Raw genomic sequence first — 71,399 nt, 5'->3', positions numbered from 1 at the left:
CTATTCCATCTTTACTGATAACATGACCAAGAAATTCCACTTGATCTAGCCAAAATTCACACTTACTAAATTTGGCATAGAGTTGATGTTCTCTTAGTGTTTGCAACACTAACCTCAAATGTTCAGCATGTTCGGCTTTGTTCTTGGAATATATCAAGATATCATCGATGAATACGATGACAAACTTGTCTAGATATGGCATGAAGATCTTATTCATGAGATTCATGAATATTGCTGGGGCATTGGTTAATCCAAAAGGTACTACAAGGTATTCATGGTGTCCATACCTTGAGACAAAGGCAGTTTTCGGAACGTCCTCCTTCTTGATCTTTATCTGGTGATAACCCGATCTTAGATCAATCTTGGAAAAGACTCCCGCGCCTCTCACTTGATCAAATAGATCTTGTATTCTAGGAAGTGGATACTTGTTCTTGATTGTGACGTTGTTCAAATTCCTGTAGTCTCCGCACATCCTTCTTCCTCCATCTCTTTTATCCACGAAGATCACAGGTGATCCCCATGGTGAAACACTCTCCTGAATGAATCCCTTTTGTTCCAAGTCATCCAGTTGCTCCTTAAGTTCTTTCAATTCCTTAGGCCCCATCTTATATGGTGCTTTGGCAATCGGAGCTGTTCCTGGGATTAGGTCGATAGTGAATTCTATCTCCCTATCTGGTGGCATACCAGGTAATTCCGCAGGAAACACATCCTGGAATTCATTTACTACAGGTATATCTTCTAACTTCACTTCCTTCATGCTATTCAGCTGTAGCTCCACTTCAATCTGTGTATGTTTGTCGCCTTGGTAGATCATTCTACTTCCATCGGGACTTTTCAATGACACCGTCTTGTTTACACAGTCGATCAATGCTCCATTAGCTTCTAACCAGTTCATACCAAGAATGACATCAATGTCCTTCATCGGTAAAATGAACAGGTCCGCGTCAAACGCGCACTTATTGATCATAATGACTTGTTTTTGTTTGGCATGGGTTACTACTATCGTTCCCCCGCGAAAGTATGGTTATGGGTGTATCTAACTTAGTGCAACTAATCCCATGTTTGGTGATGAATTGTTGAGAAATGAATGATGTAGTTGCACCAGTATCAAAAAGTACTTTGCCAGGATGAGTGAGTATCTGGAGCGTACCTATCACCGCCTGGTCAGAGTTGACCACCTCCTCCAGACTGGTACAGTTCAACTTGCCGAAGGGCTTCTTATTCTTCCAGTTGCCTCCGGTGTTTCCTCCTCGACTTCCTCCTCCTCCTGACTAACCTCCTCCACTATTCTTCTTGGGGCAGTCTTTCAGCATGTGCCCCTCCTGGCGACAACCAAAGCATATGACCCTTGGCTTTCTACAATCCTTGGCAAAATGCCCTGGAAGTCCACAGATTCGACAGACCATTGGATTGGCGGTCTGGAAAGCTTGATTCCTCCTACTACCGTAGTAGTTGCTGTTGTTGTTGTTGTTGTTGTATCCGGGCTTGAAACTCAAGCTGGTATTGGGCTTGTTATTGGAAAATCTTTTAGGCTCAAACTTGGCCTTCTTCCTCTTCTCCTCCTGTAATTGCTTGAAATCATCTTCTAGAGTGATGGCTGCATCCACCAACTCTTGAAATTCTGTCGCTCTCATCATACGGAGCTGAACCTTGAACTGGGGACTTAACCCCCTCAGAAATCTCTTTTTCTTCTTGTCCTCGGTGTTGACTTCTTCAACAGCGTACCGGGACAGTTTAGAGAACTCCCTGACATAGGTCAGGATTGCCTTGTCCTTCTGCTCGAGACTCTCAAATTCTCGACGCTTCAACTCCACAATACTTTCAGGGACATTGGATTCCCTGAACTTCCTTGCGAATTCCTCCCAGGTAAATACCTTTCCAGCCGGGTAAACCGCTACAATATTATCCCACCATGATGCGGCAGGTCCACATAGCAGATGGGTAGCATAACGAACCTTCTCTTGGTCGTTACATCCAACGGTGTGGAGCTTACGCTCTGTATCCATTAGCCAATCTTCCGCGTCCATTGGCTCGGGCGCGTATGCGAAAGATATCGGCTTGGTGTTTTGGAAGTCTGCTAATGTGACTCCCGGGTTCTCAGGTCTCTCCACCCTGTTCTGCTGCAGCAACTCTTGAAAGAATTTATTCTGCTGCTCCAGCGTTACACGCTGTCGCTCCTCCACCAGCTGCATGTACTGGATAAAGTTTTGTTGCGTCATGGGTGGTGGTGGTGGAAACTGATCTCTCGGCTGCACCCTCGGCCTCTTCCTTTTCTTTTGCTTCGCGCTCCATGCGCTGCGCTTCGATCTCGTTTCCTAACGTTCCCGACATAATCCCCCTAGTTCTGCAACACAAGATGATACTCATAATTACTCCATGCGCAAGTTTTCCGAGCTCAACTTTGTGCACAGAACTAGTCACGCAATGGAAATCAAGAAGCAAATCCAAATCATACAAAACATATACCCTGTATATACATACTTAAGTGGTCTTATTACAATACTCATGTCGATGTGAGTATGCAAACTCACTTATTAAAGTATATGTATAAATTTATACAAATATTACAAACTATAATACACGTGGTACTTGTGTATTATAGCCTCGCCTCCCTTGGTGGACTCTAGTCGATCTTCACTCCCGGTACATCCCAGGCTTCCATCCGGTCGAACGTGTCGTCCTCCTGATAGACCCTGGAACATAAGGTATCCCCGTTGGCTGGTAATCCGAATCCGATGATGATCCTAGGGAGAAATCAGTGTTCACAAACTGATCGTTGAGTGCATCATAGTCCACCCATCGGGTGTACTCTCCTGTAGCCCCACCATAAGGGTTACCAAAACTCATACCCGACTCAACTTGTGTCGGATATCCACCATCCACTCCTTCATTACTAGGATAGCTCTGGTTCTGGGTTGTTGCGTCATCATTCATCTCACCATCATAATACACAGAAGTACTATGAGTTCCAGTATCCGATCCCCAACGCCAACCCCTGGAATTCTCGATAGGAGTCTCGGAACGCTGGTTGTTTCCTGATTCCTCTCCGCCTTCGTATCCCCCATAGGAACTACCCAGGTAGTTCCCAGGTGTAGCAGGTGTAGGTTCACGCGCAAGTGGATCAATGCTGATGTAGTCACCAGCTGAATAAACTGGTGTGTGCACTACATTCTCCATAGGTTCTTTCCCCCTACTCTCCTCCTTGGGTGCAGTAAATTCCTCAAGCATCGTATCAATTGCTCCTATCAGATGATGGTTCAACTGAAAGAGTAATGATATGAAGTTACGGCTATTATCCATATATTTTGCCGCTGCTATGGGTTTGCGTTTGGCGTATTTGTAGTGGTTGAGCATGGGATCTTCTTCCTCCTGATTATGAGGAATATGGGAGAACTCGGAATCCATAAGCTCTTTTGTCTTATGTTCCCGTATGTCGGTTATGGCTCTCATAACAGCTATATGGTAAGCTGTGTTGGTTGTCCTAGCTTCTCCAGCTGGCATGACTACGCTCATTCCCAAAGATTCGGGAAGTCGCAGTCCTACCCTGCACTTGGCCAATACCGGTCCATCATAGAACATGTACTTCTTTACTGGAATCTGGGGATCACACCCAAATTCCAATAACATGGCTCGTAAGATATCAGCAAGTCCTCCTTGGTATTCGTTCAGTGTGGAATCCATAACTTTCACATTTCTTCCCGGTCGTGAACTTGCCATGTTGGCTGTAGAAATAGAAAGATTATAAGATTAGTAATAATGCATCATAATAGAGATAATAAAGAATTATCGCACTAAAAGATATGATTGTTGTATTCTCAATTGAATATACACCATATTTTTAGAGAATTCTTTACTAATCCTATTTGACTCCTAACGTTTGGTCCCATTTACTAGGTTCCAACCTAAGGTCAAAGCTTTTGCTCGATACCAACCTGTGGTGACCCCGCATACCACTGCATGTTGTAGTATGCCAGTCGTTGATATAACATTCACGAAGTACCATTCCGCAAATGTTACATCCCTCAGAGTAGTACAACAGAACATAGCAGGGTCCATAACTCATTCACATAATATTACAATTAACATGCACATGTCATCTCGGAGCTCCTCTTGGGTCCTAAGAGAAGTACTCCTGGGTTCGGGGCGAACCCAACTTAACTTACAATATAAGTGTCTCATTAAGCTAAACATTTATTTCCTCGAGCAGCTAAATACTAAGAGTTCGGGCTGCTCGGTTACTCCTATTATCGGATATCTCTAGGCTTGTTCTCCTCCGGAAGCCTCCCGGATCCGTAGACGATGATGTAGTCTACGCCTTCAACACCTCCCGAGAGGTCCGGTTCCTCGTAGCCGATGATCTCGGCTCCTTCATTGTTGTCGTAGTCCTCCTCCGGACGATTCGGACAATCTAAGCATGGGATTTAAGAGTGGTATGAGTACGAGCGTACTCAACAAGTTCATTATAGATAAGAGGTGTTTAATGCACTAGCTACGATATTAGACCGTAAAGTCGAATACCAATGCAAGTTTTGATAAACATTTCTTCAAGAGATTGCTTTTATTTCAAAGAGCTATGTCCGTCGGCCTTCACCGGTTTACTAGAACTTCATGGAGCTCCTTTCCGGCCGCGTTCGCAGTTCCTCAATCCGGAACGGGGAGTGACGAGTCACGCTTCTTTACACTCGCGAGGTGTGTTGCTTTACCCATAAGAGATCTTAACCTTGATGCCAACCGGGCAGCTTTCCCGTCCACACTTCCTTTTGTGTGAGGCCCGGTATAAGGTCTAGCCAATCATGTTCCTCCGCTACCTCGAACACCCACCCTTTGTTGCATGCCCCGACCCTGGGTCCTCGCCGGTCCCATTATTCCCACTCACGGGTGGACCCCGACCACGACGACGGTTTGGGATCGAACCAAACTCCTTCGCCGGTAGCTGCAACCCATCATAGACCGCAATACCGTGGGGACTTAAGGCTTCCCCAGCCAACCGCTTGCACTTCGAGCGACAAGTGTCTACGGACTATGCCGTGGGGACTTAAGGCTTCCCCAGCCAACCGCTTGCCCCGACGGATACAAGTGTCTACGGTAAAGCGCATCCGTTGATGAACGAGAGGTGGAAACACTTTTGACTACTCCGTCCCACTCCGGATCTTATGGTTAACACGGGTATTACGGCACAAGAATCACTGGCGACATTTGTTGTTTAATCCTAGATGGATATGAACCCTTGCAATGGAACCTCCACCATATCAACACAATCCATGGTTCCATTGCCCACCACATAGTCATATTCATAGTTATGAAAGTAGTGGTTTTGATTTTTGTGCAATAGTGATAACCATAATACTTTGCAAGTAATTTGATAAAAATACTCAAATGACATGAGCAAGTGATGAACTTGCTCGAACACCGCAAAGTTTTGCAGGTTGGAAGATGTGACTGACCCTTGTCCTCTTGTTCTGAAAAATAGCATCATTGTCCGATAAGGGCAATGGTTAAAGAAGCAATTATGCATGATTCCATTTTTAGGGTTTGTTCCCCCCTTCCGATGTCGTTATTATTTTATGTAAGAGGTTAATACTAAGAATAATTTGAGGATACATGATTTAAAGCAAAATACAACCTTGAAATGTTGTCAAGGTGTTTTTAAAGTCCAAATATATTAATGGACTTATTTTCATTATATAAAATTAGGTGTGTGATTTAAATGATTATTTAAATTATCAAAATAGGACTTATTCTTAATTGTTTTTCAAAATTCTCTTTGATATTTTATTTAAATAGAGAATTTTATGCTGATTATTTTTCATATTTTTAAGTTATTTTTAAGAGCTGTTAATAATTTTCTATTGAATTTCAAAGTTTCATATTTTTATGAAATTGTAAAAGGTCATTTTTGCCCCTGGGCCCACCTGTCAGGGTGGCCCAATGGTTAACCCTAACCCGAGCCGCTCGTCTGGCTCGGTCGGACGCATCCGTCCCCTTCCTCTCGCGCACGCGCTAACCCTAACCCTCTGAGCTCTGGCGACGCACGCGTCGCCGCCCCTTCGCCGAATTGTTCCGGCCGACTCCGGCCATCGCCGCCGGCGAGATGTGGCGCATCTGAACCGCCACTCGACGGCGATTCAGATCCACCGCGTCGATCTGTGTTTCGCCGCTTCCTCGACGCGTCCCCTTCGCCTCTGCTCGTCTACCGTGGTGTGCTGCGGCGAGTTCGTCGCCGCCGACGCTCCTGGTGTCGAGGCCATGTGCCTCGCCGTGGTGATGCTGGCGTTGCGGCGAGTAGTGCCTGGCTAGGCTTGGCCTGGCGCCGCCGTTCGCCCGGCGTGTGCCGCCGTGCCGCCATGGTCGATCTTCTCTCCGCTCACCAGTAAGTGCTCATCTCCTCCGTCCTTCTCTGCTACTTGTTCTACTGCTTCTCCTTCCCTTCGTCTAGCTTGGCCACTGGCCTGCTTCTCCCTGTGGGGATGCACGCCGTGCCGATGTGCTCGTGCTAGGCTGCTGCGCCTTGCTAGCTTACGCGTATGCTCGCTGTGCTATGTTGTTGTGCCGCTGCTGCTGTCGCCTGTGCATCCGTCATGGTTCCAGCTTGTTGTCTTTGTCTTGTTCTTGCTCAATTGCTTGCTGTTGCAACTCATGAACTATTGCTCATGAGCATGCTGTGGTGCTCTGTGTAATTTAGTAGCTCCTGCTGATTCTCTGTATAATATTCCTCTCCTATGTATGCCATGAATTGCTCTTGGCTTGATCATCCTGTGATGATCCTTGCCATTGGCAAGTGCCAATGCTTCTGATGTGCTATTATTTGTGCTCTAGTTCATGGATATGCTCAGTTGAGCCTAACTGTTGCATTATCAACTCCATCCCTTGATGGAGTGCTTCTGGATATAATTAATATGCTCTATTCACTTATCTGTGATGCAATTGTTCAATTATATGGTTAGCTTAACTGTCTGGGCCTTGTGATGATACTATGCTTGGCTATAGTGATCTGTAGCAAGAGCAAGTGATGCTTTGATGATCAATTGAGCATTACTTGCTTGGGAGCAAGTGTGTGCTTCTCTCTGTGATTCACTGGTGCTCACCAGTGCTGTTTGTGCTTCATACAGGCTTAGCCTGGTGTGTACTATTGCTGACTTAAGCAACTGCTGTTGCTTGCAGTGATCCATTGGATCACTGCAAAGCTCTGGTGTTTTGATTTATTTGCTTAGTTCACTTATCTATATTTGCCTGAATCTTATCGAAGTGGATAAGTGATGTGAGCTGCTTTGCGGTTGTGATCATCCAATTAAATGTGACGGGGCTAGATGGATGCCAACACTCAGTTGTGTACCCTAGCCCTCTACTGAATCCAAATGGATTATGATGTGTAGGCTCTTGTGCTGGCTGTGGGTTGAGGTAGCCCTGGCAGCACTGTGATGCTGTCAAGGGTAGCTCCCTCCTTCTGTGGCTTGCTCTAGTTGAGAATTGCTTACTGGATTTGAACCACTGCTCACTGGCTTGATCCAATACTGGACTTCCAGTGGCTTTTGCTGTTGAGAAATTATATAGACAAGGATTTGTCTATAGTCTGATGGCCTAGCTAGCTGTAGGTGCTTAGTGTGTGGGTTAGGCTAGCTATGAATTCATTCTTGGCTGGATTCCTTTAGTTATGCATGGATTTGCATAACTGATGTTCCCATAGGATGATTACCTAGTGGTCTTACCCATATTTGCTTGCACCAAATGGCCTGGTAGCCAGATGATGACACACACAGGGTATTCTACCCTTCTGTGCTCCAGTGATGCATTGTATGCTTATTTATGAGCAAAACTTGGTTTTGCTCAGGTTGATTTGGTTTATACCTCACTCCAGCTCCTAGATTGTTTGTTGGTGTAGAGGATTTCTTCGATGTTGAGCTTGTGCTTGCCCTGCTCCTCCTTGCAACCTTGTGTGGCTTGATTCAGTACTGTGGTGAATTATCAGATTGAACAGCGAGTGGCTGTTCATATGTTCTTGTGTTCTTGGTGACTTACCTCGTGAAGCCTCGTCGATGGATATGACCTAGGGTTTATCGTGGAGGCTTTTATGTGGCCTTCTCCTTCCTCTCCGGTCGACAGCAAGGTCCGCGGCTTATGGTGACTCACCGGCCTGTGTGTGCTGTTGAGCATGCACACTGCCTGGTGAGCAGTGTGGCGGTGTGTGTGTGCACCTGATACTCTGAACTTGGTTTGGAGATGATCAGCTCGGCAGAGCTGATCCATATCCACAATTTTCCATTTCTTTTTTAACCTATGCCACTTGGCATAACTTCTATTTGTTGTGTTTATGTACGGGAATTATCAATTGATCACATTGGACGAGGAGTTCATCAAATCCAAGATCAAGTGAAGATGATCTTGTAGAATTTAGACTAGGTCCTTACTTGTATTTTTCTTTTCATTTTCTTGTATTTTTCAATTTCAACAATTCTTGTAATGTGTTGTAATTCATTTTATTTTCTCTTATGAATATTGTAATGACAATGTATATTGTGTGATGATCAATAAAGCTCAAAGTTTTCTCTAATGAGCTTTACTTTATTATAATTGTTCATCTTGTTTATTATTGATTGTTTACTTCATGAATTTCCTCAATTGAATTATTTAGGGTAATTATTTAATGTTTGAATTTGAAATTCAAATTCAACATTGGTTTGAATTCAACCATGTCACTTATCAAGAATTCAATTATGCACTCTCCCCTCTCTTCTTAAAACCCTAAACTAATGAAGTGAGATGCAAGTTTGTCGCACTCTCGAAGCCCTAACCCTGTAAGGTGTCGAGAGAGAAACTTGTCCCCCTTCGATGTAGTTTTTGTTTAAAAGCGCGAAATTTCCCCAGAATTTACTATGCAATGCACATCCCTTTCTAAAATCTACCCCTCGATCGTCTCTATACCTGGGACATTACAGTTTGTCTGGCAAGGGGGTTAGAGTACCCGCTACCAGTCGTTGACAACAACAAACACCTCTCAAAATGTTACTTTTATTCTCTTTATATGATTTCAAAACTGAAAAAGCTCTAGCACATGATTTAATCCACCGCTTCCCTCTGCGAAGGGCCTGTCTTTTACTTTATGTTGAGTCAGTAAACCTATTTCCCTCCATCTTAAGCAAGCATTTGAGTTGTTGAGATCAAACCATCTATATTGTGATTTACTTCATCATGTCTTTTACTCTTCCTTGTTTAGTACAAGTTTTATCCAAATGAATATAGCTTTGAAAGTTATCAATGATTATGAGGAGACTATTATGATTGAGTATGCAAGTTGTGCCATATAAACTTTAACATGAGAGCGCTCGCTCGATAGATAAGTATAACTCTGTTAATTGTTCTCTGACCAAGAACGAAGTTTGCCATCACCAATTATGATTTCTTGTGCACCTTTATTTGTGATTACCTTATACTTGTTTCAAGTTGAATTATATGAGGAAGTTGTTCACTAGAATGTCTTGTGTGAATGAATATGATGCTTCTTGTCCGTATTTTATTTATCGACTCTTCACTCCATAAACATGTGGTCCTGTTTACCGAGTTCGGTTTCGCTTGGGGACAAGCGAAGTCTAAGCTTGGGGGAGTTGATACGTCCATTTTGCATCACTATTTTATATCATAATTTGTCTGTTATTCATTGATATATTTCATATTTGGAGATGATACTTATGTTATTTCATCTATTTTGCATGTTTCATGATTATTGGAGGATCGCGCACCGGAGTCGAGATTCTCGCTGGAAAAAGCACCGTCAGAATGCAATATTTCGGAAGATCAACAATTGACGGAATTTATATGAAAAATCCTATTTTTCCAGAAGACGAAGGGAGCCAGAAGGGGGAGCCGAGGAGGGCCGCTGTGGGCCCACCTCACAGGCCGGCGCAGGCCAAGGCCTGGCCGCGCCGCCTTGTGGGGAGGGGGCCACAGCCCCCTCTGGCCTCCTCTCCTTCACGTACATCTTCGTCCCGAAAACCTAAGCTCCAGAGGATAGTCGCGAAGAGTCACAGCCGCCTCTGCGGGGCGGAAAACACCAGAGAGAAAAGAGCTCTCCGGCAGGCTGAAATCTGCCGGGAAATTCCCTCCCGGAGGGGGAAATCGACGCCATCGTCACCGTCATCGAGCTGGACATCATCTCCATCACCATCGTCATCATCTCCATCATCATCACCGCCGTCTCCACCGTTGCACATCGTCACCGCTGTAACAATTTGGGTTGGATCTTGATTGTTTGATAGGGGAAACTCTCCCGGTATTGATTTCTACTTGTTATTGATGCTATTGAGTGAAACCATTGAACCAAGGTTTATGTTCAGATTGTTATTCATCATCATATCACCTCTGATCATGTTCCATATGATGTCTCGTGAGTAGTTCATTTAGTTCTTGAGGACATGGGTGAAGTCTAAATGTTAGTAGTGAATTATGGTTGAGTAATATTCAATGTTATGATATTTAAGTTGTGGTGTTATTCTTCTAGTGGTGTCATGTGAACGTCGACTACATGATACTTCACCTTTATGGGCCTAGGGGAATACATCTTGTATTCGTTTGCCAATTGCGGGGTTGCCGGAGTGGCAGAAACCTAAGCCCCCGTTGGTATATCGATGCAGGAGGGATAGCAGGATCTCAGAGTTTAAGGTTGTGGTTAGATTTATCTTAATTACTTTCTTGTAGTTGCGGATGCTTGCAAGGGGTATAATCACAAGTATGTATTAGTCCTAGGAAGGGCGGTGCATTAGCATAGGTTCACCCACACAACACTTATCAAAACAATGAAGATTAATCAGCTATATGAAGCGAAAGCACTAGACTAAATCCCGTGTGTCCTCAAGAACGTTTGGTCATTATAAGTAAACAAACCGGCTTGTCCTTTGTGCTAAAAAGGATTGGGCCACTCACTGCAATTGTTACTCTCGCATTTTACTTACTCGTACTTTATTCATCTGTTACATCAAAACCCCCGAATACTTGTCCGTGAGCATTTACAGTGAATCCTTCATCAAAACTGCTTGTCAACACCTTCTGCTCCTCGTTGGGATCGACATTCTTACTTATCGAAAATACTACGATACACCCCCTATACTTGTGGGTCATCACAGACCAGCAGGCAGAGATCGAAATTAAAGAAATATTTCTGTTGCTCAAACCGAAAAATGCTAAACTAACGAAAGTTAGCTAATATACTGGGGCATAAGAACAAAAAAATTCCGCTCAAAATAACGTTCTGGCGATTTTTAAGAATTTTTTCGTGACCAGCACAGAATGTGTTTCAAAATTGCAAATACCCCAAACACTGCTTTATTTCTATTAGAGGCTACCCTTGGCACAAAAACAAAATAAAAATGATAAGAAGAGACTAGTACAGTAGCAATAACTTTCAAAACTCAACAAAGCAAAAAATAAAAGAAATAAAACATGGGTTGTATCCCATAAGCGTTTTTCTTTAACGCCTTTGAGCTAGGCACAAAAAGGGTGCAAATCAAGTATTATCAAGAGGTGGCTCATCAAAAGCATTCGCGCGAGCATTACGTTTACCTCTCTTGCTCCTAATCCTTTTCTTCCTAGGGAACCAATAAGACCGCTCCGGCGGAGTGCTAAAATTTATACTTCTTTTTTCCACATTTATCTTTGCTCCCAAGCATTCTAGCAAGGACCTTCCTAGTGTGATTTGTCCTTTTCCTGCACATTCAATAACAAGATAATCAGTAGATACCACTCTTCCCAAGACACTTGTAAGTACTCCTTCAGCTTTTCCAAGAGGTAATAAAATAGTATTATTAGCTAAAATAACTTCTTCTACCCCTTTAGAATATTCCCAAAGATTCAGGGACTCATAAATATCTTTTGGCATAAGGCAAAACTCAGACATAATATCACAACGAGCTTGGAGAGTTTTATTATTTATAGCAACATTCATTGTAGGAAACCAGCTTGACGGCTTAGAATTTATTGACAAACTTTCACTAAGCATAACACAACATTCCTTCAAACTAGTTGTGCTTGTTTCGAGGGTATTTAACCTAGCACAAATACTTATAAGAGACGAATCATAATCACTAGGTGAGCTATATGTTGCAATTAATTTCTTAACACCATTAAAAGCTTGGTCTCCATCACAATTGGGAAATCTCCTCCGACTACAGTGTCCAAAGCATACCTATAACGAAGAACAAGTCCAAAATAAAAGCTACTAAGAAGCAAACTTAAGGTCATTTTTGGCTCAGTATTATAATGGTTATTAATTCTACCCCAAGCTTCCTTAAAACTTTCCTCACTCCCTTGCTTGAAAGTGAAAATCATGCCCACGGGCGACATAGTAATGGGACTATCCATTGAATAAAAATAATGCAAGCAACAGAAATAAAAGCTATACTATTTTTTTTGGATTTTCGATATAAAATGCAAACAAGATAAAATAAAATATGCAACAAAAACAATAACAAAGTAAAAGAGTTGAGAGTGAGAGACTCCCCTCGCAGAAGAGATCTTTTCTCCCGGCAACGGCGCCAGAAAAAGTCTTTGCTGAGCGCGGAGTTGATGAAGGAGAATTTATGCGCAACGTTGAGTGGAACCCCGGGAGGAAGGTATGATGAGCAGAGCAGGAAGTTTTCCCTCAGTAAGAAACCAAGGTTTATCGACCAGTAGGAGAAAAACGTTCTCTCCCGAGGTGTTGCGAACCAACTCGTGGCAGGGCGCACTGCCGGCGTCAGCAGCAGCGTGGAGACCTGCACACAAACAACCAATTACTTTATCCCCAACTTTCAGTGAGGTTGTCAAGCTCACTGGTTTTTCTGAAAACAAAGGATTAAACGAACCATGTGGAAAAATAATTGTTTGCAGAGAACAGAACATAAAAATTATGTAGAAGATTGCAATTAAAAGAAGAAGGACCGGAGTCCACAGTTCACTAGAGGCGCCTCCCCAATAAAATAAATATGTTGGGTAAACAAACTACGGATGGGCAATTGACAAACAAAGATTCCGCGCTAATGGTTGGTGCGAGAATACATGCTATGAAAGTATGCGGGTATTACAACAATATACATAGACCATAATCCAACTGCATCTATGACTAATAATCCACCTTCAGGATTGCATCCGCGAGATCCTCCAGTATTAAGTTGCAAGCAACGAACTATCGATTTAAGCAATGTGTGTAAAGTAAACGATGAAACTACCCTTGAATAGAACACCACTGTTTTCTCCCTAGTAGCAACAGCACATCTACAACCGTAGAGAACAAGGTTACTTCTCATGGTTAAATAGAGGCATGAACCCACTATCGAGCACAAATACTCCCTCTTGGAGTTGCTAGCATCTACTTGGCCACAACATCTACTAGAAACGGAGAGCATGCAAGATCATAATAACATAATACATAATCTCAACCAAAGCAATCTCTCTATAAATCGGATCCACATCAAACCAACATGCAGCAATTACAAATAGATGATTTTGATCATGTTAGGTAGCTCACAAGATCTATACATGAAGCAGAACAAGGAGAGGACCACCATCTAGCTACTGCTATGGACCCATGGTCCCGTGGAGAACTACTCACGCATCACCTTGGATGAAGACATGGCGATGTAGAGGCCTCCGGCGAGTGATTTCCCTCTCCGGCAGAGTACGGGATGGACTGCGGAACCCTCCCGAACTAGGGTTTCGGTTGACGGCGGCGTCGAAACTTTTCGTGGATGGAGGCTCGGTCCACGGGGTTTTCTAGATACGAGGAATAAATAGGCGAAAGGGCGGAGCAAACGAGGTGACGAGGCGCCGGTACATGGGCCGAGGCGCGGCCAAGGGTGGGCCGCGCCTGCACTATGTACTGCCACGTGGCAGCTCTCCTGCGCGTGTCCTTCTGGCTCCGTCTTCGTCCCGGAAAAATAAGACTCTGGGCTTTTGTTTCGTCCAATTTTGAGAAACTTTAATGTACAACTTTTCTGAAACACAAAAACAGCGAGAAAACGAGAGCCGACACTGCGGCACTCGTGTTAATAGGTTAGTCCCAGAAAATGCTAAAAAGTGTGGAAAAGTGCACATAAAACATATAAGAATTGTAACAAAACAAGCATGGAGCATCAAAAATTATAGATACGTTTGAGACGTATCAACTCCCTCTCTAAAATCATCTAAAAACATTCTGTGCGGAGACTCCCTCTAGCCCGGCATGCCGAGTAGGCTGCCGAAATTCCCAGCACTTGGTTCAGCCTGCTGAAGTCGTATGTCGGGTTGCTCGACTTTGCCTCAAACGGCTAGTTTTCTCAGCCCGACTTTTTCCCCAACGGTTATATTTTCTCTTACACTATATATAGGCCTTCTTCCACCTTGGGTTGGGTAATTTCTTCCACTCTCCCTCCTCCATTGTTGAATTTGAAGAACTTGCCCTATCTCTTGATTCCCCCCATGATTCTTGCTCATTAATTTTTGAGGGATCTAAGAGAGGAGATCTAGATCTACAATCCCAACCAATCCATTTCTCCTCTAAGTGAGGGGAACCATTTGGATCTAGATCTTGGAGTTATTTGTTGATTTCCTCCTTGTTCTTCCTCTCTAATCTCATCCTAGCATTTGTTGCTTTGGTAGGATTTGAGTGTGAAGGATTTGAACACATCTAGTGTTCTTGCTTTGCATCATTGCATAGTGTTGAGCTCTCCACCACAATTAATTCGAATGAGAGACCGTGAGCTTGTTACTCTTGGAGGGTGACCTCCTAGTTGGCTTGGTTGGTGTCCCGGTGACCTCTTCGTGGAAGATTGTGAAGGGGCCCGGGCTTCTCCTTCATGGAGCTTGTGAAGTGGTTGTGGAGCTTGCCATCTTCGGAGTGGAGGAAAAGCTAGCCATAAGGAAAGGGTTATTCCTTTGTGGGATATGCTCGGAGAATAAGGTGGGCCTTCGTGGCGTTGGGAAGTCCTTCGTGGGATCCCCACCTCTCCAAACGTGACGTACCTCTTGCAAAGGAATGGAACACGTGAATACATCTTCGTTTCCGCGTGCTTCGGTTATTTCTATACCCGAGCTTACTTTCCTTGTGATAGACATCGTGCTTGAAGTACATATATCTTACTATCACTTGTGCTACATATATCTTGTGCCTATTTTGGTTAGGTCAAGTTATTGTTGTTGCACTTAGATGAGCCTAGCATATTTAGGGTTTGTGCTTCTAAAATAAACATTAGTTTAATTCCGCATTTTTACAAGCCAAATCCGTAAGAAGCCGTTTGGAAGCCAGGTTTTCATTTCATTTGTAGCATTTTGAAATGAATACATGTATTCATTTCATTTACATTGTAATTCCAGAAATGGACACTTGTTTGGTTGCCACAGGAATTGTAAATGACAGTAGAATTCAATATTGAATTTGTTTGGTTAGCACAGGAATTGTGAATGACAGGTTTCGGTTCGAATTGTGATTACACATGGCATCATTTTGCTGGATTTCCTAAATGAAATGATGGCCCAATTCTGTGGCAACCAAACAGCCCACCTATGAAATTTTAAAATGAATTCCAGGATTTCAGGCTCAAATGATGGATACCAAACGACCTCTAAGAGTTTTTAAAACGTCTATTCACCCCCCCCTCCTCCCTCTACAGGCGACATCTCGTCCTTTCACTTTTTCCTCCTCATCCTTTGCCGTCATAAGATGATGTTCACGGTTTTTGTTTCCAGTTCGCAGCCGCCAATAATATTCCATAAACTTAAACTGCAATTTAGTGACTTTTTGGCTATACGTAAACGTGTTTTTACAGGCCGCGGTTTATGGAATCAGCTACATATATGCTCCCTTTTTTAAGAGCAACCACGTATTTTATTAATATAAAAAATCAATTTACAATGCTCTTACTTTGCTGTGAAGGCACCGTCGTTCGGGCACGGCGCATCGGCGCACCGACCGGTGGATTTGACTATTTGAACGTGTTCATGCAGCGGCCAACGTACGCAGAATCGCCGACGCGGAGCCCCACATATTCCACTTGTCTACTCGCATTATCTCGGTCAGCTGCACTGCACTGCAAACCTTCATTGCCCCTTCAGCTCAAAAAAAAAAACCTTCATTGCCCCTTTTCCCCAACAAAAAGTAAACGCGCCCGAGAACCTTCGCCTCGTCGCCACTAGCACCGATTCTTCCCCGCGCCGCCATCGTTCATCCAACCATACTCTCCGATCGATCGGCAATCGGCGGAAGCCAGCACTCGAGCCCGCTCCAGGAGCAGATCGATTTGCGCGTCGGATCCATGGCATCCTCGTTTGCCCCAGCCCCGGCGCCGGCGGGGTACCCGCCGCACGGCAACCAGGCGCCGCCGGGGTATCCGCCGCACGGCAACCAGGCGCCGCTTCCGCAGCACACGGCCGTCGCCGTCACGGCGGCGAGCAACGGCGCCGGCAACCCCTACGTGCTCGTCACCCCGGCCAGCGCGGCGCCGTCCACCTGCCACTGTGAGTGAAGCCCCGTCTTGATCTCTCGACTGATATTCTACTATCCTCTCTGCACGGCTTCCTCATGCCGCTCGCGCGTTCTTGCAGCCATCCGGAAGGCGCTGGGGCGGTACGGCAAGCTGCTGGAGGACGGCACCCGCCGGGCCGCCGACACCACCGGCAACATCTGGCACCACCGTACGTATCATATCATACCATACCCACTCTCCCTGCTTCGATCCGTCGTGCACGCCCACTGCACTGAGTCACTGACACCCGCGCTGTTTTTGGAGTGCAGTCCGGACGGCCCCGAACATGGCGGACGCGGCGGTGGCGCGGCTGGCGCAGGGGACCAAGGTGTACGCGGAGGGCGGCCACGACAGGGTGTTCCACCAGGTGTTCGGCGCCGTGCCCGGGGAGCAGCTCCGCAAGGCCTACGCATGCTACCTCTCCACCTCCTCCGGCCCCGTCATCGGCACGCTCTACCTCTCCACGGCGCGCCTCGCCTTCTGCAGCGACTCCCCGCTCCCCTACCACGGGCCCGCCGCCCAGCCCGCCGAGCCCATGTACTACAAGGCACGCACAACCTCTGCTCCCTCTCTGTAGTCTGGTCATACACTTCCATCAGATTCAGTTCACTTCGTGCTGCAACTAGTTCAGCTTCAGTTTACTTCGCTGCAAAGTTCAGCAATGTCTAATTCGCCTGGGAATCATCGATTGAATTGAATCGCAGGTGGTGCTTCCCCTGAGTCAGGTGAGGACCGTGAGCCCGTCGGCCAGCTTGTCGAAGCCGGCCGAGAGGTACATCCAGATCGCCACCATGGACAACCACGAGTTCTGGTTCATGGGCTTCGTCTCCTACGACAAGGCGCTCAGGAACCTCTCCGAGGCCCTGCACCACCGGGCGTGATCAACGTCCGTGTGCACTGCACCACCGCAGCTAAGCTCCAGTTCCGCCGCATTGTCTGATAACTGCTTGTCATTCAGGGTCAGTCAGACAGTGTTTCCACTTCTTACCTGTATACTGCAACAGTTGTTGCTCTGGAATAATCAAGACACCAATTAAACTATGTTGCTGTCAGTATCAGATCATCCAGTAGGAATGACTTAGCTTCTACAGTTTTCTTCACGATGACTTAGAGCATCTCCACCGGTAGCTCCAAATAGGCGCCGGCAGGGGCACCTCCGTTTGGGGGCGCCGGCACAACATCCTCCACTTGGGGAGCTGTTCCCACACCGGTGCCCCCAAACAGGCGGTCCCGATGGATAATTTGAATTTGAAATCTCAAACACAACCATAGAAATTCGAATAAGTCTACGAATATGAAATTGGGCCAACACACGGCCACCAAATACGAATAGGTTTTGGAATAAGAAGTTTGGGCCAACAGACGGCCATCAGATCGCCATTTCCGGCACAAAAAAGGGCTTTGAAGCCAAATGATCGCATGATCACACGAAGGAATTCACGGGCGGCGCAACCTCGACGGCTTCCTCATCGGCGGCCGCCCAAGCTCAGGCACGCTTCCGCAGAGGCCACCGCTTTCGTTGCATCGAGGGCGGCGATGCGGCGCCTCCTGCGGTCGGCCGTCACGAAGGCGCGGCGATCCATCTCCGTCTCCCAGTCCTCCTGCGACATGGTCGCAGCCTTCTCCTTCGGCGCGACGGTGCGCGTCTTCGGTGGCGCCTTCGTCGGCGGCTTTGCTGCCTTCATCGGAGCCCTTCTCTTCGGTGGCATGGCGCGGCGGCGAGGCTTTTCGGGTTCGACGCTGGATGGAAGATTAAGCGGCTCGCGGGAGAAATGAGCGGCGAAGGGGACGGGGTTTTGGGGGAGAAGATGTATATTTTGTTGGTGTGTGGCTGACAGGCGGCTTCCACGTCCAAAGTTTTTAGCCTCGCGAGATGCCGGCGCGCCCGATTCACGCCCTTGACGAAGGGGCCGGCACGGGGTTGCCGGTGCTTCTATTGGACTCCAAAAATCGCCGGCGCTATTTGGGGCGCGCCGGTGCGAGCCCATTTTTGTCTCCAGCCCCTCCAAAAGCTATCGGGGCCGCCGGTGAAGATGCTCTTATACCAGTACTAGATAGGTCTCGGTTGCCTGATAATAGCAAAGCCAGAAATATGAACTCTGATGCAGTATTATCAGTAATCAGTGTAGAACGCTGAATCCACAAGCACCAGCTCTTTCATAAACTATATTCCTGGATACAGTAGTGGTATTTTGTCCAATTTAGATAGGCTTCTCTCATCAGGCTCTTTGTCTCGCATTACAGAGGCTGTAACACTGAACCTCGCATACAATTACAATCTGCAAGTTTTACAGTACCATATCATTACAGTACAGTTGATAGAAACATGAAAGGTGTAGTAGCAGCTATTTGTCTCACAATTTACAACAACGATTACATAGCAAAACTGTTGTCGTCGGCGGGGGCGGCCTTGCGGCGATCGATCTTCACTATAGAGTTCATCACTGTAGTACAGTCGGCGGAGCTGTTCGTCTGCGTATGTGAACGACGGAGCTCGATCGGTGAAGCGGTGGGTATAACGGACGGATGGATGCGTTGTGGCTAATCAGTGGAGCGGCGTGTGCGGCCGCGGGTGGAGGCGGTCGTCTTGGTGGTGGTCGAATGAGTCGACCCGGTTCTTGAGCGCGGCGAGGCGCGCCCTGACGCTGAGGTCGAGGAGAATGCGAACGCAAATGATCGCTCAACGTCCGTTTACGTCGCCCCGTTGGAGATGCCCTTATAATAGATGGGTATCGGTTGGCTGATAAAGAGCAAAACCAGAAAAATGAACTCTGATGCAGGAGTATCAGTAATCAGTGCAGAACGCTGAATCGACAAGCACCAGCTCTTTCATAAACTATATTCCTGGATACAGTAGTGGTGTTTTGTCCAATTTAGCTAGGTTTCTCGCATCAGGCTTTTCACTCGCGTTACAGAGATGTAACATTGAACCTCGCATACAATTACAATCTGCAAGTTTTACAGTACCATATCATTACAGTACAGTTTGATACAAACATGAAAGGTGCAGTAGTAGCAGCTATTTGTCTCACAATTTACAACAACGATTACATAGCAAAACTGTTGTCGTCGGCGGCGGCCTTGCGGCGATCAATCTTCAGTATAGAGTTCATCATGGCGGTACGGCGGAGCTGCTCGTCTCCGATGAAGCGGTGGTGCTGCGCATGGTATGCGCGTCTGTGGGTATAATGGAACGGATCAGTGGAACGGCGTGTGAGGCCGCGGGTGGAGCCGGTCGTCATGGTGGTGGTCGAAGGAGTCGACGCGGTTCTTGAGCGCGGCGAGCCTGGCCCTGACGCTGAGGTCGATGGCGTGGGAGTCGTCGAGGCCGTAGGAGATGACGAACCCGGCGATGAGGGAGGGGTCGACCACGTTCTCGACGAGGAGGTGGACGAAGCCGGTGATGCGGCGCATCTTGCGCGCGATGAGCTCCGTCTGGCGCGCGTCGAGCGCGACGGCGGAGGACACGACCACGCGCAGCGCGCACAGCGGCGGCGGCGGGGCCGCCTCGGCGGCGCCCTTGCCGCCGTCCTCGTCCGTGGCGATGGCGGTCATGCTGCCCTTGTCGAGCAGCGAGCGCAGGAAGTTGAGCGTGACCGGCTGGAACGGGGCCGCCAGGGCCGCCTGCTGGTTCGCGGGCGCCACGTCCTCGTCGGCGCCGGGGGAGCCGACGTAGCTGCTGGACCGGCGCAGGGTCTGCGCCTGCCACCGCGTGGAGCGGTGGGTGTGGGCGGTGCTCGGGCCGTCGAAGCGGACGGAGGCCGGCATGAGCTGGAAGGCGCCGGTGTCCTTGGCGGCCGGGAAGGCCGGGTGGGCGCCGGGCTGGTTCAAGATGTTCATTGTGGCTGGAGCTCGACCTCGGCAGTGGGCAGTGGCGCTACTGGGGTCGGGTAAGGTGGAAGGACAAGGGAAAGGAACAAGAATGGAGGTTTTGAAGCAGGGAGGCCGGAGCGAGGGTGATGCCGATAGTAGCTAGCTGGTAGCCACAGGTGAGGGGCCAGCGGGGAGGAGATAAGATAGGGGGAGAATAGAGTAGTAGGGAGGCCGAGGCCGAGGAGAATGTGATCGAGAGAATTTGGCGCGCACACGATGCGGGCGCGGCAGCCGCACACGCCCCATCCGGAAGAATCTGCGCGCAATCCCGTGTGCTCTGCCAAGCCTGGCCCCTCGCGCCCCGCGACGAGCCGTCACGTTTTCTCTCCCTCTGTAGTTGGTACGGTGGCCAGCCAGCTCCGATTTTTCGCGGACACGATAGAACATGAGCGGCACGACGCGGTGCTTTTCCGTGGTGCCGTGCTGCTGGCGACGGCTCACCGCCAGCGATCCACCAAGAGCCGTGCCTGCCCTGCCGTGCGGTGCGGACTAATTTTCACCGTGGCTAGCGAAGCACGAGACGCTCTGCCTCCACTTCACCGGTAGTGGCAGTAGCCAGCGATTTCGTGCCTGTCCTACGAAGCAAAAGACAATTCGGGCGAGTTGTTTACGACGATCTCCCGGACACCAGCTCAGCTCTACGCTTCCGCGGCACACATGCATGGATTGTAGCTTGGAGTGTACCGCGTTTGCTGCGCTTGAGCTGTGATGAACTGACACAGGAGAACGAATCGATACTTGGTGAGCGAGTGTCGGGATGAACCAACGGACGACGCGGACGCAAAGGCTCGACCTCGTGCGCTGCCTGGCCATTTCGGGCGACGCACGCCTGCTGCATGCGCTGCCACAGATCCAAGCGGGCGGCCCGTGGTCGTCCCAGTGCCTACATACTGGTCTCCACAAAAGCAGAACTAGATCCTGTTCCAGAATGTTCAAGGGCCGTGAAAAACGCAAAATAACATAACAACACTGGCTTTTTACCACGCCGACGGATGGGAAGTTTGCATAAAAAAAACAACTTGCCTTTTGTATTCTATATATGCTGCCAACAATTTGCATCTCTAGGTAGAGAGATTTTGGAATTTACAAGCCCCTAGCAAGATGAAGAGGTTATCGAAATTAAATTCCAAGCAAGTGACAAATACATCAAATATCATTCATACTGAAATCTAAATTACCTAGTCAGGGCGATCTGCCATTTCGAAACAAAACCCCGAGCTCCTCGCTCGCAGCCTCCTCTCTCGAGTTCTCCGAATCCGGGCCGAAATGCGGAAATGGTAATGATTTCTAACGCACCGACGGAATGATAAGTTCTAATGGAAAAACTACTTGCGTTCGTGAAACGTTACTCGGGGAACTACTTGCCTTTGTAAAACATTACTCTACAATGATAATGTGATACAGTTATATTTTCTTCTTAAGAGGAGAAAAAAGAACAATGTAATCTACTATGCTGCCAACCTTTCACGAGAGGCAAGATTATGCATACTGAAATTTGAGTTTACCTATACAGATCCTAATTAGGATGATCTACCGTCATACATTTTGAAGCAAGAGGAAAGAAGCCCATGATGGACACTACGGTAATAAACACACGGCACGACAGTGAAACATGTAAAAAAATAAAATAAAACATCTTCAACAAAATAAAGTCGATATCAACTTAAGGGAGCACTGTTACATCGACAACAATTGGTAGATCAACTTCATTAAATCGGTTCACCTCTCAACTATACCAGGCTAGTACCATTGTCTTTTACTTAACAGAATCCTGTCAAGTGAAGATACTAGGTAGCTGCATCGGCATTCAGAATACCTGCTTTTACCTGTTAGTAGAAGCTACCTAAAACAGAATAATGAATTGCATGCATATTTGTCCTAATGATAACATATTATGATATGATATCTTTACTGCATTTACTTGGTGCTGTAATTTTTTGACTTAAGCAAACCACAAATTACCAATTATAAATATCAAAATATATTGCACGACCTGAAAGTCTGAAACAGAAACAGCAGAACAAAATTAACAGGGAAAAATAGGTTCCCAGGGACTTGAATGTCACGTTAACTTTTTGGCCTAAGTCTTGGACTGTTTAGACGAAAAGCTACGCCAGGGACCAAAATTTAATTTCAAAAAATTGGCAGGGGCCGCGCGAACGCGTACCCACTCTAACACAAATTACGACGTTCACTCTCCCACTTGGGGAGATGATAAGCGAACGCGTCCACCAAGTGCAATGTGGACCATTGACCTAGGCCACGAGCCTTCTTGATCGCTCGTAGACCCCGTCCAGGTAAGTATGTTGCAAGGTGGGCAGGGGCGCTGGTTATATAGGCTCGGACCCTTCCCAATAAGCCTCCGGGAGCGAGGTGGGACTAAACATCAGGAACGCTGCGTGCGCCAAATCGCTGTGCGGCAGGTGCACCCTCAGTTGTTTATGGGCCGGTTGTTTTCTGGAGGCCCACAAGGTTCAGCACTGCCCGTAGTACGAATCCACGATGGCCCGTTCTTATTTTTTGTTTTTTGCAAATGATTTAGCACGGCGCACGGGCACCCCACTTACAAAATTTCCTAGAACAGAAGTGAACTATCCTAACAGCTGGATAAATCCTTCTATCGTGCCATATGTGATAGTGTAGTCAGTGCTACTGGTCACATATTGACGAAGCGAACAGTCCACATGGCAAGAGCACCCCTGCTTCGTGCCAAAAATTAAAAATGCATACAAAAAATAGAAATTGATTTGGATGAATTTATGTCGAACAGTTCGGATACAATCACACCTATAGACATATGTTCTTCTTCGTCTGTTTGATTTTACAACCCCATTTCAATAAGTAAGACGCATAAATTTAGTCAAACATCAAACCTTCCTTGGCTTGACTGAATTTATAAAAGAAAAAATATCATTATGTACAAATTAAATAAATATATTATGAAAATATATTTTATGATGAATATGTTGATGTTAGGTTGGTATCGTAATATTCATATCTTTCTCTAAAATATTATCTTTTGACTCAATTAATAGTCGACACAAAAGATTACTTAGCGTTTGTGGAACCCGGTGGCTTCTTTTCCTATTATTTTAGCAATATGAGGAGATTACACATTGCAAATCTGTCCTGATTTTCGTACTTAGACAAACCACAAGCTATCAATGAGCTTCGCCCGAGAAGAAGGTCCCACAAAAGTTAAAAGGTAAATTTTATAGGACAACGGTCAGATCGGCGATGCTTTATGGGGTAGAATGTTGGCCCATGAAGAGACAACATATCCAACAAATGAGTGTCGCCAAGATACGCATGCTACGATGGATGTATGGCCATACAAGAAATGACCGGATTATGAACGAGGTAATTCGTGATAGGCTAGCGTGGCACCGATTGACGAGAAGCTAGTCCAACACCGACTAAGCTGGTTTGGGCATATCCAGCGGAGCCCTTCAAAAGCTCCCGTTAACAGTGGAATTCTAAAGAGAATGGAGGAGACTAGAAGGGGTAGATGACGATCAAAGTTGACGTGGGCGGATGCGATAAAAAAAAACTTGTGGGATTGAAATGTACCTAAAGTCTTAGCTCTTGGTAGGAATACATGGAGATCAGCGACCCATGTGTCGAAACCTTAGTTACTCGTATTTTTTTTTCTTTCTTTCTCCTTGTTTTGGTCTCTTTTTTCTGTTGGGTTTCATATCTACCATTCTCCAACTTGCTTGGGGAAAAGGCTTTCATATTGTTGTTGTTGTTGTTGTTGTTGTAAACCACAAGCTACCAACTTAAATAAATATAATTTGTAATATTGCTTTGTTTTTGTTTTTTTGCAGATTTGTAACATTTATTCATTAAGCAATATCGGTTACATCATCAACAAGTTGTGAATACATGAACGCAGGTGGTTCATCGAAGCATACATTATTCTCATCTATACTACAAGAAACTAAGTGTGACTGTCTTGTTTGCTTCTTTCGCATAATGGGTCAATCATGCCGACTCAAAGCTTGCCATGATTAGCCAATATTCATCCAAAATGGTCGTTCCCACTGTTGTGAAATGCATATGTGGATTGTCTAGCCCTTTCCATTAGTTCGGACATTTGGTTCAAGTGGCTAGTGCATGAAGCTTAACATGGTATCAGGGCCCCAGGTCTCGAGTTCAAATCCTGGCTTTCACATGGTTTTCGCAATTAAGCCTAAAAATTGTTGTTGCCCCCTCTTACCTGGTTTTCGCAATTAAGCCTAAAAATTATTGTTGCCCCCCTCTTTAGCCACCGCTGTTTCGGTGTGCTCTTCTTATTTCACGTGTTGACTTTCTCTTCTCCCGTCACACGCGAGTGGGGGTGTTGTGAAATGTATATGTGGATTGCCTAGCCCTTTCCATCAGTTCGGAATTTCGGTTCAAGTGGCTAGTGCATGAAGCTTAGCATGGTATCAGAGCCCCAGGTCTCGAGTTCAAATCCTGGCTTTCACATGGTTTTCGCAATTAAGCCTAAAATTGTTGTTGCCCCCCTCTTACATGGTTTTCGCAATCAAGCCTAAAAATTGTTGTTGCCCCCCTCTTTAGCCACCGCTGTTTCGGTGTGCTCTTCTTCTTTCACGTGTTGACTTTCTCTTCCCCCGTCACACGCGAGTGGGGCACAATTTATTCTAAAAATTATCTCTTCTCCCCCCTCTTCTCGCAGCCGCCGTCCGCCCCGGCACCCTGCCGTCCCGCGCCCGGTCGCCGCCGCTGCCTCTTTGCCTCTCTACACGTGTTGACTTGTCTTCTCGTCTTCCCGTCACACGTGAGTGGGGGTGTTGTGAAATGTATATGTGGTTTGCCTAGCCCTTTCCACCAGTTCGGACTTTTGGTTCAAGTGGCTAGTGCATGAAGCTTAACATGGTATCAGAGCCCCAGGTATCGAGTTCAAATCCTGGCTTTCACATGGTTTTCGCAATTAAGCCTAAAAATTGATGTTGCCCCCCTCTTACATGGTTTTCGCAATTAAGCCTAAAAATTGCTGTTGCCCCCCTCTTTAGCCACCGCTGTTTCGGTGTGCTCTTCTTCTTTCACGTGTTGACTTTCTCTTCTCCCGTCACACGCGAGTGGGGGTGTTGTGAAGTGTACAAGTAGATTGCCTAGCCCTTTCCATCAGTTCGGACTTTTGGTTCAAGTGGCTAGTGCATGAAGCTTAACACCCACTATCTTATGGTTGATAAGTTCAAATAGAGCATTTACAACCTCTAGATAGTCTGCTTCGATATAGATCCTCTTGCATCCAATTTGTTCTACTAGGCAAAGCCCGTCTCGCGAAGCTTATTCCTCACCTATGGCTACATCAATAACTCCATCAATCTCTACAAGGTTGCTAGGAATTGTCCACTAGAATCTCTGACCATAGAACCCAAGTTTCCCTCCTTGAGTCGAGGTTTAGTGCCACACCGGTGTTCAACTTCACCGGACCATCTGATGATCTTGTCCAAACCATCTTTGGCATCCATTTGTTATTCTTCTTCACCTTCGAGCAATTAGCAATCATGGCTTTGATCGATAGGGCCAATCTGCTTGCCAAGGGGACCTCTCTACCATACTTAATCTCTCTCATTGCAATTCGACTTGACTTCGAATATCTTGCTCTTTGTGTGATGTCATGTGAATATCCGTGTTTTCTTCCTCCCAAGCTGATAGAGGAACCGCCTTTATGTCCCATGAGTTTGTAATAGTGAGAGTCTATCAACTCGTCCACATTGCTGATCACGATCTCCCCTCCAGGTGTAAAAAACTCCCTTCATCTGCCCACGCATTAGTGCTGGCTCTATTACAAATTCTCCAAATGCATCCCCATTTGAACTTATCCATCCCCACCATTAAGCTTTGACAAGTAAATGAGGACCCCTTTTCTAGGGGAGCCTTCAAAAGATCATCCGAAGGGTACTATTTCACTCTCGAAACTTTGCTTCTATTTCTAAGAAACGAGAATTTTATAGATCTTCATAATCAGGCATCTACATATATCTTAAGGAGTTTTATTTTATTTATATTATTTCACAGGGAAATGTATAATGCAACATTTCCTACAGCAATAATCATCATTGTATAAAATGTTCTATCCCTCATAATCAGGCATCTACATATATCTTAAGGAGTTTTATTTTATTTATATTATTTCACAGGGAAATGTATAATGCAACATTTCCTACAGCAATAATCATCATTGTATAAAATGTTCTATCCCTCTCGTGTTTTTGTCTGTATGTTCTTTCCAGGCTAAGTTTCTGAAACTAACTCTATTTTGCATTTCAATCTCAAGTATAACACTAAATCAGTTTGGCAGTCAACTTGCAATGGAAGAACGATTCCTAATCACGAGGTTATATCTACTAGCAATGATCGGCGCGGCGGCACGCCGCGCCATGGTGGCTGGCTGATGGTATTTTTTTTTGTAAATCTTCATTAGGAAATAACAGAATGGCTGATGAGATTTCTACACTACACAGCGTGTGTAGGCATATGCAGAAGACATTGCCCAGATACCTTCTTCGTAAGCGCGACCTTAGACAAATAACAGAACGGCTGATGAGATCTGGCTGATGAGATTTCTATACTACACTGCCTCTTGACATCTTGCTTCTTGGTCTCCGGCATGAACGCCATGATACATTTCTGGATAAATTTGTTATGCCACATATATACTTGTTCAGATAAAAATTGCTATAAAAGATATGGTGTTCATTATCATAATCGCAGTACACCTACTTCAAAACCAACGGTCTGTAACATGCACTCACTCAACGGGTATGTGCCTAGCTTTACATGTTCCAAGAAAAAAGGAAAAGAAAAGGGGCAAATGGATGTAAAACAACTCAAGCAATGGAATTGGGAGTATATGGACCAGAATGTATAGGTTTAGAGGTAGCGACTCGAAACAAATAAAAAAAGGCCGCATAACTCCTTATCATGATTTATTTGAATACTCGTCATATTCAGGGATAATTTATGTGTGCGTCTAAGGCTAACAGAAAACCAACTGAAAATCTCACCTTGGTTATAGATGCTTCAAAACATCAATGAAATAGCAAACCTAGGTAGCCTACCAAACCATCTTATATTTATGAACAGGGGTTATACTTGATATTACGGCATAATGATAGGGTTCATACTTTCTACATCGGTAGGTAGAAGGATAACACATTACATGGTCTGAAAAAATAGATATCTCAAAGCAAATTGGGTGCTTCACCACTTCTTCTCTCTTTCACGCTAGCTGACATGTTGCTTGAGGTGAGATTTTGGTGCTTGCTGCAGGAGAAAAGCTCAGAATTAATGTCTTGTGTTCTGCTGAAACATTTTATTTACCTAAAGCTTACTTTAAAATTTGAACTAACAATGGACAAAGATGTGTCATGGTATAGAAGTGGCAGACAAAATAATTGATTAGCACATGATTCAAAGTCTGGTTCGCTGAAAATGTGCATCCACAGATTTAAATTTCATCCTAACTTAGATTGATATAATAGTTAATTCTGAAACAAAAGAATGAATTTATTAGAATTCTAAAAAAGAAATGGAGCGCTTATATTATGTATCCATTGCCTATCCATTATCTAAGAATCAGAAAGCAGCAGAGCCCAAAAAAAAAAACATAACATGGAGTAGAGCTGACTAAATTCCTAAATCAACAGCTCATGCTTCCAAGCAAATACAACAAATTTGAAGTCTTGGATGCAACCAGAAAATAACCACTCAATGGCGTTTCAACTTTCTTTCATCCGAAAAGAGGGAAAATATTTCTACCATTTACTGGTACTCCAAACAGTAGCCCCTTATCTAGCTAACTGAACCGGACAACAATTTAACTTATTTTACTAAAAAAGCGAGAAAAGATATATAGCAATTTTAAGTAGTAGAAGGAAATGGCGTCAAAGAAAAATCGGGCGATCCAAGATGTTTCGGAGCACTGTACTTACATGTAGTTCATTGAAAACCTCACAGAACGGTATTGTCCCCTGTGCCTGACTGCAGAGCATCAAATGACTTTGCTTTATACTCAGAACAGAGGAAAGTTTCAGGCTGAGGAATCGAATCGATAACTCTGTGCGTTGTGTATTTTTGAGTCTATATGGATGATCTGTTGCCCTGTATTTGCTCTGCGTGGCAGAAACTATAGAAGACTTGGACCTATATATTGAACCTTCAACCTTCCATAATGTTGCCCTGAAACATAGGTTAAGTTTTGAATGTATATATCGTCTATAAAAAAATAATTTCGAGACTAAATGCTCATAAACAGATGCAAATTTAGCATCCCTTGAAAATATTGCAGAAAGCCAGACACTTGAAATATAAGCGCAGTAAGTGGATGTACAGGCATGCCTGATGACCAAAAAGCATAAGTGCACATAGACTATTTTTTTCTAATATAGTAGGTATTGACAGATAAGGGGTAAATGACTGAAGTTAATTGCATGCATTGTGTTTGTGAGTGATAATAATTAAATGAAGTGTCTGAATATTTAGAAGGTACCTGCTGGTCAATGAGAATGAACTCTAGCTCGAACAAATTTTCTTGGGTCGCTTGATTCGAGCGACACACATAACGATCTTCCATTGAAATCCTCAAGGTGACAAATCCTTCACATAGGTTGTCTACATGGCTGGTCTTCAAAATCGCAGCTCCAATAGCGCAAAAGATTAAATGTAAATTAGTTAATTAAAGTGGATGCTGGCAAAAGGCACAACCTAAGCCAACTAATAGATCCAAAAAAAAAACGAACCATTAATTGATGCCAAATAATAATTATTCTCTGCATTCAGATGGAAATAGTACTACCCACGATTGTGAAAAACAGATAATTTGTGAGCAGACCTTGTGATTCAAATCAAGAGAATAATACTAAGTTACTAACTAAAACATACAAATATTTCGTAATGTATTCTTCTACAGAGGCATGTAAAACAATGTAGAACAGGCAGGTATTACTCTGTTTTACAGACCTCTGTTTTAAAGGCTATAGCGGAGCTTATGTAGAATTAATGTAGAACAGGCAGGTATTACTCGCCACTATATACTTATATAGTATTGATGCAAAAACTAAAAGATACAAATGTTTTCTAATAAATATAGGGAAATGCATAACTCAAAAAATAAATATCAAGTAGTACGCATACTATAAAAGCCACACGACCCAACTGGCAAGCGTCTTACACTCTTACCACTTAGTTTACTATACTAATAGGAGATTGGATGGGGCTCATCGATAGGAGATGCAACTTGAGAGCCAACAATGCACCGGTGCAGAGAACCCTGGTGGCCTGCAAGAAAAAACCAAGAAGTCTTCTTTACATCTAAACATGCAGCCAGCTTAATTATTCATCTAGGAGCAGTTTTTAATTCAGACATCAGATTTACAAAGAAATGACGGTACACACTATTGCCATTGGCTCAAGCAATCTAGCAAGCTGGTATATGCCAAAATGACAAATGTATAAATTATTCAGATCTAGGTATCCATGCTTTGGGCTAATGATGAAGGAAGGAGGTTAGATATTCAGAACCTTGTCATTATGCTTTCTGTTATGGTGAGAGACAGAAGGGCTATATTATACCATTAAGATTGCCTGAGATTTATCGTGTATGGACAAACAACCCGCAACATGCAAATCCTCCCCATGAGGAACATCGCTCAGTTTCATAGGCTAACACTCTAGTTAGTACATGGCAGCGAAGGTAACATGGAGAAACATCTACAAAGGGTCATGTAAAGATAAAAGAGAACCTTGTGTCTGGCATTTGACCTGCAGTGAACATGGACCTATTGCAAACGTTTTGTGGTGCCGCCTGTGGCGTTGCAGACCATAGAAGACTGTCTTTTTCTTTCTACGTCAGACATAAGCCAATTTCTCGGGCTTTTTTGATGAATTGAACGTGAGAGAAAATAGAGCAGAGAGTTGATTGGTGAGCTTATTGGTGGGCGTTACTTGCCTCTGTAGTAAGGGCAGCAATATAGTCTGTCACCTCTGCATCCTCGCCGACGTTGTCTTCTGAATCTGCTTCAAATTACTGGCCGCACACAATCTTTCTCTGATGGGTCAGCCATCATCGAGCTGTGCAATCTATTCACTGATTATTTTAAAAATACACCATGTTATGTAAGTTGTGGGGATTGGAAGGACGAAGAGCAAGTGGATTATTGTAGGCTGAAAAGGGTTCCACCGAATCTCTTACCTTTCCAAAGGTTTGTGGCTGGCACGGAGAGGACGCCGTTTGGCGGCGGAACAACAAGACAGGGTCGTCTGCTGCTGCTCCTTTGTCCTCTCCAAGGTCGTCTGCTGCTGCCCCTGGTCCCTCACAGCGGTGCTCGCCCGGATCCTCGCTGCTCCTCGTGCAGCCCGAATCTGGCAGCGGAGGCAGGGACGCACCGGCAGGCGGCTGACGTGGCTGCCAGGAGCTGTGAACGCGCGGATGTCGGTTCCGGCCGATTCCGGCCGCCAGGAAGATGCAGGAACCAAGGCGGTGAGGCACGGCCACCACTCCAATCCGGTTGTCTGCAACGCCTTAGGAAGGAGAGGGGGGTTGCAAAGCTCACTGCCTCAGGAGAGAGAGAGAGAGAGAGAGAGAGAGAGAGAGGCGTACGCCGCCGCGCGGGGAGATGATAGAGAAGGTAGACGTGGAGGCAAAGAAGAGGTTGGGGCAAAATAGATCAGCTCGATCTTTCCGCATGGAAATATGGACACCGCTTTGACCGAAATCACCAGACATGTACGTGGCAACTTTTCAGAACCAAAAAAAACTGTGCGAAGAGGATGGGATAGACACTGACACAGAAACAACAAAATGCTACACACACCCAAACTAGAAAGAAACCCAGCACTATGTGACCAAAAAGATAGGAACCAGCCAAATGTAAATTCTAAGGTGCCACCAAAACTGCACGCGAGAAAATAACAGCAGAATTCAACCACAGCTGTAGACACGTGTCAACACGGCATGGTCAGGTAAAATAGGCTCAAAATTGGCAGAAAAAAGAAGTTTGTTAGGGCACGTACAATGCAGTGATGTCAGCCTTCCCTTGAGATGCCATGTCGGATTTTTGCTTAGTTGGAGGAGAGAGAATAAAGAGAGAGAAGGTTGTCTTCCCTTAGCTAAGGGATCATCTCTTAAAAAATAAGGGAAGACTATTTCTCCATTGTATCACATATGTCTTCCCTTAGCAACAAATTTCCTACCAAAATTTAATTATTCATATTAATTGCTAGAGAAGGCTGTAAGAGATAATGCATTGTATGACTTATATCTAATGCCTTCTCTAGCTGATGTGGCGGGGTAAGGAAAGGCATGCCTTCTCTACCATTGTACATGCCCTTACCCTATAATATATAGTATTATATAATTACTCCCTCCTTCCCGTAATATAAGATGTTATTCCAACCAATATGTGGGTTAATTGTTTCTAATAACATAATATATAATGGGATGTAGGGAATATATGTCACTACACAACGACAGGATCATACATTAAGTTACTCGGCACCTACATGTGACGTGCACGCGACCGGCGGCTTTTCTCCCCCTCCCCTCTCTCAGTGAGGAACAGTAGATCGAGAGTTTTCCACCGTGAGTTGGGCCTCTCCGGTGCCCTCTCCGCCGGATTAGCCGGCCGGAGCTGGACATGGAGCAGCGCCAGAGTAGATACTAGTAGTTTTAGTGTTTGTGTATTGTCCTTTATGGCGTTTTGGAGTCGGTCGCCGGATCCCATCGGCCGGATCGGGCGCACTCTCTCGCTTCATCTTCTTCGTTGGCCTCGCTCCGGTGGCGGGAGCCGTCGCTTGCGACGAACCCGGAGCGAGACATCTCCATCAATAAGGCCGTCTTCTCCAACTACCGGAGGCTCGTCGACTTGGTGCTCTCCCGCGGCGCCGGTCGCTCACTAGTGAAGCTCGCGTCAAGCTTTCAAGGTGGAAGTTGGGCGAGCATGGCGGGTCCGGTGAAGCCTTCTTCAATAAGCGGGCTATGGTGATTCTCTTCTTTGGCTGGAGTTCCTTTGTCCTTCTTCTCCTTCCGGCCTGCCGGGGTGGCGAGGGATTGAGAGGTTCGGCATGGTGGGATTCGGTTCCGGAAGGAATCGGGGAAATCATGTGCTGCAATTCGTCGGAGTTCATCCTTGGTTGCTTTTCTGCAGCCGACCAACTCAAAGTGCCGGCGGCAGCATCTCCGAGCCTTGACGTTGTTGGTGCGTCGGGTATCCGATCAACCTCCTTGGAGGAGGCCCTTCGATGATTTCCAGCCGGCGTTCAACGCTCTCGCTGCTCCAAGTGGTTGCGTCCCCGGAGCTGCTGAGGGTGGCCGGAGTAGGAGATCGAGTTACGGTGGTGGAGTGGCTGGGCCCGATTGCTTTTCTTGTAATCTCTCGTAGGGTCCTTTTTGCAATTTGTGAGGACTGCTTTGTATTTTGCTTTTTCTTTGGATTCCTCTGTAACTTGTACCCCACCGACATGAATGAAAGCAGCTAGGCCCTTCTGGGCCTTCCCCTGTTCAAAAAAAATACATTAAGTTACTCGAATGTTGTAAGATGAGATAAAAATGCAGGCAATTTTTTTCAATGCTGTAAATCCATCATCCTGAAAAAGAGACCAAGGGCCTCACAGGGGCAAATCAATTGACATGCATGAAAAAGCTCAAGAGGCAGTGCCATCAAGCAAACAGGGTATGATATCCATGCCATAACAGATCACGCAACAAAAGTGCCCTTACTTAACATTTCACACAGAATGTTCAGCTAAAACAACTTAGATAGCTCAGAATATGTTTTAACATAGGAGTCACATGATTGGCAACTATTCCTTGCAAAGCAGCAAACTGTTCAGACAGTGCTCATTCATTCATCACAGGCTTGTTCTCGTTGGCCTTGAACCGCTGGTCCTTTGGCTTTTGCTCTTCCATTTTCCTGTCATCAATAGGGCAGGAGGGTCAAAAACAAATACAACACACATTCAGAGACTTGTAACACTTGAATTCAGCAGCCATCACGTTGGCTTCATGTTAAGCCCCAGGAAACACAACAAAAGTATTGGCTAGATTATGCTTGCACACACAATAAAGAAACAAAAGCCTTAAAATGACAGGATAGAAAACAGCAAATTTCATTCGTTAACATGCATTCCAAGGTAATAAAGCAATACCTCAGAGTTCAACAAAATAAAATGCATGTTTCAACACTGAACCATTATTTCTTTAAGTGAAAACGGGTCTTTCAGAAATGTGTTGCAACTGTTCATGAGTACCAAGTATGTTGGAGGGACCACCTAAACATAACCCAGCAAAAGATTAGGGAACACAGGCCATTTGACTGTTCAATCGTTAAGAAAAAACCCAGTTTCCTGAGTACAAGAAGGCGCTGTATCATTGTACGTGTGTAGTCATATACACTATCAATCACAAGACTATCATGTGGGTTCGTTTAGGATAGACAGCTGAAAAAGACATTTATACAACCCCTACAACATAGACAAGCTTTTTTGATCTCTCAGCAGTTTCCTCATATAACAGGCTAACAATGAAGTTATTTATGAATGGCCAGCCATTTTGAATTCCAAGAACAGAAGAAATATCTACAGGAGCACTCAATAACTCATACTTAGGGCTAGGAGACTTGCCATCTAAATTAGAACAATGTATTCATATAACACGATTACAGCAACATTATGTTTTGCAAACAGTTGTATCTGTTTTCAAGCTAATTTTGACAAGTGCTACAATCATCAAGATAATAAGTTGCCGCAACAAAACGATTGCTGTCTGCTAAGAAACATCCCAAGTTCCAGGAAACGGGTAATACAATCATCAAGATAATAAGTTGCTGCAACCAAACAAGTGCTGTATGTGCTAAGAAACACCGCAAGTTCCAGGAAAGGGTAGAAGACCTCTCCAATAACTGTAACTGAACCTCCGAGTAAAAAAAAAATCCTCAAACAACACAATTTCTCATATAGCAATCCAAGATTATTCTTCATGTTTTCAGTTATGACCAGTTTGTTTCATGCATACTAGCAATCCCCAAACACGCCTTCACTTCTCTATGGATCGACAACCTACACCACCTATACGGACCAAGCTAGTCTAGCATGTACCAATCGTCGAGACGCTTACTGAAGAAATGAACTTCGCCCCGTAATCATACCGTCTTCTATGGCAAACAAATCGGAACCTACGGCACATCTCTTGATGAGAGATCCGGCACAAATCGACAAGAAACACGGTCCCTCTAAGGGTATTCACATCGCAGTAATCAGCACGAAAGAACCGCTGGTGGAGCCGAATCGAGACGGGGTTGCGAAGGGGAATAGGGAGAGGTTACCTCTTGTCGGAGGACGGGCCGCCCTTCTGGCTGAGGAAGGAGCGGAACAGGGGGGAGTTCACGTCGTAGATCATCTTGCTTCTTCTTCTTCGCCGCCGCCGGTGTGGAGCTCGGCTAGGGTTTGTGGGAGATGGGGGCTGTCGATTTGAGGGTGGGAGGGGATTTTCTGGGTGGCTTTGTAGCTCTTGGCGAGGGGTTGTGCTGCACTGGGTCTCGGCGAGCCGTTGGATGAGAAACGTAGGTGCAGGATGGATCCCGTGCCTTTGAAATTTGCGAAAAGAACCTCGTCTAAGTCAAAGAATAACTCTCACGTCCCCTTCACATAGCTCCCAAATTGGAACAGAAAGAACTGAGGCGCAGGATAGGCATCGAGGGAATCGAGGCTCCGGTGGCGACTGGCGAACCTAGGCCTCCGCTGCGCTGCGATGTCCAACTAATTTTAGGCTCAAGCACTTCAACACGAAGTAATTCATCTACTACCTGAAACGGGAAGTGCTTTTTTTACCAGCGTACATATTTCTGAGGGCCTCCTATCTACGTATTTGTTCAGTAGTTCCACTGAAACTAATCATGGTAATTTTGGCTTAGTAGTTAGTAGTTTCATTGTATTATCTATTTGGTCTTCTCGTGTAGGTGTCAAATATATGGCATTACATTCCTACGAGTTTAACATTTTAGTGCTATGTGTCCATGGCATACTGCCATGAAGGCACCATTTGACAACAGTGTTCAGTACAACTAAATATTTTTACCTGCTATACCTTGGTTTATTAATAACATATGGGTTGTAACTCAAGTTGTGTGCTTCAATGGTAGGTTTCTCTGTGATGTCATGTCATGTGTACTTCTCTGAAAACAATTGTGACACTTTTATAAGTTAGCTTTGTACTGTTAACTTTGCAATGTCAATAACATGGATCCAAAGATGATGGAATGCCAGCTCAGTTGTAGTGCTACATCATCAGTGGAAATCCTATGAGTGACATAAGAAAATTGGAGATATGAGAACTTGGAGGAATGGGCACATGATCTATCAGCGTTTGGTGAAGGGGTACATTTTGGTGCAAAATGTTATATATTTGGCTGCTTGATGCAAATGCGCCATATCACTGATTTCATGTTTGAAGACGATCATGTGCCTACATTTCTCATCCAACGGCAATTTGTAAGTATTAAACAAACACTGAACATCGACACCGAAATTAAGTTGTAATTTCCCACCAAACAAATGTGAGTTGTGACTAATGAACAACTCTTTATAGAAAAAAAAACTAATGAACAACTGTTATGTCAACAGCAGGATTGGTATCCCTAAAAAAACATCAGGATTGATAGCAACACTCCTTTGGTGGTCATAAGGGCTCGCCTAGAGCTTGTATGGTTTGTAAAAACTCTCTTTTCTATCAATGTATCGAAACACAAAGCTTTTTGCGTTTCCACGAAAAAAAACATCATGATCGCCAAACAAGAGCATAAACCTCACGCGCTGCTTGGGTAGGACTGCTGTTTCTTAGCGTTCCATTTCCATGCCCCAGGAAAAAAAATCTATCTCTGCTACACCAGGGTAGTAACCAGTGTTTCTTTACTTTCTTAACATGAACCTCTGCCAAGGGAAGCGAAGATGCTAGATAGCTGCATCTGTATTCCGAGACAGAATTCTGATTCTACCTATAATACTACATAAAACAGGACTAAAAATACAGAATTACCAATATGATTTTGATACTAATCAGATATTGTATTCATTTTGTGCTAATTAATCACAGAAAACCAGGCTTCCTCGTGAACTGATGCTAAGTATTACTATCATAGGAATACCTTATCACAAGCTGAAAATCCGAGACTGAAAAGAAAGTGGCAGTTCTACAGTATACATGGTCAACTTCAGTACTGCAAATCAGTTCACTTATCAACTGCAGGGACAAGAGCAAAGACAAAATAATGGTATTCAACTGAATCCACTCAAGTGAGAAAATTCAATTGGTTCTTGAAATGAAAAAACCAACCTACCTCAAATCTCCTCTCTGTTGTTGTCTGTGCTTCCCCCCACCAGCAAGGTATGGCTGATGGCTCGGTACAGACACCAACAAAAATGTCCTCCTGAAGGATGTTCCGGAGACAAAACAAACTGGATACCTGAGGCTGAAACCCTGCTTGCCTATCTTGTAGTGCTGGTACCTGGAGGCCGGATCATTGGGGTACAGACATACAGTGATTAGGCTCTGAATCTAACACCACAGAGCATTCTGGACCAGCAGCAAACACAATACACCTGCAAAGTACAGCAACAACAAATCCATATCTCACAAATAACTGAAAATTTCAAATCCTTCATACCATGAACAGCGAAGATCAACTCTTGGCCTTGGAGCAGCACTGAGGTGCGAATGTAACGATGATATCAATGTGGGAACAACACCAGTTTCGATGCCAGTTAACTAATTTACCATCATTGAAAATATTAACGCATGCAAACAATGTGTGAAGCATCAACCATGCATTCACGAGTTCTGAAGATACAGCTAATTGATTCCCACTTAACAAATTAACACAGACATCTAAAAAAATTAACACAGGCATACTGTAGTACAGTAGTAGTATCAAGAATCCATCATGGAGTCATGAGTTCAGAAGATACACCGATTGATTCCCTTTAATAACAAATTAAATAGGCAAAGAATGTATCACGCTGGAGCAGGCAGGACCATTGCATCGAGGCACGAATGTAAGGTGATATCAATCCGATCACAACATCAGATACCAGCAAGCTAATTCCTCATCATTTAACGAATGCAGTCATGAGTTCAGAAACTACAACAAATTAATTCTGAAATGCAGTCATGAGTTCAGAAGATACAGCTAATTGATTCTCTTTGAATAAATTAGCACAAGTGAACTGTTGTACTATGAACAATGAGTTCAGAAACTACAACAAATTAATTCTGAAATGCAGTCATGAGTTCAGAAGATACAGCTAATTGATTCTCTTTGAATAAATTAGCACAAGTGAACTGTTGTACTATGAACAATGAGTTCAGAAGATACAGTCATGAGTTGAGAAGATCTATCTCATGAATTCAGAAGATACAGCAACCTGAATCTCAATTACCAAATTAACAGAGGCACATAAAAATGTATCATCCAATTGGCAATCCTTGATTCACCAAATCTCATATCACCAATTGGCAAGTACTGCTGTCTCATATGACAAATTAACACAGGCAAACAATGTATCAGATATGTTCAGAAGATACAAGTATACAACCAATTGATTTGCCTTAATTTACCAAATGTCATCTTATGCACAGATTCAAGAATCAATCGGCAGTTCAAGGCTTAACGGAACAGATAGATGATAGTATTACTATTCATCATCAGATAAATCCTGACGATACACAGAACAACATTGGGGCAGAAAAAGAAATTAACGAATAACTACTAAGTAGCAGAGTACGAAGAAATCGAAACAACATAGACACAACTGCAGGTGTCTAAATGATCATCGTCACACGTTTCCGGTGGTGCCCTTCATTCCTTGCGAATTACTAGTACGAATTTAGGATCTCTTGAGGCTTGTGGCGATGGGGACGATGACGATGAGGATGAGGAGGAGCAGCAGGATGATTCCGATGCAGAGACACTTTCGGCTGCCGCGCTGGTGCTCGCGTGCCTTGCCGAGCTCCTTGTTGCCGGTGTGGACGTAGTCCCTGGCGTTGTCGACGTGGGTGACGATGTCGTCGAGCTTCTCCCCCTGCGACTCGACGACGACGGCCATGTCGAGGAACACCTGGTGGAGCTCGAGCAGGCTGCGCTCGACCTCCCTCGCGGCGTCGTGTCGGTCCTGGATCTCGTGCAGCGCCGCGAGCACGGCGCCCTTGCCGTGCTCGGCGACGGCGGCGCCCATGATCTCCTCGCCCTTGCCCTCGGAGATGATGCGCTCGATGACCTCGTCCTCGGGCACCTCCCCGGTGAGCGTGTAGTAGCGGCGCTCGACGGTGTCCTTGTACTCGGCCATCATCCGCTGGCGCAGCGCCTGGAAGTCGAGCATGATGTCCTTGAGCTTCTTCCGGAGGCCGGCGGTGACGGAGGTGCGTGTGCGGTCGAGGGTGGTGCCCTCGCCGCAGCCGGCGGAGAGCCTGCGCTGCGCGGCGTTGGCGCGGTCCAGGGCCTCGATCCTGACGCGGATCTCGCGGGCGCGGCGGAGCACGGCCACGATGTCGGCGTTGACGCGGCCGCGGTGGGCGCGCAGCGCGTCGGGCTGGTGCAGCGACTTGCCCTCCTCGTTGGCCTCGTGGAGGCGGGCGAGCGCGTCGCGGATGGCGGACATCTCCTCCTTGACCACCTCGACCTCGACGAAGAAGCCCTTGAGGCGCTCGTCGGTGGCGCCGCCCGCCTCCGTGAGCTCGGTCCCGTCGCCCGCCTCCAGGTCCTTCATCGCCGCCTTCTTCAGGTCGACGTAGCTCATGAAGGACTTGGTCATGAGGTCGTTCATGGCGGCGATTCTCTCCTGTAGGGTTTGGCGGTGGTCGGAGAGGAAGCGGATGGATCTGTTTGTTGGTGTGCAGGAGGAGCGAAGTGGGGATTTGGGGCGAGATGAGAGCGGGGGTTTTAAAGGTGGAGACGGAACGGTCAACGTGGAGCGGGCGGTGGGGGGAATAGAGCCGTTGGTGTGGGATCCCGCTGCAACGGCTACAAGGAATTAAGATCTCGTCGTTACTTTTTGGGCAGTATTCTGAATTTTCTGGGCACGGGAGCTTGGGATATCTGCTCGCTTCTTAAATCAGTGGCCACTCTTTAATTTTAATTAATGCTAATCAGGGCTATTCTCTACAAAAATATGTGGCCATTAATACTGCCATAATAAATTATGCCACGACTTTCTTTTACCTTTTTTCTTTGGCATTTTTGTGACACAATTTAGCCCATCATGTGAAAATTCTTCCATAATGCTCTGTTTAAGCAATTTTGTATCCAATTTTATCCCTCTTAGGAACTTCTTGCTTCTATTAGATGGGACTCGCTTGTTCACTGGCGGTAGATCGCATGCAAGCCACCTGAATTTGCAGCTACTTTTGATGAGATGATTATTTTTTCCTTCATGCATTGAATTGAATAGCAATGCTGAATAGGATAGGATTTATCTTGAGTCGCTCGTAACGTAAGTACGAGCATTTACTTATTTATACTATTAAATACTGAAAAGGAAGATATCGTTCATCGTAATATGCTAAACAATCCTCTCCGTTGATTATTTGGTATACCCTAATTCTAATGAACAATATTTAAAACTAAATATATATAAGAATAATATGCCTATAGGTGTGGATATATCCAATTATGTGAAATTCTTCCATATTACCCTATTTTAAGCTACTTTGTATCCAATTTTTAGCCCCCTTAAGAATTTACCATCTCTATCGGATGGGATTTGCTTGTTAGGATGACATGGCACACAACCACAACGCACTACTTGAAGGTGTAAGCCACATAGGCGTCTTTGACCCAGCAAAGGGCCGGGCTGGAAAGGTTACGCTTGACCATCAGAAGCAACAGCAAGGGCGGTGGGCCCCATGCTACACTGAGGACAAAATGGCATGGAGATGCTTCGTCAACAGTCGACGTTGGCATCTTCTTATGTCGTGTCAATATGTGAATCTGCTCGTCACCCAGGCATATGTCACAATATCATGTACGGATGTCAGGTCCGCTAGGACGTTGCATCAACTTATTCACCGTGGACATGAGATCGTCTACAAGCCACCTAGAGTTATAGTTAGCTTCGACGAGATGATCAATTTTCGTGCACCGAGCCAATGCTTTCAACTGAACTACAATGCCAAATAAGATAGAATTTATATTGTAACGCGTGGAACACATACATACCGTTCTTAAAGTTGAAGAGATCACAATTTTCTTAGATTCTTGATTTTTTTAGATCAACTGGGGATTAACGAGGGTGCGACACGTGGTTCTCTAACCGGTTTGATTTTCATCTTGGATTTATTATGTATGCTTATGATATGTACCATTTGCTCTGTAGTCTAAGGCTAATATGGTGCTGACAGGTGTATGTATTTGCATTATTTCTTTCCTAGAGCCTGGATCAAGGTGGTGTTCTTTTATGTGTTGCTGGTGTGGATGTCAGCTATGGTCCTGAAAAGGTGCATCAATGTGGGGCATGCATTTGATTGTCAATGCGATCTATCCGCTGGTTATTTTGTCTATTTGTTTTTGGTTTCACACAGACCGTCGGTCGGTTTCATTATCCTCTATGTGTGGTTTTTCATTTTCTCTCTACGGTCCGTGATCGATATGGCGGTTAAAGTGGTGATGTACCCTATGTCTACTCGCATGGGTTACCTGTAAGCCTCCTTTTTCTTTTTGTCTATGGACACATACCATCTCTCTAGAGCCTTCACCTCATCTCTCCTCCCATTATTTTTCACGTCGAATCCCTTGTTGAAAGTGCATGGACCCCCATGTGTGGTTTTGGTAATTAATGACAATCCCTATGGACTAATGTTTGCATTGAGTTATATTTGTAGGTGTTGTCCATAGGCAATGATTGAACCATATGTTGGCTTCAAGGTTGCATTAAGAAGAAATTAATGAAGGATATCAAGTATCAAGTATGTCTTGAAGATGAAGATGAAGTGATCCCTCGAAGTTAACTTCAAGACATCAACATGATGAAGAATAAAGAAATGAAATGCAAGTTCAAGATGAGCCATGTCTAAGAGATCATTTGCTTGAAGCTTGCCATCCATATGGTGATCATGGATATGTGAAGATGTGCCGAAGAAAATGCTCTCCCGGCCCATGGTGGATTATGGGGGAGAAATCCACAAGACTTCATCAAGCAAGCACAATCAAGAAAGGCGTTCCATCTTGTTGTGATCAAGATCGTCTTCATCGAGCTCAAGAGGAACGCGCAAGGTTAAGGTTTGCTCTTGATAGGGTTTCTTTCTTACAGGTCTCATGGTGTAGTTGGAGACCGGTTTATAGTTTAGTTGCCGTACTATCAAGAGGGCTCTCGAGTGAGTAACTCGATCGTATCGTTCGGAGAGAGCTCAAACCTTTGCATCCTTGCATCATATTTCTTGGTTGTTATTTGGATCTTATCCATGTGGTGATTTAGAGCTTGTGGTTATTTCCATAGCAAGCTCTAGTTCATCGAAAACGGATTCCGCATGAATCACTTGTTGCATTTTCGATATTGGAGTTTTTCTCGGTTTCTCGTATTGAAAGGTTTCACCCTAAAATACATAGAAAAACCTACCCCACTTGTTCTTAAGCCTTTCACTCTTTGTGTGGTATCTCTTGTCATCTTCTTTACAACAAAATTGGTTTCACCTAAATCCGAGTTTCCTAACTCAAGTTGTTGCATTTTCCATATTGGAGGTTTTACCGGTTTGCTGTTTATAGATAGGTAAAACCTTTATCCATTTGTTTCTATCCTACCTTACTGGACTATGATGGTTCCATGCATGATCTTGTAGAGCTTTTTACTAGATTCGAAACGAGCTCAAGATCATCAAAATCGGAGTCCGGATGCAAAAGTTATTGAAGTTTTCGTGAAGCAGTTTTTTGGCCGGAAGTAGGGCGGAAGTTCCCGGCCAACTTCCGGTGAACTTCCGGAAATGACGAATCTGCACGTAGAAACTATACTGTAAGCATTCCGGGGACGCCCGACTTCACCCGGAAGTTGGCCGGTACTTCCGGGGGCAGAAGTTCCGCCCCATATGACCGGAAGTTCCGGTTTTGACGAGTTTTGTGCATAACGGGCAGATTTCTCTTGCCCTATTTAAGGGGGTCTTCTTCCCCAAAGTTCCCCATCCGTTTGAGCTCGTTTTTGCCCCCATTGTTGACCTTCTTTGAGCTTGCTATCTCCCTCTCCCTCCCATGAATCTTGCATCTATTTGAGAGAAAGATAGAGGAGATCTAGATCTACATCTTCACCAATCAAATCCCTCTCTTTGTGAGGGGAATCCACTAGATCTAGATCTTGGAGAAATTTTGTGTTCCTCCTCCTCTTTGTTCTTCCTCTCTTATTCCCCCAATAGCTTTTGTAGCTTTGTTGGAATTTGAGAGAGAAGGACTTGAGCATCTTTGTGGTGTTCTTGCCATTGCATTTGGTGCATCGGTTTGAGTTCTCCACGGTGATTCGTGGAAGTGAAAGCAAGAAAGTTGTTACTCTTGGGTTCTTGGAACCCTAGACGGATTTGGAGGCCTTTGTGACGATTTCTTGGGAGCCTCCAATTAAGTTGTGGATGCGTGCCCCAAGCTTTGTGTAAGGCCCGGTTTCCGCCTCGAAGGAAATCCCTTAGTGGAACCGTGACCTAGGCCTTTGTGGCGAGGGTCACCGGAGATTTAGGTGAGGCGCCTTCGTGGCGTTCGGTGTGTGGTGTGAGTACCGCATCTTGGGGTGAGGCCTTTGTGGCGTTGGTGTGCATCGAGCAACCACACCTCAAGGTGAGCCTCTTGTGGCGTTCGGGAGCACTAAGCCACCGCACCTCTCCACCGGAGATTAGCACTCGCAAGAGTGTGAACTCCGGGATAAATCATCGTCTCCCGCGTGCCTCGGTTATCTCTATACCCGAGCTCTTTACTTATGCACTTTACCTTGTGATAGCCATCGTGCTTGAAGTTATATATATCTTGCTATCACATACTTGCTTGTATTGCTTAGCATAAGTTGTTGGTGCACATAGAGGAACCATTGCTTAGAATAAGTTGTTGGTGCACATAGGTGAACCATAGTATATAGGCTTTGGGCTTGACAAAGTAAACGCTAGTTTTATTCCGCATTTGTTAATCCCATCTCGTAAAAGTTTTAAATCGCCTATTCACGCCCCCCTCTAGGCGACATCTGTGTCCTTTCACTTGTCCAAGCTCCCATGGTTGTCGTCCTTTTTATTCTTCTTCACCCCCGCCTACAAATTCTTTCAGTACCGCCGGTTCCTACCACATCGGCCTCGTTTCCGATGTTGGCTAGTTCATCGTCTCGGCCATACATGTCTAGCCGTCCCTGCGCTTCCCATGCTGGCGATTTCCCGATGGGGTGGACAACCTCGACAGGCAACACTCTGGCCTCCCACCCCCCTCTTCATCTCTCTCGGGTGGGAGCCGAGGCACGGTGAGGCCTCATTCCCCCACCAAATCCTCACTGGCCTCTGCCTGCATGATTCTTTCCTACCTCGGGCTCTTCCTGTGCTTGACCGGTTGTCACCACGAGCTGAGAGGAGGCGACATATTTAAGTGGAGTTGCTCAAGATCGGATGTCGATGGAGTTCCGGTGCCGCGAGGATCAAGGATTTTGAGAGCGACATGGAGATCCTATTGCCAGCAAGAATTTATCCCCGTCGCTGAGAGCAATTATGACCCATATTTAAGTTTACAAAATATTCATACATCCACTCATCTAATGCTCTATCTAACTACAACTATGCCTATTTTGCATAATTAATAGTTCTCATTCATTTTCATATGAGAATTGCACAACTACTAGTTTTAGAATTTTATTAATTTTCCTTGTTTTTTACTTGTGTGTAGGTGTTTTTTGATGAGCAACTTGTGTGTAGGTGTTATGGATGATTATGGATAAAGCAAGGCAAGAGGATCTGAGAAAGGGAAATATGGAAAAGTTGTCGGCACCATACTTAGCCATATGAGGCGTAAGTTGTATTTTTTCATCATCTCATATTAAAGATCTAAGACCATGGTGTTGTATCTCTCTTCCATACGAGTCCAATAAGCCGTAGAACACCCAAATCGGAGTTCGTATGAAGAAGTGGTGGCTAAAATACGAAACTACACCATACGTCTTAACGATCGTCGGTGCGAGCGCGGTTGATCGTACCGCCCGCCTATAACTTTTTTCTTCACATAATTAGCCCCCTTTGTTCCTGTATATTTCTTAGGTTAAATGCAACGAATGAGGGGCTATTGGGGCCCCTCTTATGCCTATATAAAAAGGTGAGGATTCAATGGAGAAGGCATCCTCTCCACAAAGACATCCACGGGGGAGCCCTACAACCGTGCTGCCTCCATAGCCGCCACAGTTCCATCAAGATATAGATCTCCATCAACACCTTCACATTGTTCAAGCAAGAAGAGGAAGATAAGGAGGCCATCACCACCACCACGCACCGGGCGCTGGCTTCATCATCATCTCCATCACGCCTCCATCTCTCTCTCTCACTTGTATTTGGTATTTGTAGGATTGAACATGATGCTAACCTCAATTATCTTTTGTGTTATTATTCATCTATGTTTGAGTGATTGATTCGGTTCTAGTATGAGGTATGATCTAGTATGCATCCCTAAACTTTGTGGCTTTATCTTTTATATTACTCTCTCTTCTGCTAATAAGCAGAAGGAGATAGATGAGTTCGTGTGATCCTTTGATCCAGAGTGTATTATTGACTTGCGAGAGTGACAACAACGTGAGGTTTATGTAGTACACACATGTGACAACCCGAAATCATTGGGGATTGTTTATTTATCTAAAGAAGTATCTAATGTAATTCCAACAAATGGCTATATAGTTGCCTATCTAGTACTAGAGACACCCAAAACCTAGACTCGCCTTTACTTTACTTAATCCTACATCTACAACCCCTCTTGTTTACATTCAGTTTTAGTTTACCTTTTTATTGTTTCGTTCTTTGTTAATACTCCCTCCGTTCTTTTTTAATTGACTCGAATTTAGTATAAAGTTGTACTAAATCCGAGTCAATTAAAAAGGAACGGAGGGAGTAGTTAGTTTAAAACCTATCTCAATTAACGTTATCCTAGCAACATATAGAGTAGGATATTTCCAAAGATTGTTTTGGGTGCGAACGTGGCCGCACTGACAACGTGGTTGTGGGGTTGTGTTACTCCCATTCGCAAAGCTTTCAAGGGATGAACTTTCTAATTAATATGTGTTGCTACAACCACTACAATAACCCTATTGTTGGTGGAGGACCCCAATCATCACCCTTCGAGCTCTCCTATGCCACAAGCTCCCCTTGGTTGTGAACCTTCGTGGCCGATGGATATGGTGTGGGTTGGGTCATGCTTACATGTCGCGGCTAAGACACTCCGGCTCCTGCATCGCAACTCCTGATCTGGAAGCGGCCCCGTCCTCAACAACTGGTCCCCGGTGTTGTTGCTCAACGACCTACAATGGTACTTTGTATCTTGGACAAGGGTGGTTCCCAACGCCTCGATCTGCTGATTTGTGTCTCGACGTGCTCAGACGGATGACCCCATGCGCTGCATTAGCAGATGCCCCCCGCGCAACACGGTTGTTGATTTGTGTCTCGGCGTGACCAAGTGGAGGTCCTTGTTGAAAGTGCATGGAGTCCCCATGTGTGGTTTTGGTAATTAATGGCAATCCCTATGGACTAATGTTTGCATTGAGTTATTTTTGTAGGATTTTTCCATATGCAATGTTTGAACTATATGTTGGTTTCAAGGTTGCAAGCATAAGAAAGGGAAGAAGATCAAGTGACAAGTATGTCTTGAATAAGAAGATTGAGTGAACTCTTATGTGTAGCTTTAAGACATCAACAAGATGAAGAAAGAATAAATGATGTGCAAATTCAAGATGAGCTATTTCGGAGAGGTCATATGCTTGAATATTGTCATCCATATGGTGATCATGAATATGTGAAGATGCGCCAAATAAGAAGCTCTCCCACAGTGGATTATGGGGGAGCAATCCGCATGACTTCATCAAGCAAGCACAATCAAGAAAGGTGTTCCATCGTGTAGAGCTCAATATCACCATCATCTAACTAAGTGGAATGAACAAGTTTAAGTTTTTTTTTCTTGATAGGATCCTTTCTTAACGGTCTCGTAGTGTAGTTGGGATACCATTTTATAGAATAGTTGGCCGTACTATCAAGAGGGCTCTCGAGTGAGTAACTTGATCGTATCGTTCGGAGAGAGCTAAGACCTTTGCAGCCTTGTATCATCTTTGTTGGTTGTTATTTGTGTATTATCCATATTTTGTTTTAGATCTTGTACTTATTGTCATGACAAGCTCTAGTTCATTCAAAATGGATTTCATATGAAATACTTGTCATGATATTGAGCAATGCTTCATCTTTGTACTTTAACCTATATACTTGTCATGATATTGAGCAATGCTTCATCTTTGTACTTAAACACTTCTAGTACCATAAATGCTTTACATGTTTGTGTTCATAGTCCTTGCATATAATGTGTAAATTGCTCATCTAAATGCCATGATTATATTCTTGCTAATCCTTGTTGCCATGATATAAATGCTTCTACTTCATCTAGTTGTTATGTGTCTAACAATGTAGAGGAATAAAAAGTTCTATTGGTAATAACAAGATCTTGAATGGAGCTTCAAGTATCTCTTCATCTTCATCATATCTCGGTTCCCATATATGTCTTATGGCTAAGGCGTCTATGTTATATCCTTCATTGGAAGCTTAATTTTCTCGTGATGATGAAGATGAAGTATATGAAGAAGAAGACAATGAGGTTGCCTCTTTACACGAGAAGGGTGAGATCATTGATTGTGTTCTTTGAAAAGAAAAATTTCTTGCTCTAACTTTGTTGAAGTATTGTCTTTTGCTACTGAGAGCCAATAAATTTATTGAGTATCATGCATAGTAAAAAAATGGGTTCTCTTGAGTGTGAGTATGCCGATGAAATAGCAACCCTAAAAAATGATCTTGAAGAAGAACAACCCAACAAAGAAGCTCTTGAGTAGACCTTTGCTCTAGGATTGTCTAGAGTCAAGGAAAACCATGATAGAGATCTTGAAGTGTCAAATGGTTTCAAAATAAAAAAATGATAAGCTTGTGTTTGTTCATGCTAAACTCCTTGAGGATTTAGAGCATCTAAAAAATAACTCTAGGGTCGTTGAGAGTGAGCTCATCAAACTTATCGAGTCGATCACATGAGCTACTTAAAGCTTCATATCTAAAAGATCATGCCATGTCACCTTGTAATATTAATGATGATGCTTGTGCTACTAACTCTACTTCTTGTGAAGCATACATTTTGAAGAAGAATGTTGATATAAGGGCTCAACTTGAATTGCTAGAAATTATGGGAAATTGGAAGAAAGTCATGGAAAACCCTATAGCTCCCATGATAGGCTAAAGTTATATCATGAGGCTATTATGTTAAACGCAACATCTTGTGAGCCTCATGAGGGCACTAGCACTACTTCTCAAAATAATATATTGTTATGTGCTTGTCCTAGTTAATTCATCCACTCATATCATTGATATATCTTGTGGTCAATTGTCTTCTATGCCTTGTTGCTCTAACCATGAAGGTTATACTTCCTCTAGTACTTGTGTTGTTACTAACCATGTAGAGGAAATCAAAGAGCTCAAAGCTCAAGTCACTTTCTTGAAGAAATATTTGGTGAAGAGTCATGAAGGGAAGTCCAAACTTGACAATATGTCGAGTGTACAACAATACCCCAGTGACCAAAGTGGACTTGAATTTATCTCCAACAACAAGAAGTCCAAGATTAACAAGAAGAAGAAGAAGGACCAAGGACAAGTCAAAGATCCGACCAAGATTGTTTGCTTCAAGTGCAAAATTGTAGGACACCATGTTAGATCTTCCCCTTTGAAGAAGAAGACACATAGTGAGAAGCAACAAGGGAGGGAGGCGGCCTTAAGTTGAAGGCCATGCTCAACCTCGAGTTGAAGAAATGTCACTTCCCAAGAAAATTAAAGTTATTTCCCACATTACGGAGAAATCAAGTGAGGAGAAGAAGAAGCAAAGAACCTGCTACATATGCCGTGAGAAGGGCCACATCTTATCTTCATGCACTATTCGTACCTCATCAAACATTATCACAATTGATGATGCTTATTCTCGCTGTAAAGATGAGGTTGGCAATGTGTTTGCCAAATATGTTGGCGCTCAAAGCAGTGTCAAGAAACGAATCATTTTGGTTGCAAGCCCAGTGTGACTTCTTGTTTTATTTGGTGCTTTGTCCAGATTGTATCCCAGTTTAGGTTTTGAAAGTCTTATGCATGCATATTTACTATGTGTATATATTATGGCATGTTTTTATTTATTTGTTCAAATATATAGGTCAAAGTCTTAAAAATCCTAAATCGACTAAGATTTCCAAGAAATTCCATTTTATATCTATACGCACATATTTATTAGGTTTTGAAAGTCTTATGCATGCATATTTACTATGTATATATATTATGGCATGTTTTTATTTATTTGTTCAAATATATAGGTCAAAGTCTTAAAAATCCTAAATCGACTAAGATTTCCAAGAAATTCCATTTTATATCTATACGCACATATTTATTGAAGTTTGTCTTATATGGTGTAGTATCTCTAACTACTTAAGACCCAATTAGCTTGGGGACCATCTTGTACTTGAGATCAGATTTTGCTTTCTAGCATAGCAATTCATGCTACTATTTAGGTTCCACCTATGTAATGATTCTTCTGCATTGCTCTGTCGTGATACTACTTGATCATGCATCACAATATGGTAAATATGCAGTGTCATTTATTATTACTAGACTTAATATGTGTGTTTATGGTTCCCAACTATTTATCTTACTTAGTAAATCGAAGTTTTTAGTTTTTTTAATATGAGGTCATATTAAATTTTTGGTTATCGCAAGATCAAGAACTTGTGACTAAATTAGACTAAGCTGTTTCCGACGCACCCTTTTGATGAAAAGTTTCAGGGATGGTGGGAGAGCCTACATCAGTTGTTATAAGCAAGGTTTGTGTGTCACGAAAACACCAAACTAGGTAAATAACTGAATACATTGGTCAATTGGGGAGAGGCGAAGAGCAGCATACATGGTGAGGTACGGAGTAGCGAGGGAAATGAGACAGCAGACAACATTTGACTAGAGGAGATGGTATGTCAATACCAAATAGGTTCTTGAAAATTGATTAGCTAAATGTATCACACTTTGAAAAAAGAAATATAAATTAGTTCCGCAGTGTTAATTACTGAGCAGCAAGACATGGCCATCTCGTATACACACGAATTTTTATATGTATTATGTTTAAATGAATGATAAAAAAATCTTTAGGAGCCGTGGCCACATCTAACAATCACACTTATCAGCCAACCTGACCTTTGTTTGTACTGTTATCTCACGTAGCTGTTGGCCGGATCAACGATTCATTGTGAATTATTACTTCGATTTTTCTGTATCTTTTTTATACAGATATGCAGCAGACATGGTTCAAAAAAAGGGGACGCAGTTGAACAACATCAACAAGATGAACCGAGACATCGTCAAGAAGATGGTTGCATTGCATTCTGGAATTATAATTCAAGAGATAAGTGTCTTCTCTTCTGATGTATGCTTGTTTCGTTTAAATAAAAACGATGCGCACATTCTCCGTCTTATAGTGTAGTCACCTCAATGTTCTGTTATCAAACATTTTCTTCCATGACTACTATGATACAATATGTGTATAATGATCAAAGCTTATAAGGCATGTTGTTCCATCTTCTTTCATATTTTGCAATCGATCAATATATTGTAGCTTATTGTTGTAACCTATGATATGTAATGATTATCATACGTGAATTATTGAGTCACTGATTCTCTCAAGCATTTAAGAAGTTGATAAATAAAGTAATGAAATCGAAGAGACACGGCAACTGGAATAACATAACATCAACTTATAGGTTTTTGATTATAGGATGAAGAAAGAAGTTAAGAGGAGTCTTTGACTTCATGCAGTGTAGTGGTGTGGAAAGACATGTGCGCAAGGAACCAAAGAGAGAGAGAATCAAGTGGGTGCATGGTGCTGCTTGAAGTGGCAAGAAAGAAGTGGACATTTATTGCAAGCGAAAAATTAAGCCGAAGTATAGGCTTGAAAAGCTAAATTAAGGGTCTAGCTGTTTAATAGATCATGTGTTCTTAGTGTTGCTTTTTAATTGATAGATTCGTGCAAGGAATGAGATTTATGGGACATATAACAATATTTTCGCTTTATCGTTGGATTCCTAGTTTGTTGCATCTTTTATAAACATGTGTGCCTACAGTGAGTTGGTGATTAGAGTTGAACCATAGTATGGACAAAGATGATTCTATTGAAGTTCTTTGCTAGAAGGAATGTGTATTCTGTAAGAAAATATGTATCCTTTATATATGTGCATTTAAAAATAAAATTTACGTTCCGTGGCAACGCACGAGCATTTATACTAGTGTACCTACATATTTGGGGTATCACAAACAATCTGATTCACGAGATTGTGACCTACTACATAAACCAGACATTGTTGTACTTGCTCTAACGAACAGACTGTGGAACGGCGAGAGGTAGTGATGGTTCTAGAATACACCTGGGCATTCCTCGGGCCGGGCCGGGTTTCAGGCCAAGCCCGAAAAAGCCCGAACCTAAATTCCTAGGCTCGAACCCGGCCTGGCCCGACCTTCGGGATTACACATCGGGCCCGAACCCGGCCCGAACAGAGGAAAGCCCGGCCCGACAAAGCCCGGCCCGAACTAGGCTTAGGTCGTGTTTTCTGCAAGCCCGAGCCCGGCCCGACCCGATGTTCGGGCTCGGAAATCAGGCCCAAACCCGACCCGACATGCAAGCCCGACCCGGCCCGGCCCGGCCCGGGATTATCGGGCCGGGTCGGGCCAGGCTGTCCGGGCCGGGCTGCCCATGCCCAGCTGTATTCTAGAACCACATGGACGAAGCTGTGGTCTATTGTTCATGCGCATCCATGCAATCACACACGTTGGATTTAGGAGATCAACGACCATCATTGATGCTACAGACCCAGTTTTAAACTGGTGATTTATAGTAGTCGATAGATATGCCATGTCGTTTTCACCCTCTTTGGTAAACAACGCTAAACATTATGTAATGTAACTCGGCGATGGAAGAAAAGTGCCAACAAGTAGCTTTTCTACGCATTTCATATCTCCTTGTGCTGGTTCTATCTCTATTCACCTCACATAACAAAGGTGCCAACAAGTAGCAAGTAGCATTTATCCCAATATCATTTTGTCCTTATGCTGGTTCACTCTCAATTCTCCCCTAATTGATACAACACGGGCGCGGTGTGCTGCCTATGGAACATCTATATGTTAGGAAAATAAACCACCAAGTTCCATGAAGGCCAAATAATCTTCTCCATTGACTAGCATAGACCCTAATTTTAATGAACTCTCTGGTTTTTATGAACCGCTATGGGACGACTTCGAAGAGGCGATCGGAAGGGCGACCAAGAAAACCCATATAGGGTTCCGCCCCTTCGCCAGCGAGCTCATTGATCCGCTCCGTCTCTGGTGGCCTTGGGGCCTTGGAGTTGTGACGGACCACGCCCCCTCGCCGACGGGAGGGTTTTCGTTCTTTGTTTAGGTGTTTTTCGGTGTCTTTTTGGGGATGGTGAGGCGGCAGCTACATCCTAAAGTCACAGTAAGGTCCTCCCGTCCTATCCTCGGTCGGGTGATATGTCTAGCGTCGTCGGAGGGCCCGTGGAGTGGTGTGCCTGACGGATCTCGTGGGATCCGGTCGGTCTTCATTTCATTGCTGTGGTTTCACGCCAGTCTCTTCCGATCTACGATTATCATTATTGTTGATGGTTGCTTTTCCAATCTACAACTGTAATTATTGGTGATGGTTGTTGCTCTAGTGCGCTGGTCTTTTAGAGCCTTAGCACGATGATTTCTCGTTTGTCTACTACAACAATATCTACTATGATAAATTTTGCCCGGCTTCGGTGATAGAGGGGTGAGGACGGTGGCACGCCTTCGGCTCGCGCTAGTGTTTGTGGTCGTCGCTAGGTGATCTAATGACCTATCTATAATTTTTTATTACTTTTGACTTTTGAGGTTGTTTGTACTGCTGCAGAATTTTCGCAATTTTTTTAATGAACTTGTTTTAAAATAAAATATATGAATAATAAATATGCCTACAGGTGTGGTTATCCACGAATCAGCTGATATAAATTCATGCATATCAATCTGTAATTTTATGGGCACGAAGCTGGTAAATGATGAAGCAGGTTTGCTCTTGCGATCTGGACTGTTAGCTTCTTCAACCTGTGGCCGGAAGTACTGAGTACAAGATCGCAAATGGCACAGTAGGAGGATTTGAAATTGTATCATCGTGTTAAGATAGTTCACTTTTCTATATTTTTCTACTAGGAAGAAGCGAACCATCCTGAAGTGCGATTTCTGTTCAACGCAACCATGGCGACAGTGACTTCTTTTACAGGGGGATGGCGAAAGTGACTTTGATCACTGCAAAGGGAACGGCCCATCGTTAATTCGTAAAACGGACAGGGCTGAACCTCTGCGGGCCTCCATAATACAAACCGGCCCAGGAAACAAGGGAGTCGCGCTCCTGCCGCACCAGCGACTCGGCGCACGCCTGATGTTTTAGTCCCACCTCGCTCCCTGAAGATGATTTGCAAGCGTACGAGCCTATATAATCAGCTCCCCTGCCCACCTTGCAACATACTTACCTGGACGGGGTCTACGAGCGATCAGGAAGGCTCGTGGCCTAGGTCAATGGTCCACATTGCACTTGGTGGACGCGTTGGCTTATCATCTCCCCAAGTGGGAGAGTGAACGTCATAATTTGTGGTAGAGGGGGTACGCGTTCGCGCGGCCCCTGCCAATTCTTTCAAATTAAATTTTGGCCCCTGACTTTGTTCAATGACTTTGTTCTGAGCCTAGACAACTTTACGTTGTAATTTGTTCTGCTCTTTCTATTCAAGGCCGTGTAGTTTATTTTTATATTAGATAGAATGCACTAGGAACACATGGTACAAGTTTTATTAGATTTTGTCTTGTGACTATTGCTAACCATCATCTGTGAAAATCGAACATGTACTCTCCAGGTCTTGCAAGAATACTAACAGAACTATCTCTGTTAGTATTCTTGCAGGAGTATGCTGTCTCATGGTTCGTGTATGTGAGGCAAAGGTCTCATGATTCGTGGGTGAGGCAAAGGTGTTAATTAGCTCCCTAATTAAGACGCTGTATTTCTAGCTTTTACTATATGCACTGTCCAGGGCGTAACATGTGGCTACAATAGAAATTTGATGATTCAGCATCCTATATTGTACCGGCGGCAGGCAGGACCTGGGAAACCAAGCAGTAGTTGTAGTGACGGTGGTGGCCACATTGTTAACATCCATTCTTGTACATATGATATTTCTTTTTTATCTAGTCGAAAAGAGACTGTTAGTAGCAGCAGGACAATATAACCCTCAATCGTTTCTTAATTCTTACAGCCAGGAGTATTTCTGAATGTTCTCATATCCAGCCGCTGCAAATTTGATGAATTTCTTAACATAATCAATTGGAAGTCTACCACTGATTATGTACACTTCACTTCTATATACGATGGATATCAAGTGTGTATCTCACGGAAAGCACGACTATGTTTAAGAAACCCCCTTCGCCTCCTGGGTCACTCATGCAAGCGAATCCGGAGGCGTCACAAACCCTAGCAAAAGCCGCCACCACGGTGCTCTCCTGGCAGCTGACGTTGCCGGCAACAACCGACACCTGACCGTCGAAGACAAACGGAATGGAGTACAAACCCCCCGACTCCTCGTCTTCACGCGAGGATGGGTGACATGTGGGTCGTGCAAGGTAAAGTTGCGGTTGAGCACAACGGTGCGGCTGGGTAGACGACGACGCTAGGCTATTTGGACCACACATGTGAGGCTCGTGGAGCGGAGTAGCGGCGGGCTTCGATCTGGTTCAATCTAGGCCTGATCTGGACCGCCCGCTGGGGGATGGCGCGATGGGAAGGAGCTGGTGTAGTGGTGCAACAGACGCCGTCCAGTGCATGGCCAACTCAATCTGGGTTCGATGTGGGCCCGACTAGGGCATTGCAGGTCGCATGGAGGCTCTTCTCTAGCGCTCGGCACTGGGCTGGGCTATCCGGTGCTTGTGCTTGTACTGATTGCCTCCCAACTCGGAGAAGTGGAAGGAGACCTGCAATGTCCTAGGGCTGGCCGTGGTGGAGCTCAAGGTGTTCAACACCTCCCTCATCGGTGGCATGTGTGTTGGCCTCTCGTTGGTGATGTTTGGCTATTGATTCCTAGTGTCCGCAGTGGACTGTGGGGCTAATGGAAGGTTGGGAGAAATCCCTATGCTATTGCAGGGCGATGTCGGCGCCTCTGGTTGCCGCCACCTTCTTGAAGGCATCGTCCCGACCCTTCCATCAAGTCTCCTCCTGAGCAAAGGGGGAAACACTAGACCCACTTTATTGGTTCATGCAGTGGCATCACTATGGCGTTGTCTCCCTTCTTGGAGGCGCTGTTCGGGTTGCTCGTGGACTCCCATGTTGGCTATGGGAGTCAAGGTTGGTCATAAATTGGAGTGTGGGCATCTCAGGCGGAATGTACATTGGCTTCGACATCTCTTGGATGGCGCAATCCTCAAGTCTGGTCAGGTCCTGCTGTCCACTCGCCGATCTTCTAAGCACCATGGGTGGACTGTCGTCGACCTGTGCCTTCCTGAAGTTTGGGCTGCTTCAAGTTGTTTTCTTTCAGTTGTGACACAGTCTAGAGGTCATGTGTCATAATCTCGTGCCTTCTTGGCTGGTGGTTTGTCAAGGCGTGTGTGTGTGCTGGTTGTGTGCTTTTGGATGTGTGTGGTTCACTGAAAGGCTTCATGTGTAAGATTTTTGGGTCCCGTTCCTCATAAATTAGAGCAATCGTTTTCTTCTTTTAAGCTTAATAAAAAATGTGCAGCTCTCATGCGGGTACTCGAAAAAAGTGTATGTCTCACATCCGAATGGAAGTAGCTTAATTATGACCATATTGATTTTGCAAAGGATATTTCTAATTCGTGAGAGCAGCCACGAGGGGCGATCAGGAGGCGGCGGCCACGAGAGGCGATTAGGTTGAGGACGTGCATGACTAGACCGGTCTGGCCTCCAAATGACTGTTGGCGACTCTTCGTGTCAGTAACAAGGCGAATTCTAGAAGCAGGGTTAATTAAGTTGATGAATAATTAAATTTGATAATTTAGTTTATCTGATTAGCTACATTAGTCGATTTTGGTACCACCCGAGTTCTTATTTACTTTGTGTTCTTGCTTTAGTCAATGTCAAATTTTGTAAAACTTCGACAAAAATAAAAGAGCAAATATCAATATCCATACTACCAAAAGCATATAATATAAAATAGACTTTATGTAGATTATAATACCATCGATTTTATGATGCAGATTTTTTTTCTTAATATTTGATTAAACTTTGCAAAATTTAACTTTAACTAAACCTAAAACGCGAACTAAATAAAACATAGAGATCCCTATGGGTTTTATGCCACATTTTATAGCCAGAATGTTGGTTCTCTGTTTAGATTTTAGCTTCGATCGGGTAGCTCCGGGCAGTTTAGCTCTCTACTATTAAACCTCATACTATTATTCCCAGATACAAAGATATGGGTCATCCCTTGAGTTAATAACATCATGTTTGATTTTTTTCCATGTCTAAAACAATTTTTTCACCAAACATTCTTACTACACAACATTGACATGTACTCTTTATTAATACCATTCAATGCATGCCACACATGCTCGACGCAAAACACTTATTCCGGTCGCTTTAGCTAGTGTAGAAGTCACGCGACTGCTTGATAGCCCAGGGAGATGCAGAATGGGTCGATATGGATGGTCTTTAGGTTGCACTCCTCCGGGGCGGCGAGGGTGGCGGCGAAGCCCCTTTGCCACTGCCTGGGACATTTCTGGGTCAGCTCCTTGAGGCGGCCGCCGCCCTCCACGTCCACAGTCTCCAGCTGGTCCATGAGGATGAGGAGCGCCTCACACCGACAGTACTTTGGGATGGGCGATAGCTCCTGGCAGCACCGCTCCTTCATCTCCTCCGTGGTGAGAGTTTGGAGGCCCCCTGTGCTGCCACAGACCTGTCTGGCCACGTATCCATGGCAGGCTCTGAGCTTGTCCGGGATCTTCCGTCCTGGAACGCACTGATCTTTGAAGACACTAGCGGAGGTGGCGGCCAGGATGGAGAGCAAAACAGCAACCAAGAGGATGGGCTTCTTGAACGCCATTTTAAGCTGTTACTATCATTCAAGTAAGGTGTTGGAGCTAGGCTATGTATGGTACCGAGAGAAAAGGAAGAGCGGCAAGCTGGCATAGTGAGCATTGATGTGCTTTTTGCTGTCGTTGGCGCCCCGCAGAATGGAAACTTCGGTGTCATCTTTGATGAGAGACTAACCAATTGACCTTTCTGGTAACAAAATTATGTCCTTTGTGATAACAGAATTCGGAGGGGAATGCAGGTTGTGGTTTTGCGTGGAAGAACCGACGGTGAGCCTAACTAATTACTCAGCATGCGGATGGCATATGACCGCATGAGTTATCTTATCATACGTGGCCAATAGCTGTATCCCTGGTTTTATGTGGTATTCTTTCCTTCTACGTTTATTTGCCATGTCATCTAACACTTCGAGTGAACTATCATTTGGTTTTACATGTGGAGATCAAGTTTGTTGATACACTACGAAACGTTAAGGTGCCGACGGCCAGAACTTGTGCTGACGGATTTTTAACGGGGCCGTCGGCACAAAACCTGATCCAGTTCACGGACGTGGCCGTCGGCACAACTTAGCCGTCGGCGCAGAGTCTCTTGTGCCAACAGTGACTTGGGCCGTCGGCACAGGGTCAGGTGTGTGGACCCGGGAGGGTGCGCCGTGACAGCGGCCAACGGCGTTAGGCCTGTGCCGATGGCCTACCCATTGGCATAGGTTTTTTAATTTTCTCTCTCTCTTCAGCTCTAGGCCGACGGCTCGGCACATGTTTTTCTTTTTTACTTTTGCCCGTCCACACCCCCTTGTGGATCGCCTTTTCAGTTTCAAATGAATAGCAGAAAATAATAAAAATTTGAAAAAATAAAATATTTTGAGATTCATGTATGTTACGCAACCTACTATTAGGAGAAACTAACAAATTTGAATTTTAACCTTTTTTTTCAAAAAAGATTATTTGTCGGTAAAATGCCATTATCTTTTGGATACGACATTGGAAAAAAGTACAATCTATCAAAATCTTCGTCTCAAAAAGTTACATCTGATTTCAACGGCCTGGCCGTTTGGGATTTTTTTTAGATCTTAAAAATTCCAAAGGGAAATATGAAAGCGGCAAGATTTTAATTTATGCTAGAAATTCTCAAGGTGTCATTTTTCTCTAATGGAAGCTCAACCGAAAGGAATGGAGAAGTTAAGCGTGCTTGAGCTAGAGTAGTGTGAGGATGAGTGATTGACCGATAAGTTTAACTATGAGTGTAGGCTAGACTAGTGTGAGCATGGGTGACTGATAGGAAAGTTTGACTATGAGTGCAATTTAACTTATGATTAAGTGTAGTTAGAAATAAAAATGATGCATGCGAGAGACTAAAAAAAATTGATTTTTTTTTGAAAAAGTTTGAACCAAAATCGCTAAACGACCGCTAGTTCTATGCCGACGGCTAAGCCGTAAACACAAGACCTTTGTTGACGGCCAGCCTATGACGGCGGTAAACGGGTCTGTGCCGATGGCCGAAGGCCGTCGGCACCTTATGCATTTCCTGTAGCGATATAACGAAATATTAGTACCTTTTTACTTATTTTCGGTGAGTAAACATGTGAGCACATGAGCATGTATACTTTGCCCACCTTGATTGCCAGCGTATATGGCGGACATCATGGTCATGTGGATGACATCATGGTCATGTGGATGACGTGGTGGCTGGATCTTCGATTTGGTGAGGTGATGGTCTCAAGCAACGTGGTCCACGGGGTTTGAGGTCGGCAGCGGTATGGGACATCCCCCGCCACGTTGAGATCGGGTTTGTTTCTACTCAGTATGCGCTACCCACGCGGTGGAGGTTCCAAGTCATGGCTGGCCAGAGGTGGGTAAGCACGACGTCTCTTGAGGAGGCGTTGATGCATGCCTAATCCTGGCAAGTGCTACGCACAAACTCACATCTAGTGACTTCAAGTCATGCATGTTGTTTCGATCAGGTGGTGCAACTATGCCTGGAGGCGTGGCGGTATGGCACGTCATCGACTTCTAATTTCTCCTCTAGTGGCATCCGGTTAGCAATGATTTGTTAGCTGGATAAGTGATGATGATAGAAGAAAACATCAAGATTGCACACTTCGACGGAAACACTTGATTACGATCTGGCAATGACGACGCGTCTGCGTTGTGCCCTTGTTTAAGGTGGTGGATCGAACCTCCACTCCGGGGATGAAAATGCCGATATCGACCTATAGTTGGACTTGTCATCTTCGGTGCACGCGCGGCAATTCTTGTTGAAGGCTTTGCATAGGAGTTGTGTTTTTTTATACTTGTGCCATAGGGCTAGTGGTTGTCTGGTGGAGGTACTGTCGCGAGGCATGATGCCTCAAACTTGTTTTTTATTCTTTTTTCTTTCTTTCTTTATGGCTACTTTTGCCACACTCGCGTGGTTTTTATTAATAAAGGCCATATGCATCAATCGATGCAGAGGTCGGGGCCTATTCTCCTTTTCGAAAAAATGTATTGGTCGGTGGTATGACCACAAGATGTGCATCGTTATCGGCAAAGGTTGAAGTGACGATGGATTGAATAGTCTTGTCATCGTTTCCCATCGCCGTGATGAAAGTGTCGTAGTCGAGGAAGCAACTGATCATGTGATCAGTCGTGCGGTGTTGCTCGTCATCCTGATGAAGGTGTTGTAGTCTAGGAAGTAGCCTATCATATGTGCATTCACATCGAGACGCTTCCCAAAAGGCACGGTTCCGGAAGTCTGCTCTCTCAGACAATCATGTAAGCGTCTCGATGGAGAAGCCAATGGCTAGGGTTGTGATTTCTCACTGAGGGTTTCAAAATCTAGGTGCGGCTAAGTGTCATGTTATTTCTTGGAGGATGTGCGCCTCCTAGATGGTTATAGAGTTGCTTAGAAACCTTCACGATGTGTTGTGAGGACTGATGAGCCAAGAGTTTCTAAAGGACGGAGATCGCCAACTACATGTGACGATCTACTCTTAGTAGTTGGGCATGGATATATTTGTCTTGGTGACCAAGGACTTGGCGCCATTTTTGGAATTTGTGTTATAGCCTTTCCCCACAAGGACATAAGATAGGACTAACTATCGAAAACTCGAGATACATCTTCGTGTTTGCGATCCCTTCGGAAATTCAATTCGGCTCCTAGGTGTGTATGCTCCCTCTACAAAATTTTTTTTTTTCAAAATGTTAAAAAATTTGGATAAAAAATTCTACATGTACATCTCCATAATGTATATGCATTCGCTAAGTTTCACGAAAAACTAATATTTTTTGTGTTCTATGTAAAAAGGAGAAACTTTATCTTGTGAAAAGCATTATTTTTAGCACTGCATTTTGTCTTTTTTACACACGTCACATGATAAGTCAAATTTTTATGAAACGACTTTGTAAGCGTTTAGCACGTGAATATGTACGTACATATTTTTTTGTTTCAATTTTTTGAAATTCAAAATATACATAAGATGCATTTCAAAATATAGGGAGCATATGCACCCATGTTCCAAAACACCACTCCCCGAACCCTTTCCCTAGTTCCTTTACTTCCTCGGAATCTACTTTTCCTCATGTTTTATCTTTATATATTTGCAAGCGTATGGTGTTGTAGGTAAATAATAATGCTAATGGCATGTTGTTGCTGATAATTAAGATAGTCAACATGAGATGCAAAAAGGAGACAAAATCAAATGATTGGAGGTACACTAGAAAACCATTTGATTGATATTTATTTGATTTATACTTGTGTTGCTTCCACAAACTCTAAAACTTTGACAACTACTTGAAATATTTCAACCGAAATACGTTCTTGCAATGACATTTTTTTTTCAATTGGTACTTGTCCATGTACACATGGGCCGACCTAAGGTTTCTACAGCTCGGGCGGCCACCCAAAAAATAGACATCTTAGGCACACTCGTTCAGATTTCAAAAAGTATCTTGGTTCCCCGTACATAAAATAATAATTTAAGATACTCCCCCCGTCTTGATTTATAGGACTTGCGAGTCTCTAGGTTACAAATTTAACTATAATAATATATGATATATATTATTAAATATACATTATTAGAAAGCTTAGATGTTCTACTTTTTAATGATATAATTTTTATGTTGTACAATTAATATTATGTTGCCTAAATTGAAAACCTAGGGACATGTGCGAAACTACATGAGTTGTCCCTGATGCATGGGCATCAGGGTCAAAAAATATTTGTAACACTAGCATGAGCTTATTAAAGTCAATGCATCAGGTTATGCCGAGAATAGTGCATCAGGGTGGCTATAATTCGAGCTTGTAAGGCTACAAATCTAGAAAAACCATGTTATGTTGAGAGATGCATAAGTGAAACTTCCCGTCTAGATCCGCCCCTATCTAAAGATACACGCAAGCCCTATGATCTAAGATGGGCTATTAGACTAATTATTTATAACAAATGTATGCACCCCCACCAAATAAACTACGGACAAAGGGTAGAATTCGAGTTAGATTGAGGGGGTCGATGATTGGGTCCGAGTTCCAACAATTGGGCATGTTGGTGATTCGTACGTCTGTAACAAGGCAAAAGATGGACCCAAGGTTGAGTAGCTATGAGACTTCATAATTGGTTTAATCTCACCAACTCAAGTGATCGATTTGCTGTTTCTTCTATGGTTTCTATGCTGCCTTTTATAGCCAGAAGTTCGTAATATATGTAGGTTGTATTTAGCCTTGAGCTGGCCAGTGGCTCTTCAGCTCTCTAGTCTCTACCATTACACCTCATATTGTCATTTCAGATGGTTCTCTCTTGAGTTGATTACACCGTGCTTTTATTTTATCTTTCCATTTTCCATGCCTGAAACATATTTTTTTCCAGCAAACACACCCTTCCATAATATAGTACTCCCTCCATCCATAAAAAGATGTCCGAGAATTATCTAAATTTAGATGTAGCTATATACTAAAAATGTCTAGATACACGTAAGTTTATACAAACTTGCATCACGGAAATTCAATTCGGCTCTCGGGTGCGTATGCTCCCTCTACTAAAAAAATATATTTTGAAATGTCGAAAAATTTGGACAAAAAATTCTACATGTACATCTTCATAATATACGTGCGTTCGTCAAGTTTCACGAAAAACTAATATTTTGAGTGGTCTATATAAAAAAGAGAAAGTTTATCTTGTGAAAAGCATTATTTTTAGCACTGAATTTTGTTTTTTTTACACACGTCACATGATAGGTCAATTTTTTATGAAACGACTTTGTGAGCACGTAGCACGTGAAGATGTACGCGCGAACTTTTAGTTTCAATTTTTTTTTTAAATTAAAATGTATGTAAGATGCATTTCGAAATATAGAGAGCATATGGACGGAGGTGGCGTTTTGGCTCATAGGAGCAAATGCTCCTATTATACAAAATAATTAAAAAACAATTTTAAAAATGTCAAAAAATTCTGACATAAATTTTTTGTTGTACATCGTGACATTCTATGTTAGTGCACAAGTTTTCATGGAGAAACAACATTTTATGTGGCGTGTACAAAAAAGATAAAAAAATGTCCTGTATGTAGTCGTGTTATAGCATCAAAATTTGTCTTTTTTACTGGAGCCACAAATTTTTATAGTTTTTTTGGAAAACTTGTGTACAAACATAAAATATGTAGATGTACATGAAATTTTTTAGTTAGAATTTTTTGAAACTTCGAAATGTAGATTCACACAGTGGGAGCAAATGCTCCTATGAGCCAAAGTGAATATCCCGCATATGGACCCATGTTCCAAAACACCGCCCTTTTATAGATAGAGGTAATATGTAGAAACTAGGGGTGTCTTTAGTATTATGATTCAACATATCACACATGTGCATATAGCCAGGTGCCAGCACATACGTGCATGCGGTCCTTCCATCAATCGACACAACACACTTATTCACGAGCGATTTAGTACAGAAGTTACACGGCCATTTTACTGCGGACCAGGGAGATTGAGGCAAAACGGGCCGCCATGGATGGTCGTTAGGCTGCACTCCTGCGGGACAACGAGGGTGGCAGCGAAGTTCCTCTGCCTCTGCCTGGAACACTCCCGCTGGGGCAAGTGCATGTCCTGGAAGGGGTGGCCCTCGAACACGCCCTCTGCCGTCACCACTCCGTCCATGAGAATTCGCAGCGCCTCACACCGGCAGTACGCCGGGATGGCCGACAGCTCCCAGCAGCACCGCTGCTTCATATCATTGGGAAGGAGTCGAGGACCTATATGGCAGATTTCACTAACCACGTAGGTGCGACAATTTCCAAGCGGGTTGTGCGGAATCGCCAACCCAGGAACGCACTGGTTCCCGACACTGGCAGAGGTTGCGGCCAGGACAGAGAGCAGGACGGTGGCGAAGAGGATGAGCTGGTTGGACGCCATTCTTGAAAAATTTGTTTAAAACAGGATGAGATGGTGGAGCTAGTATAGACGTATAGGTGTATATAAACCGAGAGGAAAGGAAGAGTGGCAAGCTGGCATAGGAGTAATGTGCCTTTTGCTCTCCTTGGAGTCCCGCGAAATGCAAACTTCAATGTCATGTACGATAAAAGACTAACTAACTAGCCTTTGTATAGTATAACAGAATTGGAGCTTAATTTGTGGTAACAGAATTTGGAGGGAAATGCAAGTTGGGGTTTTTACGTGGATGAGCGGCCAGAAATACTGCCACTCCGAGCCTAGCTTTCTTGGCACATGTCTGGCGTGCATGAGTTATCTTGTCATACGTGGCCAATAGTTGTATCTCTGGCTTATGTGACATTCTTTCCTTCTACTCTTTATTTCTCATGCCATCTAGCACTTCAAGTGAACTGTCATTTAGTTAGGCAAGTATCTATGGCTTATGTGTAGAGATAAGGTTTATTGAGCTAGCCAAGTACCTTCTATTTTCTTTGAACAAACATGTGAGCAGCCATATATTATTTGCATACCTTGATTACTAGCATATGGAAAAACCAACCTAAGTCACTATATGTTGGGCCCTCATGTGGTTTGTGAGAACATGTGTTGGATATAGTGCCCTAGAGGCAATAATAAAGGGTATTTATTATTATATATATCAATAGTTCATAATAATTTTGTGCCATGCTATAACTGTATTAATCGAAAACATTGATACACATGTGGTATTGTAAATAAACCAGGTCCCTCATGAGTATCTCTCCACTTGTCAAATTCCTTTTGTATTTCCAAAAATACAATGCATTTTTAAAAGAAATTTCTGGCATACAATCTCAATGTATATGTGTAGCTAGTTTAAAAAATCATCCGATTCAACGATTAATCGGCCGATTAATCGCTACTCAGCGGGCCACTGATTAGCCGATTCACACATTTATCACCCGATTAACTCATTTACCGGCCGATTCGTCCATTAAAATAATCTTCAGCTAACTGAGTTGAAACCGATAAGCGATTTCCTCAACATTGCCTACGTCTTATTTTTTTTTGTAGATTTTGTTGAAACCAAAAAATCTGATTTTCAAAAATAAAATGAAATTCTTGTTTAGTATAACTAAATAACTTTACAATTTGTTGTCTAGAACGATTTTCATCCAACACGTAGCCTGAAATAGTTTAGCATGTATTTTCTGGACGCAGACACAAACCATAGTAGAACTATATTTGTACACATGCTCCTTCATTTGGATGTGTCCATCTCCATTGTCCGCACGTCTAGCTATGGTGAGTGCACACGTGGTCTACGTACGGCTCTAAGCGGTTCATTTTGCAAGTGAAAACAGACTTGTGCATAGGTTTTTTTTTCTATTGGGCCCACGGCCGTGAATCCGGGTTAACAGCCTACATCATTTTAACTTTGCCTGCATGAGTCCATTGTGTGCCTTCACACACCACGTGCCCATGACATATTTGTACGCTTTATGTGAGATATTGTGTTTACACGTTAAGTTTAAATCTCAACCATAAAAATAAAATAATCAATGGTTATAATTTTTTAAGATGATGTGGATTAATGTGGTGACTCCATTAATTAGACTAACTAATTCACCTTTGCGGTAACAGAATTAACTTTGTGGAAGCCGAATTTGGAGAGAACGGAAGTTAGGTTTTGCATGGAAGAGCGGCGACGATGCCACACCAAGCATAACTTACTTAGCATGCGCATGGCATGATCACATGAGTTATCTTATCATACGTGGCAAATAGTTGTATCCCTGCTGGTTTTATGTGGTATTCTTTCCATCTACGTTTATTTATCATGTCATCTAACACTTCAAGTGAACGGTCATTTGGTTTAGTGTGGAGATCAAGTTCATTGAAATAACCAAATATTAGTACCTTTTATTTTATTTTCGATGAGCAGAGCTTCTAAACATATATACTTTGCACACCTTGCTTGCCGAATTTGGAGAGAACGGAAGTTAGGTTTTGCATGGAAGAGCGGCGACATATGATGCCACACCAAGCATAACTTACTTAGCATGCGCATGGCATGATCACATGAGTTATCTTATCATACGTGGCAAATAGTTGTATCCCTGCTGGTTTTATGTGGTATTCTTTCCATCTACGTTTATTTATCATGTCATCTAACACTTCAAGTGAACGGTCATTTGGTTTAGTGTGGAGATCAAGTTCATTGAAATAACCAAATATTAGTACCTTTTATTTTATTTTCGATGAGCAAACATGTGAGCTTCTAAACATATATACTTTGCACACCTTGCTTGCCGGCGTATCGAAAACCTGGCCTAAGTCACTACTTGCAGATTTAGAGACAATCATCTATTACTAGAATTAGTTTTTATTAATTTAATATAGCTAAACATGATGACAATATCAACACCAGAAATAACCATTCGGCAAACAAGACATAACTATCATATCTACCTCAGTTGCATATGTAGTAATCAACATTGCGGGTACCAACAATAGGATAAGAACTATATATGTATTGGTTGGTGGTACAACCACAAGAGGGGCATCGTTTCCGGCTAAGGCCGCAATGACGGTGGCATGAACAATCTTTTCGTCGTTCTCCATCACCGTGATGAAGGTATCGTAGTCGAGGAAGCAACCGATAATGTGATCAGTTGTACGATGTTCCTTTCATCATGATGAAGGTAGTGTAGTCAAGGTAGTATCCCATCCTATGTGCATCCACACCGCGACGCTTCCGATTTTTTTTATCGTCCCTCTCTTTGTGCAAGATTGTAAGAGGCATAGTTCCGAAAACCTACTCTCCCGAACAGTCATGCATGCGGTCATTGGTATGGAGAAACCTTCATCATGTCTTGTGAGGAACCAAGAGTTTCTAAAGGACGGAGATCGTCAACTACATGTGAAGATCTACCTCTTAGTCGCTCGGAATGGATATAGTGTCCCTGCTCAAGGGGAATATGTTGTCTTGGTGACCAAGTACTTGGTGTCATTTTGGAATTTGTGTCATAGCTTTCTCCCTTAAGGATGTAAGATAGCGCCAACATACTATCTGAAATTTGAGATACATCTTCTTGTTTACGATCCCTTTTCCTAGTTCCTTTACTTCATCACAATCTACTTTTCTGCAAGCAGTTTTATCGTTTAGATTTGCATGTGTAGTTTGTTTTAGGCAACTAATACTTATTTTTTTACCAAAAGCCGTCACTTTCACATTTTTTTTATCATCACCCGTTCACCCCCTCTAGTCAACTTAGGTGAACATCACTATATCTTGATCCTTTCCTTGAATGCTAATGACACGGTGTTGTTGTTAATTAAGAGTCAACATGAGATGCAAAAGGGAGGCACCTGTCTAGAAGACCACTTGATTGATCTTTATTTGATTTGTAACTGTCGTCCTTCCACAAACTGTAGCAATTTAACAACTACTTGAAACATTTTAACCAAAATATGTTCTTGCAACGAAGCTTTTCTTTTCAAATGGTACTTGTCCAAGTACACATGGGCGGGACCTAAGGCCCCTACATCCTGGGCAGCCGCCCATGCTTGCAGACGCCGTCACAACTTGTAATACTGACTTTTTGCAAAAAAGAATCCAGAAAATAGGTATTTTAGGCACGTTTGCCTAGGCTTCAAGAAAAGTTATAGGTCCCACTAGCTAAAATAAATAATTTGAGATAGACTAAATACTTATAACAAATATGTACGCACCCACCAAATAAACTGCAAACAAAGGGGATAATTAGAGTTAGATTGAGGGCGTCGATGATCGGGTCTGACTTCAAACAATTGGGCATGTTGGCGACTTCACACATTGGTAACAAGGCAAAGGATGGACTCAAGGGTTGAGTAGCTAACTAGCTATGAGACTTCATAATTGGTTTAATCTCGCGAGCTCAAGTAATTGATTTCGCCGTTTCTTCTATGGTTTGTATGCTACCTTTTATAGCAAGAAGTTCATAATATACGTAGGTTTGTATTTAGCCTTGAGCTAGCCAGCGGCACGGAATTCAGCTCTCTAGTCTTTACCATTATATACCTCATATTGTTATTTCAGATGGCCGTCTCTTGAGTTGATTACACCGTGTTTGATCTTTTTTCCATGCCTGAAACTTTTTTTTTTGCACGAAAGTACCCTTGTCCATTATATTTGTAGAAGGGATGTACTCCAGAAACTAGGGTATATTCAACATATGACACATACGCATAAGGCCAGGTGCATGCACAATTGCACATACATGCATGCGGTCCTTCCATCGATGGAACACGCTTATTCAGGAGCAATTTAGGACAAAAGTTACACGGCCACTTGACTGCCGACCAGGGAGAGGCAGTAGGGGCCGCCATGGATGGTCGTTAGGCTGCATTCCTGCGGGGAAACGAGGGTGGCGGCGTAGTTCCTCTGCATCTTTCTAGGACACTGTAACTGGGGCATGTGAATGTCCTGGAGGCCGCCCTCGAACACGCCCTCCGCCGTCACCACCCCATCCATGAGAATTCGCAGCGCCTCACAACGGCAATACGCCGGGATGGCCGATAGCTCCCGGCAGCACCGCTCCTTCATGTCCCAGGTTAAGAGTAGAGGACCTACACCACATATTTGACTAACCACGTAGGTGCCGCAGACTTGGAGTGGGTTGTGCGGAATCGCCCACCCAAGAACGCACTGGTTCCCGACGCTGGCGGAGGTTGCGGCCAGGACAGAGATCGAGCAGAACGGCGGCGAAGAGGATGACCTGGTTGGACGCCATTCTTGAACACAGTTTGTTTCAAATAGGATGGGATGTTGGAGCTAGTATAGACGTATGGGTGTATATATACGGAGAGGAAAGGAAGAGCGGCAAGCTGGCATAGGAGTACTGATGTGCCTCTTGCCCTCCTTGGAGTGCCGCGAAATGCAAACTTCCATGTCATGTACGATGAAAGACTAACTAATTAACCTTTGTAGTATAACTGAAGAGATTCGTGGCTAGATCTCTACTATTTTAGGAATATTTCTTTCGTACATACAATCAGGGGAGAGGGAGTCAAATATCTAGTAGCACACTCACACCTCTCGAGTCTTCTACCTGCCTCTACATTAATTGTTCATCTACTTTTCTAATCTAGTCCATATAGCTTTGACTATTACAACTAGGTCCAACACTCCCCCTCAAGATGGGGCAAACACATCAAATAGACCCATCTTGCTACAAAATACAGAAAACATTCTCTCAGGCAATCCTTTAGTGAGGATATCAGCTACCTGACTTGCCGAGGTAACATATGGTAAGCACACTATTCCTTTGTCAAGTTTTTCTTTGATAAAGTGTCGATCAATTTCGATGTGCTTAGTTCTATCATGTTGGACAGGGTTATTTGCAATATCAATGGCAGCCTTATTATCACAATAAAGCATCAGCGGTACATGCAAAGGCAACTTTAATTCTACTAAGAGAACCTGCAACCATAATAGTTCACATATGCCATGAGCCATTGATCTATATTCTGCCTCTGCAGTTGATCTCGCCACACGGATTGTTTTTTACTCCTCCATGAAACGAGATTACCCCCAATGAATGCACAATAACCCGAAGTGGACCGTCGATCATCTAAAGACCCTGCCCAATCAGCATATGTATAGCATTCAACTTGAAGACCTCCTTGCTTAGTGTATAAAATACCTTTCCCTGGACACCCTTTAAGGTACTTTAAAATTCTATTCAAAGCATCCAAGTGTGCTGTCTTAGGGTCATGCATGAATTGGCTAACAACACTAACCGCGAATGCAATGTCAGGGCGTGTATGGGAAAGATATATCAATTTTCCAACAAGTCTCGTATAACGCTCCCGATCAACGGGAGTTCCCATATCACTACTAAGGCGATGATTATGTTCTATAGGAGTTGCAACTGGTCGGCAATCATGCATACCGGTTTCTCTAAGCAGATCTAGAGTGTACTTCCTTTGTGATAGAAATATACCTTTTGATCCACGAGAGACCTCTATGCCAAGAAAATATCTTAGGTGCCCAAGGTCTTTCACCTCAAATTCTTGTGCTAGGTGACACTTCAGGTCATCAATTTCCTTGTGGTTATCACCTGTTATCACAATGTCATCGACATATACTATTAAAATTGCAACTCCATTATCATTATGCTTGTAAAACAATGTATGATCTGCATTGCTTTGGTAAAAACCTCTTTTGAGCATGGCTTGTTTGAACCGATCAAACCATGCTCGTGGTGATTGTTTCAAGCCATACAATGAGCGGCGGAGGCGCAACACCTTCCCTGTATGCTCACTTAATTCAAAACCAGGTGGAATGTCCATATAGACTTCCTCTTGGAGATCCCCATGGAGAAAAGCATTTTTTACATCCATTTGATAGATACTCCCATATAGACTTCCTCTTGGAGATCCCCATGGAGAAAAGCATTTTTTACATCCATTTGATAGATACTCCAATCTAGATTTACAGCACAGGAAATGAGTGTCCTGACCGAATTCATCTTTGCAACAGGAGCAAATGTTTCTTCATAATCAATACCATAAGTTTGTGTGTAACCCTTAGCTACCAACCGAGCTTTGTATCTATCTATTTTCCCCTCTGGAGTGTGTTTGACGGAGAAAACCCACTTACAGCCTACAGGTTGCTTACCTTGCGGTAGATCCACAAGCTCCCATGTTTCATTTTTTTCCAATGCTCTCATCTCATCAAGCATTGCTTCCCTCCATTTTGGGTCCTCTAAAGCTACTATCCAGTGAGATGGTATGGTGGTAGAGTCCAAAGAGGCAATAAAACTTTGGAAAGTTGGACTGCAATGTTTGTACGAAATGAAGTTTGAAATGTTATGTTTATACCCGACAAAATCTTTAAGATGTCCGGGAATAGTGCGGGTTCTAGTTGACTTTCTTTGGGAAATAGGTAAATTAGCTTGTAGATTAATAGTAGATAGTTGGTTGTCACTCTGCCCTGTAATGCTAATAGGAGATGTAGAACTAGGGTAAGTACTATTAGTACCTGGGTCCTCATGCATGATAGCATCTTCACCTTGAGATGGAAGTGACGAATTTCCTGTTGCATCCACAGTGTCTCCAGGACAAGACTCACTATCAGGACCATCATGGTGTGTCTCCTCCCCCTGACTTAAATCATTATTATTAGACAAATTATTTTCAAGGGATGACACATTATCATGAATTACGGAACCACTTGTACCACTTGAAGGGGGAACAAGAACATGGATAAATGAACTACTTCCATTCTCCCCCTCTTGTTGACCTTCAAGTGGTAATAGGGCAATACCACTATCCAGTGATGGTCCATAATACGGTTCATGCTCACGAAAGGTTACATCGGAGCTTTCAAAAAACCGATGTTCAGAAGGACACCAACATCTATAACCTTTCTTAGAAGGAGAGTAGCCCGTGAAAACACATTTCAAGGCACGCGGGTCCAACTTACCTACAGAATTTCTGTAATCATGCACAAAGCAAACGCACCCAAAAACCTTTGGAGGAACCAGAAAGTCATTAGAACCCAACAAACATTCAGCGGGAGTACGTTCTATAACCAAGAACACGAAGAGGCATGCGATTTATGAGATATGTTGCAGTTTTAATTGCCTCACTCCACAAAATTTTTGGAACATGCATAGTAAACATGAGTGAGCGAGCAACTTCAAGTAAATGCCGATTTTTGCGTTCAGCCACACCATTTTGTTCTGGAGTATTAACACATGTAGTTTGGTGTATTATTCCATTTGTTGCAAGAAATTGATCGAAATCTTGGTTAATATATTCAGTACCATTGTCCGAACGAAGAATCTTAATGGTTGTTGCATGTTGGGTTTTAATAAGAGCACACAAATCTTTGAAGACGGATAATACACCACTCTTATGTTTTAGGAGATAAAGCCATGTAAAACGGCTAAAACAGTCAATAAATGTCACAAACCAACGGTGACCAGAGATAGAATGAACATCAGAGTGGATTATCTCAAAAGGTTTACTACTTCTTAAACCAATACTAGGATAGGATCCCCTAGTATGTTTGGCTAGTTCACACGCATCACACACCAAAGACTCCCTACTACATAACTTAAACAGGGAAGGGTAGATACGATATAAAGCAGCAAAAGAGAGGTGTCCAAGCCTGCGATGATGCAAGGTGAGTTCTTGTATTGGAGACAAACTGGATGCAAGGGCAATTTCTTCTCTTCCTTCATCAAGATAATATAGCCCATCATGCTCGGTCCCAGTCCCCAAAAGTCTCCCTGTCTTTAGCTCCTGAAAAGCACAACAAGTAGGATCAAACCAACTTC

At 43.9% G+C, this 71,399-nt stretch overlaps 5 protein-coding genes, 1 long non-coding RNA gene, 2 other non-coding genes and 1 pseudogene across 9 annotated transcripts; 2 read left to right on the top strand and 7 right to left on the bottom strand.

Annotated features, from left to right (window-relative positions):
- The first annotated feature begins 16,070 nt into the window (after positions 1–16,070).
- Positions 16,071–17,503, top strand: LOC124700472 (GEM-like protein 1). The gene is made up of 4 exons (XM_047232597.1): positions 16,071–16,455; positions 16,543–16,632; positions 16,733–17,010; positions 17,168–17,503. The coding sequence occupies exons 1-4, from the start codon at positions 16,254–16,256 to the stop codon at positions 17,342–17,344; spliced, it is 747 nt and encodes a 248-aa protein (XP_047088553.1). The 5' UTR covers positions 16,071–16,253; the 3' UTR covers positions 17,345–17,503.
- Positions 17,504–19,661: 2,158 nt separating this feature from the next.
- LOC124704215 (ATP synthase subunit delta, chloroplastic-like) lies at positions 19,662–20,452 on the bottom strand. The gene has a single exon (XM_047236455.1). It carries the CDS (start codon positions 20,301–20,303, stop codon positions 19,662–19,664), a length of 642 nt encoding a protein of 213 aa, XP_047092411.1. The 5' UTR covers positions 20,304–20,452.
- A 2,028-nt stretch (positions 20,453–22,480) lies between these two features.
- LOC124705000 lies at positions 22,481–22,641 on the bottom strand. Its single transcript, XR_007003851.1, has one exon. It is a non-coding gene; the product is annotated as a U1 spliceosomal RNA (small nuclear RNA).
- A 4,713-nt stretch (positions 22,642–27,354) lies between these two features.
- LOC124704217 lies at positions 27,355–29,630 on the bottom strand. Of its 2 annotated transcripts, XR_007003507.1 has the most exons (4): positions 29,529–29,630; positions 28,840–28,988; positions 28,279–28,529; positions 27,357–27,614 (listed from the first exon to the last, which is right to left on the bottom strand). It is a non-coding gene; the product is annotated as an uncharacterized LOC124704217 (long non-coding RNA). The 2 variants fall into 2 exon arrangements; XR_007003508.1 differs by having other exon boundaries at positions 27,355–27,614; positions 28,283–28,529; positions 28,840–29,616.
- A 3,376-nt stretch (positions 29,631–33,006) lies between these two features.
- LOC124704216 (wound-induced basic protein-like) lies at positions 33,007–34,821 on the bottom strand. Its single transcript, XM_047236456.1, has 2 exons — positions 34,670–34,821; positions 33,007–33,259 (listed from the first exon to the last, which is right to left on the bottom strand). The coding sequence occupies exons 1-2, from the start codon at positions 34,741–34,743 to the stop codon at positions 33,187–33,189; spliced, it is 147 nt and encodes a 48-aa protein (XP_047092412.1). The 5' UTR covers positions 34,744–34,821; the 3' UTR covers positions 33,007–33,186.
- Positions 34,822–38,225: 3,404 nt separating this feature from the next.
- On the bottom strand, positions 38,226–39,161 carry LOC124704214 (syntaxin-related protein KNOLLE-like). The gene has a single exon (XM_047236454.1). It carries the CDS (start codon positions 39,159–39,161, stop codon positions 38,226–38,228), a length of 936 nt encoding a protein of 311 aa, XP_047092410.1.
- Positions 39,162–53,127: 13,966 nt separating this feature from the next.
- On the top strand, positions 53,128–53,288 carry LOC124704965. The gene has a single exon (XR_007003819.1). It is a non-coding gene; the product is annotated as a U1 spliceosomal RNA (small nuclear RNA).
- A 9,340-nt stretch (positions 53,289–62,628) lies between these two features.
- Positions 62,629–63,072, bottom strand: LOC124697363 (alpha-amylase/trypsin inhibitor-like). Its single transcript, XM_047229969.1, has one exon. The coding sequence runs from the start codon at positions 63,070–63,072 to the stop codon at positions 62,629–62,631; it is 444 nt and encodes a 147-aa protein (XP_047085925.1).
- A 4,318-nt stretch (positions 63,073–67,390) lies between these two features.
- On the bottom strand, positions 67,391–67,850 carry LOC124697362 (annotated as a pseudogene).
- Positions 67,851–71,399: the final 3,549 nt, after the last annotated feature.

Source organism: Lolium rigidum, chromosome 3, assembly GCF_022539505.1.
Source record: "Lolium rigidum isolate FL_2022 chromosome 3, APGP_CSIRO_Lrig_0.1, whole genome shotgun sequence".
Classification (NCBI taxonomy): domain Eukaryota; kingdom Viridiplantae; phylum Streptophyta; class Magnoliopsida; order Poales; family Poaceae; genus Lolium; species Lolium rigidum.
Note: the sequence above shows the minus strand (reverse complement) of the source record. Positions and strands in the feature narration are given on the sequence as shown.

Coding starts and splice junctions, on each gene's coding strand:
- LOC124700472 (XM_047232597.1), top strand. CDS start 16,254: ATGGCATCCTCGTTTGCCCCAGCCCCGGCGCCGGCGGGGTACCCGCCG. Junction 16,456..16,542: donor GGCGCCGTCCACCTGCCACT/GTGAGTGAAGCC, acceptor GCGTTCTTGCAG/CCATCCGGAAGGCGCTGGGG. Junction 17,011..17,167: donor CCGAGCCCATGTACTACAAG/GCACGCACAACC, acceptor ATTGAATCGCAG/GTGGTGCTTCCCCTGAGTCA.
- LOC124704215 (XM_047236455.1), bottom strand. CDS start 20,303: ATGAACATCTTGAACCAGCCCGGCGCCCACCCGGCCTTCCCGGCCGCC.
- LOC124704216 (XM_047236456.1), bottom strand. CDS start 34,743: ATGATCTACGACGTGAACTCCCCCCTGTTCCGCTCCTTCCTCAGCCAG. Junction 33,260..34,669: donor GGCCCGTCCTCCGACAAGAG/GTAACCTCTCCC, acceptor TATTGATGACAG/GAAAATGGAAGAGCAAAAGC.
- LOC124704214 (XM_047236454.1), bottom strand. CDS start 39,161: ATGAACGACCTCATGACCAAGTCCTTCATGAGCTACGTCGACCTGAAG.
- LOC124697363 (XM_047229969.1), bottom strand. CDS start 63,072: ATGGCGTCCAACCAGCTCATCCTCTTCGCCACCGTCCTGCTCTCTGTC.